This window comes from Pituophis catenifer, unplaced genomic scaffold, assembly GCF_029215685.1.
Source record: "Pituophis catenifer annectens isolate HBS135680 unplaced genomic scaffold, rPitCat1.0.hap2 SCAF_2, whole genome shotgun sequence".
NCBI classification, from domain to species: Eukaryota; Metazoa; Chordata; class Lepidosauria; order Squamata; family Colubridae; genus Pituophis; species Pituophis catenifer.
The window spans coordinates 6,180,356-6,245,381 of NW_027256882.1; the positions used below are offsets into that span (position 1 = coordinate 6,180,356).

General features: G+C 60.3%; 7 protein-coding genes across 15 annotated transcripts; 4 read left to right on the top strand and 3 right to left on the bottom strand.

The window, feature by feature from the left end:
- Positions 1–2,480: 2,480 nt before the first annotated feature.
- Positions 2,481–9,015, bottom strand: RXRB (retinoid X receptor beta). Of its 3 annotated transcripts, none has more exons than XM_070936185.1 (10): positions 8,730–9,015; positions 6,173–6,405; positions 5,932–6,085; positions 5,578–5,757; positions 5,224–5,456; positions 4,924–5,053; positions 4,690–4,822; positions 4,452–4,543; positions 4,246–4,351; positions 2,481–3,978 (listed from the first exon to the last, which is right to left on the bottom strand). In XM_070936185.1, the coding sequence occupies exons 1-10, from the start codon at positions 9,013–9,015 to the stop codon at positions 3,831–3,833; spliced, it is 1,695 nt and encodes a 564-aa protein (XP_070792286.1). In that variant the 3' UTR covers positions 2,481–3,830. The 3 variants fall into 3 exon arrangements, with proteins under 3 accessions (XP_070792286.1, XP_070792288.1, XP_070792287.1); XM_070936187.1 differs by having other exon boundaries at positions 5,290–5,456; positions 8,734–8,881; XM_070936186.1 differs by lacking the exon at positions 8,730–9,015 and adding an exon at positions 8,599–8,659.
- Positions 9,016–9,068: 53 nt separating this feature from the next.
- SLC39A7 (solute carrier family 39 member 7) lies at positions 9,069–12,883 on the top strand. The gene is given in 9 exon segments (XM_070936190.1): positions 9,069–9,217; positions 9,397–9,829; positions 10,105–10,273; positions 10,449–10,535; positions 10,735–10,857; positions 11,306–11,379; positions 11,381–11,417; positions 11,521–11,717; positions 11,887–12,883. Coding segments are annotated over 9 exon segments (1,521 nt in total). The 3' UTR covers positions 12,139–12,883.
- Positions 12,884–13,999: 1,116 nt separating this feature from the next.
- Positions 14,000–17,915, top strand: HSD17B8 (hydroxysteroid 17-beta dehydrogenase 8). 2 transcript variants are annotated; one of them, XM_070936200.1, is made up of 9 exons: positions 14,000–14,053; positions 14,161–14,351; positions 14,436–14,552; positions 15,020–15,115; positions 15,245–15,330; positions 16,069–16,153; positions 16,257–16,299; positions 17,414–17,488; positions 17,559–17,915. In XM_070936200.1, exons 1-9 carry the CDS (start codon positions 14,008–14,010, stop codon positions 17,573–17,575), a joined length of 756 nt encoding a protein of 251 aa, XP_070792301.1. In that variant the 5' UTR covers positions 14,000–14,007; the 3' UTR covers positions 17,576–17,915. The 2 variants fall into 2 exon arrangements, with proteins under 2 accessions (XP_070792301.1, XP_070792302.1); XM_070936201.1 differs by lacking the exon at positions 17,559–17,915 and having other exon boundaries at positions 15,241–15,330; positions 17,414–17,461.
- Positions 17,916–27,831: 9,916 nt separating this feature from the next.
- RING1 (ring finger protein 1) lies at positions 27,832–32,027 on the top strand. Its single transcript, XM_070936194.1, is given in 8 exon segments — positions 27,832–27,931; positions 28,826–28,999; positions 29,356–29,502; positions 29,504–29,517; positions 29,619–29,834; positions 30,585–30,881; positions 31,130–31,298; positions 31,593–32,027. Coding segments are annotated over 7 exon segments (1,023 nt in total). The 5' UTR covers positions 27,832–27,931; positions 28,826–28,921; the 3' UTR covers positions 31,695–32,027.
- A 1,620-nt stretch (positions 32,028–33,647) lies between these two features.
- Positions 33,648–37,233, bottom strand: LOC139311715 (class II histocompatibility antigen, M beta 1 chain). Its single transcript, XM_070936199.1, has 6 exons — positions 37,126–37,233; positions 36,064–36,348; positions 35,360–35,641; positions 34,622–34,738; positions 34,223–34,261; positions 33,648–33,926 (listed from the first exon to the last, which is right to left on the bottom strand). The coding sequence occupies exons 1-6, from the start codon at positions 37,175–37,177 to the stop codon at positions 33,919–33,921; spliced, it is 783 nt and encodes a 260-aa protein (XP_070792300.1). The 5' UTR covers positions 37,178–37,233; the 3' UTR covers positions 33,648–33,918.
- Positions 37,234–39,317: 2,084 nt separating this feature from the next.
- On the bottom strand, positions 39,318–44,284 carry LOC139311718 (class II histocompatibility antigen, M alpha chain). Its single transcript, XM_070936202.1, has 5 exons — positions 44,178–44,284; positions 41,818–42,084; positions 40,847–41,128; positions 40,633–40,761; positions 39,318–40,114 (listed from the first exon to the last, which is right to left on the bottom strand). Exons 1-5 carry the CDS (start codon positions 44,248–44,250, stop codon positions 40,110–40,112), a joined length of 756 nt encoding a protein of 251 aa, XP_070792303.1. The 5' UTR covers positions 44,251–44,284; the 3' UTR covers positions 39,318–40,109.
- Positions 44,285–49,508: 5,224 nt separating this feature from the next.
- BRD2 (bromodomain containing 2) lies at positions 49,509–59,829 on the top strand. Of its 6 annotated transcripts, none has more exons than XM_070936174.1 (12): positions 51,152–51,604; positions 51,927–52,227; positions 53,093–53,230; positions 53,705–53,839; positions 54,024–54,241; positions 54,524–54,898; positions 56,080–56,208; positions 56,306–56,584; positions 56,682–56,884; positions 57,101–57,417; positions 58,691–58,816; positions 58,927–59,829. In XM_070936174.1, the coding sequence occupies exons 3-12, from the start codon at positions 53,179–53,181 to the stop codon at positions 59,055–59,057; spliced, it is 1,965 nt and encodes a 654-aa protein (XP_070792275.1). In that variant the 5' UTR covers positions 51,152–51,604; positions 51,927–52,227; positions 53,093–53,178; the 3' UTR covers positions 59,058–59,829. The 6 variants fall into 6 exon arrangements, with proteins under 6 accessions (XP_070792276.1, XP_070792278.1, XP_070792275.1 ...); XM_070936178.1 differs by having other exon boundaries at positions 51,360–51,604; positions 53,698–53,839; XM_070936173.1 differs by having other exon boundaries at positions 51,500–51,604; positions 53,698–53,839; positions 58,694–58,816.
- The last annotated feature ends 5,197 nt before the right edge of the window (positions 59,830–65,026 follow it).

The window sequence follows — 65,026 nt, forward strand, 5'->3', positions numbered from 1 at the left end:
AGAGATCCTCCCAGGCTCAGTTGGGGAAGGAGCTGAAATCAGAATCAGGCTTCTCACTCCACAATATCGTACAAACATAATATTTGGAAAATTCAGATTTCCCTGCCTCGGGAGGGGGGAAGTCCTGCTTGTGCAGGGGAGGCTACAGGTGTGACACCCTCAACTTTCACAAAAGATGCTAGCAGGTGCTGCGAGGGGGAATCCCAGCTGTGCCCTCCCCTCCCCTCCCCTCCCCAGGGCAGGCAAGGAGGCCACTGGAAGCAGAACAGCCCCACTTCTATTGCAGGCGGAATCCCTGCGTGCACACACACACACACACACACAGAGGATCTGGCGTTTCCTGGCCAGATCCTGACCCAGAAGGAGGAGACGAAGGCTGGCGTCGCACAATGCGGTTCCTTAAAACATGGTTTCCTGCACAAACCATCATTCTCTGGGTCCAGAGAAGTCATTAAGCCATTAAATTGGGCTGAGCCAAACAAACATCTCCCTGGCTCAGTGTGATGTGGGGCCAGGCCGATGTGGAGCCGGTGGGGACGGCAGCCCGTCCCTCCCAACTCTCCCTGCAGAGTAGCATCGGGGCCCCCACCCTCTCGGTCCCCAATTCTCCCTCCAGTTTGCAATGAGGAGCCCCCCCCCTGCTCTTACCCATGCAGATTCCCCACCTGGTAGTGGGGTCTCTGGACCCTTCCAGACTCTTCCAGAAGAGAAGCAACCTCCTGCCCCTCCTCTCTCAGCCGGGGGCAACACCATCTCCTCTGTTGCCATTGAGCTGAGCCAAAGATTTGTGGACTCCAACTCCCAGAATTCCTCAGCCAGCCATGCGGGAATTCTGGGAGTGGAAGTCCACAAGTCCTTAAAGTGGCCGCGTTCAGAGGCTCCTGAGCTGAGCCTCAGAGCAGCCTTTCGCAAGAGGCCTAGGAATTTTCTGAGCTGCTCGTACGCTGGGAGACGTTTGCTGGATTCAGACAAGACTTCTGGGCCCCACAGAATGCAAAGGCAAAGGCAGGTGTTTTGGGGCAGGTGGGGGGGGGCATACTGGCACACAGTACCCACAGAAAGGGTCATGAACTCTTGTTATTTGTAAAAAGTAACCACGGCAGCTACAGGCAGGCAAAGGGAGCCCCAGCTGTGATGCAGCTGCAGAAAAGACCCGTGCGATCCTTCCGATGATATGCATCCATCCGTATCAAGCTTCTTCAGCCATCCACAGCCAACAAGGCGCAGCTCAGGCGGCCCTCCCGTTGCCCACCCACCCCTTCCCAGCCTCGGGCACAGGAGCCTGGGTCTCAATGTGCCCAGAACCAGCCCTGGCAGGTCCCTCTGCGGCTCCCGAGGCGGCCATCCTCACTCACGGAGACCAGGGAAGCCTGTGGGGCGTGAGAAAGGAGCTCCAGGGGTGAGAAAGTCACATGTGTGGATGCAAGACCCAGGCCAGTCCGGAGAAGGGGGAGGGGAGGGGGCGTCCTGAGGGGCTCTGGCGTCTCCGGTGGCCCAGCTGCAGGCAGGGGAGGGAGGGCAGCCCTCGCTCCGGGGACCAGCCTTGGGGTGGGTGGGGTGCTGCGGCCGTCCCACTCCACCCTGCCTAATTGCAGCCTTCTTCCTAGGATCTGGCCGGCCCCTCCCCTCTGGGGCTGCCCTCTGCCCGGACCTGCTGAGGCAGAGGAAGAGCTGCTGGTGTCTTAAGGGGGGAGGGGGGCTTCTTGGCTCAGCAAGTGGGGGACAGCTGGGAGGAGCCCCCCCCAGGAGGGCCTTCTGCCTTTGCCCCTTCTCGGGAGCTGGCCAAGGCACGGTGACCCCCCCCCAATGCCCAGCTCCCCCCTTTCCCCCACCCCGGCGCGCGTGGGGAGCCCTGGGCGGTCCCAAGGCGAGGGGGCAAAGGCCCCCGGGGGAGCCTGACAAGAGCCGGCGCCCTGGGCGGAGGCCGGCAGGACGGCGAGGAATGCGCGGCCGGCTATTCTGGGCTGCGGGTGCGGCGGCTCCGGCCGCAGAACCTCCGCCCGCCCTGCCAGCCACGGAGCGCTCGCGCCCTTTGCACGTGCTCAGGAGACCCGCAGCTCGGTGCGCGTCGGGCGAGAGGAGCCTGCGGGAACCCCCGGGGGAGACGAGCGCAGCCCGGCCGGCAACGGGGGTCAGCCCAGGCCACGGGGCGGGAGCGCAGAGCCCGGGCCGCCTTTTCCAGCCGACGGTATGCGGGGGATTCCCTGAAGGGGGCGGGGGGGCTTCGGGGTCCAGGAGCCCCCCGCCCCACATCCAGCCTGGCGAGGGAATCGCCCCGGAGGCGGCGCAGCGGGGAACCGGCCCTTGCCCAGGTGAGAGGGGGCGGCTTCCCCCCAGCGGCCGAGGGAAGAACTGCAGGGAGCAAAAAAAGGGGAACTTTCCCCGACCCAGGCGACCAATGAGCCGGTCTTTTGGGGAGGGGGAGGAGGGGGGGCTGTGGGGGAGGGGCTTTGCACCCAGTGAGAAATCAGACTACTACCTTAAAACCACAATACATGGTTTATTTGCGTGGTACGTAATGCAAACACAACAGCTGTGTTTTATTAACCAGGTTTGAGCAGAAGCCACAGAGAAACCTAACTAGGATTCCAAACAATTGAAACGTAGTCCGTTGCACAGAGGTGGCCGTCCGAGGACCCGGCTTGCAGGCGGCGGGAACGCCGGTCTCCCCTGGGCTGGGGAACCCGTGGCCCACTTCCAACCGCCTGTGGCCGCCGTCCAGGGGATGCTCAGGGAGCCCCCCAAAGTTTCAACATCCGTGCCTCCCCCCCCCTCAAAGGGCGGAGGTCCATCTCTTCCATAATAGCCGGGCAGCCTCTGGCGACATTGCAGTCTGGCACTCTGCACATGCTCAGAAGTTCTGCATTCCTGATTGAGGGTAAGGCGGAGGGGGAGCAAAGAGAGTGCCCCAGGCGCCCAAACAATTAAAATGGGGGAAGGAAGAGAAACAAAGCGGGAGGGGGGGGCCGCAAACGATTTGCCCTTTGGAAAAAGCAGGCTGATTAAACCAACAGGTCCCCCAAAGTGGGTCTTTGGGGGAGGTCACATAAATGGGGGAGGGGGGAAGGAAGCCTGTAGTCGGGGGAGACTGAGGGGAAGACCCCCCCTCTCCACCCCCTCAGGCCTTACAAAGCCAGTGCTCAGAGCGCGAGGGAAGGGCATCAGCCAAGGGAGGGGGTGGGGCAGGGAGGGGCTTCCAATTCGGCCACAGTCAGGGCAGCCCCCGACCCTCTCGGGGGTGAGAGGGGGAGCTCAGCCTCTGGGCACCCCAAGGACGTGGGGCAGTGGGCTTCCCTGTGCCAGGAGGGGGCGAGCAGGCTGTCGGGCATGAGGGCGTGCTCTGTCCCCCCCCCCAGACGATGCCCCTTGCATAGATGAGGGCCGATACAGTCAAAGTGCTAAGCCAGAAGAGGAGGGGGGAGCTCAATGAAGCCCCCCCCAAGAAACGGGAACCACTTCAGAACCGGGACGGGGCTGCCAGAAACCCAGTGCCAAAAAGCCGGCTGGGGGGGGCACTTCCCAAGCTGCAATGGAGGGGGTAGGAGCCCTGGCACATCCCTCCCCCAGCCCAGGGGGCTTCTCACGCAAACCGATTGGGAGGAGCAGCGTTACAGGGAGTCCTTCCCCGGGCGAGGACCCCCCCAGCACTCAGAGGCTGGCTGAGGGGGACCCCGTGATTTATGCAAAGGCGGGGAGGGGGCTAGCCCCCACCCCACTGTGGCTGGGAAGTACAGCCCCCGGCCTCAACACAGAGCACTGTGCGTGGGTGGGTGGGTGAGCTCCCGGCCTTCTTGGCAGCAATCCTCCGGTCCTTGGGGTGGGGGGTGGGGTCAGGACATCTGGTGGGGGGCTTCCAGCATCTCCATGAGGAAAGTGTCGATGGGGGTGTCCCCGATCAGCTTGAAGAAGAAGAGGTGCTCCAGGCACTTCAGCCCAATGGACCGCAGGGCAGGCAGACGCAGCAGCAGCTTGGCAAACCTGGCAGTGGGGGCGGTTGGGGGGGGGAAGGTCAGGCCCTCAGTGGGGAGGAGGGGGCTCTTGTCCCTCCTCAGGAAGGCTTTGGAGGGCCCGGGGGCTGGAGTGCAATAGGAAGCCCCTCCTTCGTTCCCTCCCCCCAAAGAGCGCGCCTAGGCAGGCAGAGATGGGGGTGGGAGGTTCTCCCCTGCCAAGGTCTCTCCCCTCACCCCTCCTTGGGAGGGCCCGGGGGGGGGTCTCCCGCCCAGCTCCCCTCCCCGCCAGCCCTACCTCCCCTGCTGATCCGGGTACTTCTGCTTGCAGTAGGACTCCAGCGAGGCGTAGACTTTCTCGCGCAGCAGCTCCACCTCCCCGGGGTTGGAGAGGCCCTTGGCGTCTGGGAGGGGAGGGAAGAGAGCAAAGATGGGAGGGGGTCACGCCCAGGAGGGGGGAGGCGATTCTCTGGGGGGGGCGGTTGTCGATGAGCAAAGCCCCACCTGGGTTGAAGAGGATGATAGCACGCAGGCAGCCCAGCTCCGTCTTGTCCATCCGCATGTCGCGCATCTTGGACACCAGTTCGGTCAGCACCCTGGGGAGGCAAAAGGGCCACCTTTGGTGGGGGAAGCTCAGCTGGGGGGTGGAGAGCCAAGAGGGTCCCCTTTGCCCTTCTGCAACCGGGGGCTCTGGTCCCAAGGGGCAGCCTACTCCCCCGAGCCCCCTTTGCCCGCCCCGCACCTGTCGAAGATGGCCCCCACGCCGGCACTGTGGGCGCTGTTGCGATGGACGTGCAGCCCGGTGGCCAGCAGAATCCCGTCCTTCACCGAAATGGACCGGTGGGAGAAAGAGGCGATCAGCAGCTCGTTCCAGCCTGCCGGAGGGAGAGAGGACGCCGTGAGACCAGGGGTTTGTGAATGTCCGGGAGACCCTCCCGAATGGGCGAGGGCCAGGCCAGGCCCCAGGCTGACTCACCGGCCCGGAGCAGGATGACCTGGTCGTCCAGGGGCAGCTCCGAGAAGTGGGGGATGCGCTTGGCCCATTCCACCAGGGTGAAGAGCTGCTTGTCCGCAGCCTGGCAGATGTTGGTCACCGGGTCATTGGGCTGCAGGAAAAAAGGAGGGGGGGCAACAGGCAGGTGGAGGGTGGGACAGGGGACTCTTGAGCCAGCACTGGGACCCCCCACGTCAGGGGGAGCCGCTCGCCGACAGCTCCCCCTCCTCCCTCCCTCCCTCCCCCACCCGCCCCCTCCTCCACCCCACCCTGCCCCCTTACCTCGTCTGTTTCGGTGGGGTGGTGGAGGGACCGCTCTGATCCCGCTGCTCCCCTTCCCCAACTCACCGAGCTGCCCCCCGTGCCGGCTCCGTCAACGCCTTGGTCTGACTTCTGCTCCACGGCCAGCTCGGCCTCCAGGATCTTCTCCACCGGCATGTCCTCGTTGGCGCCGGTGCCAGCCAGCTCCCCCTCCCCGTCCTTCTCCTTGCCCCGCTGGCGCTCCTCCTGCACGGCTGCGTCATGAATGCAAAAGGGGTGGTAGGCATTGCTGGGGGGTAGCCCCCTCCCTCCCGGAAGAAAGCAGTGGGAGGGGTGCCACCCCTGGGCCCTCCGCCTGCCGCCCCCTTGCGCTACCTTCGCGCTTCATGCCGGTGGCCAGGCACTTCTGGTAGCGGCAGTACTGGCATCGGTTGCGCTGGCGCTTGTCAACGATGCAGTCCTTGTTGTCGCGACAGGTGTAGGTGAGGTCCTTGCGGATGGTACGCTTGAAGAAGCCCTTGCAGCCCTCGCAGCTGTAGACCCCGTAGTGCTTCCCTGTGGGGCACAGGAGGGCTCACCCCATGCCCGGCATGGCCTCCTCCCTCCCTCCCTCCCTCCCTCCCGCAAAATCCCAGCCCATCCAAAGACCAGCCCCCCCCCCCAAAAAAAGATCCTCCCTCGTTCAGGTACCCTCCTCCGCAAACACGTGGGTGGCTCTGCCCCACCTACCTGAAGACCGGTCCCCACAGATGGCGCAGAGCCGCTTCCCGGGCACCAGGCCGCTGTGGGGGTGCCCTGGCAGGACCCTCATGCCCACCGGAGGCTTCACGTCTTCCGAGCTGCTGACCGAGTGGAGGCCGGACAGGTTGACTGTGGAGTTGATCTGGAAGGGGTGGAGGGGCCTTCAGAGCCGGGGCCCAGGGCCCCTGCCGCCCCATCCGCCCGCCCATCGTCTGCGGTCCCTGCTTACTTGGGGGCTGCTGACGGGCCCGTAGCCGATGGAGGGGGTGGCCGGGAGCCCCGGGGAGCCCATGGAGGAGCTGATGACCGGGAAGGGGGAGCCAAGCCCACCGATGGAGCTGGTCATGGCCGAGCCGATCATGGAGGGGTGCAGAGGGGGGGGAGGCTCAGGCGGCGGGGAGGATCCCAGGCCCCGCAAAGGGGGAGAGCTGCTGAGCGAAGAGCTGTCCGGACTCCTGCAGTCTTCAGAGGGTGGGGAGGAGGAGGAGGAAAAAGAAAGGAGGGGGGACGTTAATATAACAGTTGGAGCACCCACCCACCCCACCCACCCACCCCAGATGTCAGGTTGCAGAGTCTCTCCCTGAAGACTTCCTCCTTAGCCCCCACCCAGACTCCCACAGCTTCCTCCCTCTCCGGATATTTTGCAAGGCGTTCAGCAGTCACATGACCGGCTGGCACCCAGCCACTGCTGCTTCCTGGGACACAGGGAGGAGAAGTGGGGAGGGGTCCTCGGGACTGCCCTTTTTCCTCTCCCCACCCCTTCAGAGCCCGCCTTTCCCTGCACAGGCAGCCTGCCAGCTCCCTCTCAGCCCCATGGGAGGACCTCTTTGGGTCCCCGAGCTGGGCTCCCTCCCTGGGTGGGCCAGGGCTAAGCAAGGAAGGGGCAGCCAGGCAGCATCCCGTTCTGCCCACAGCAACTACCGTCTGCAAGGGGGCTCTGAACCCCAGTGCTGCCCCACTGGCCATGTCCTTGGAGAAGCCAGGCCCAGCCCAGCCCCTCCTGAGGACCCCCCCCCCCCACTCCCTCGGGAGGGCTGGGCTGGTTCTTTCCCCTGGACAGGGAAGGACGGAGGCTCCTCCTGAGACAGGAGCCCCCTTGGGCCTCTCCTGCCCCCCACGTTCAGCCACGCATCCTGGTGGGCACAGGTGGCGAATTCTGCCTCTGGCCAGCTCCCTTCCCAAATCATAAGTCTTAAAAAAAAAAAAAAACCTGTGAGTGAGTGGTGGGGGGTGGCTGAGGGAACCATTTCCTTCCCTTTTTGCCAATGGGGCTTGGATCCTGCATCCTGCAGCTCCGGAAAGATGGGACGAGGCCTGCTGCCCGAAATCCCGGCAAGCGATCGCTGCCAGTCAGAGCGGACAAGAGGGACCGGCCTGGGCAAAGCCAACTCGCCAGGTCCGAACCAGTGGCAGCCCCTCGGAGGAGGAACGGTGGGTCAGGAAAAAGGGGCAGCCGAAACGGTTAGGAGGCCAGAAGGGCTCAGCACCCGAGAAGAAGTCAACGCTGGGAGCTGAGGTGAGGCAGCAAAATAAATGGATTTGAGGGAATTTCTCCCTGACAGAGATCAGCACCGGAGCAAGCTGAGAGCGGCATCCCAGCCTATTTTGTTTTAGGTTTGATGGGAGGGAGGGAGGGAGGGAGGGGACGATGGGGGGCTGAGAGAAAGGAAGGCCACAGAGCTCCAGGGGTGGGGAAGGGGCTGCCCTACTGACAGCAGCCCAGACCACCAGGGCTTCAACGTCTCCCGAGAGTCCCCGTCCTCCGGTTCTCCCAAAGATGCTTCCCCCCCCCCCCGGAAAAAAGCAACCGGAATGTCTTGAGTTTGTTTGTTCCCCCCCCCCCCGAAGACGTTTCGCTCTTCTTGGAAGAAGCTTTTTCCCTTCACTGGAACCAGGGAAGCTTCTTGGATGAGAAGGAAAAGGTTTTCAGAGGAAGGAAAAGGAAACTGGCCAGAAAGTCCAGCTGCCCTTTGGAAAAAAGGGGAATAAAAGGAAAAAAAGCTCTTTTTTCCGGGGGTGAAGCTGGGGGGGGGGTGTCAAACTAAGCCAGTCCTCCCCCAAGGAGGAGAAAGGGGGGGGGCAGAAGGGGCTTCCCTGCTTCACCGCGGCCCCCTCGGATGAAAGGGGCTCAGAGGGACCCCTCCCCTCCCGGGATCAAGGCGGAGGGGGGGGGCCTTCAAGGCCGATCCTGGCAGATGAAGTCAGAGAGCGGCTGCCGAACGAATCAGGAGAGAGAGAGAGGGACCCCTCCCCACAAAAAAAAGATCAAGTCTCCGGCGGGGGGGGAGCCCCCAGGGGCGAAGGGGCGGGGCTCCGTCTAGGCTCCTCCCCTGAAGGACGGGACGGTTCCCCCCTCCCCCACGATCACCCTGGGCGCCCCCCCCGCCCCCTCCCCCTCCCCGAAAGGGGCTCCTGCCCGCGGGAGGAAGCCGAGAGGGAGTCTCGAGAGGCCGCCCCTCCTTCCCCGCGAAGGCCGAGGACGGCGGAAGGGCCGGTCGGGGCCTCCGGGCGTTGGGCTCCCCGTTGGGAAGAGCCTCGATCGGGGCGTCCCGGGACCTTCCGCCGGGCACGCGGAGCCTCCGCCGAGGGCAGAAGGGGATCCTCGGGGCGCCTCCCTCCCCTCCCCTTCCCCTCCCTCCCCCGGGCGGCCCCTACCTGCTCCTCCTCCTCCTCCTCCTCCTCCCCGTCCCGCGTCCCCCATGGCCGCGCTGGGTCCCGCCGGGCGCCCCGGACTCCGCTCCCTCCCGCCGCCCCCGCCCCCGCCGGGCGCCGCCGCCGCCGCTTACCCACCATGCACCGCGCGGCCCTCGGCGCGGCTCTCCGGCCTTGGCCAGACTCCCGGCATGCCCCGCGACCGCCGCCGCCGATTGGCCCCGGCGGGGACTCCCGGCGTGCTCCGCGGCGGGCCTGAGCGGGGCCCCTTTCCTCGCGGGGGCCTCCTCCCTGACCGCGCGGAGGAGGAGAGTTTCCGTGCGCGGACGGCCTTCCGGTGCCGCCAAGAGCGGAGGTGCCGGAACCGGGGAGGCTGAGGAGGAAAACTTTCCCCGCCCGCGTAGTCCGGGCGGCGGCCATCTTTGTTAAGGGCCGGCCTCTCGTTCCTCTACGGAGCGGCCGCGGTCGCCGCCATGATGGTGGCGGGCGGGGCGCCCCGCGGCGCCATGTCGGAAGCGGGCGAGAGAGCGAGAGCGCGTGGATGTTCTCGCGAGGCCTTGGCGCGGTGGGCGGGGCCTGGGTGCCACGTCTGGTCTGAGCCCGGCGCGTCTCTGGAAGCCGGGTGAGCCTGGGGGGGTCCCGCGGGAGCCATAGAGTGCGGGCGCAGAGGGGCCCCCCGGGGGGGGAGCCCGGCCATAGAGTCCGGGCGGAGCGGAGGCGGGGGGGGGGGCTGGGAAGCGGGTGCGACGGGGGCTCCAGGCTAAGGCGCGTCTCCCCCCCCCCCCCGATTTCCCCCGGCAGGGCGATGGCGATGGGCGGCGGAGGGCTCCGGGGGGCGACGGCGGCCCTGGCGGTCTACGCGGCCTTGCTGTGTGCCGCCTCCGGCCAGCACGGGGACGCGCATCACGGCCACTCCCACTCCCACGGAGGACACAGCCACGAGCACATCTGGCACGGCCCCGCCCACGAGGGGCCCCACAAGGACCACGCCCACTCCCACGAGGAGCTCCACGGACACTCCCACGGAGGACGCCACGACCACGGCTGCCACGGCCACAGCCACGAGCACATCTGGCACGGCCCCGGCCCCGGAGACCCCGCCCACGAGGGGCCCCACGGCCACGCCCACTCCCACGAGGACCACGCCCACCAGCCCCCGCACAGCCACGGGGGTCCCAAGCCCTCCGCCCCGCCCAGGAGGGAGAAGCTGGAGCCCTTCCGGCTGTGGAGCTACGTGAGTGGGGCGACACCCCCCCAACCCCCACCCCCCCCCTCTCTCTGTCTCTGCGGTGGGAGGGAAAGCCGGTGTGGGGTGCAGGTGGGATCCCCGCAGGGGCTGAGTCCAGAGGGGCTTCCTCTGGGGTGGGGGGGGGCAACTGCCCTCCAGAGAAGTGGAGGGGGGGGTCTCTCCCAGCATGCATCCTGGAGGGGTTTTTTTCTCCCCCCCCCCTTTGCTTTCTCCGCTGGAGGAGGGGCGGCTGCCCACCCTGCCCTTTCCCTCCCCCGCAGGCCCTCGGGGCGACCCTCCTGATCAGCGCCGCCCCCTACTTCATCCTCTTCCTGATCCCCGTGGAGTCCAACAGCCCCCAGCACCAGGCCCTGCTCAAGCTGCTGCTCAGCTTCGCCTCGGGGGGCCTCCTGGGGGACGCCTTCCTGCACCTCATCCCCCACGCCCTGGGTGAGTCTCCCCCCCACACACACACAGGGCTCCCCCTCGGCCCCACACGGAGGCTGCCGAAGCCAGCAGCAAGGTCCGGGCCCCAGGGGGACGGGACAGGGTCCGTGGGTGTGGGTGGGTGGCCCCCTCTCCCAAGCCGAGAGGCCCCACTCCCGGTGCTTCTCTCCCCCCACAGAGTCCCACGCTCCTCACGGAGAAGGAGGCAGTGGCGGCCACGGCCATTCCCACACCAAGCCTTCCGGCCACGGCCACTCCCACCAAGGTAGGGGGCGATGCAAAGTCCTGGTGGCCGAAGAGGGGAAACTCTGAAGTGGGTGTCTGGACGCCTTGCTCCCCGGTGGCCGAACTGGAGGGCAAACAGAGGAGAAGCTTTTCTTTCCCTCAGCTTTTATGGGGTGGGGGGGAATCCTTAGAAAGAGAGCCCTCCCCCCCCTCAAGAGTTGCCCCTCGCCTCCTTCCAGGCCCCGAGCACCAGCACACAATGGCCGTCGGCCTCTGGGTCCTGAGTGGCCTCGTGGCCTTCTTGGTGGTGGAGAAGTTCGTCCGACACGTCAAAGGGGGACACGGCCACACTCACGCTCACGGTGGGTACGGCTGCCACGGCCGGCTTCTGGGCTGCCCGTGGATGGGGAGGGGGATCCCTCTGGAATCTGTGCCCCATAGCAGCTCCTAAAGGCCTCCGGTGGGGCAGGGGTTAGAATGTGGCATTGCAGGCAGCCTCCGCATTCCCACAGCCAGCAGTTTGATCCTGACTGGCTGAAGGTTGACTCAGCCTTCCGTCCTTCCGAGGTGGGTAAAATGAGGACCCAGATTGTTGGGGGGCAAGAGAGGGCTGTGAAGCGGACTAAGGGCGGTTGCTGTTACAGCTCTGGGTCCATCTGCTGACTCCTCCTCTGGGTGGATGAAACCCTCCGGCCTCTTTCTCCCCCGGGAGATTTGGGGCAGGGAGGCCCAGCGGATGTGGGGACCCATCAGGGCATTTTCGTCCTTAACCACCTCCTGCTTCACACGCTTCCTCCGTCTTTCCTGCAGCTGCCAAGGCCAAGAGCAGCGATGACGAAGGGGAGAAGGAAGAGGTCCGAGGGCCGGCAGGGAAAGCAGCCGCCCCCCCCTGCCAGGAAGGCAGAGGCACCTCCAGAGTCTGGTGAGGGGGGCTCGGGGCATCCGGAGGGGCGGGCGTGCTGGGCTCATCCGGCCAGAGCATCCCGACTGACCTCTTGCTCCCTCTCCTCCCCCCCCTCCTCCAGCCATGCGTGTGGCCGGCTACCTCAACCTGGCTGCTGACTTCGCCCACAACTTCACGGACGGGCTGGCCTTGGGCGCCTCCTTCGTGGCGGGCAGCACCGTGGGCGCCATCACCACCCTCACCGTGCTGCTCCACGAGGTGCCCCATGAAGTGGGCGACTTCGCCATCCTCGTCCAGTCTGGCTGCACGAAGCGGAAGGTGGGTGGGGAGGCTTCCCTCGTGGACCCCGGCCCAAATGTACCTCCTGGGAGGACGGGCGTGTGTGTGTGTGGGGAGGGCTGGGGGGGGCACTACGGGTCCTTAGTTCAAAGTGGGGCACGGGGGGGGTCTCCCTGGTCTCGGCTGACCGGCCTCCTCTCCTGCCCAGGCCATGAAGCTGCAGCTGGTGACGGCCCTGGGGGCGCTGGCGGGCACAGTCTGCTCCCTGCTGGCGGAGGGCGTGGGCGAGGTGGCCACTGCCTGGATCCTGCCCTTCACGGCCGGCGGCTTCATCTACGTGGCCACCGTCTCCGTGATCCCAGAGCTCCTGCAGGAGGCGGGACCGGTCCAGTCCTTGCTGGAGGTGCTGAGCCTGCTGGGCGGCGTAGTCATGATGGTCTTCATCGCCCAATACGAGTAGAGAGGACGAGGCGGAGATTTGGCGTTGGGCAAGGGGGGTCAGCAAGGCCGCTGGAAGGAGCCGCCCCTGCCCGCATGGGTGCCCCCCCGCCCCCCCCCCCCCACGCTGCTCCAGAGGACTCCACGGAAGGCCCGGCTGTTCCTGTCTTCCAGGGCAAGGACAGGAGCAGGAAACGGGTCTGGCCGTCCAGGGGACCAACTTGTCTGTCCCACGGGGCACCCTGGGAACCGGTGCACCTGTACTGTTTGTGTATGTGTGTGTGTGTATGTGTGTGAGTGAGAGAAGGGGGATGACAGCGAGTTGTGCACTTCCTTGCAATTTCTAAACCCCCCCCCCCAAGCTTTCTGCTGGACGGTGCAGACCCAGATCGCATTCCCTGCCCTCTGTCTCTTCCTCCCCACGCCTGGCCTGCTGAGGGAAGAGGGGCAGAGGGGTGGGGGTTGCGGGGGGACAAACAAAAATCATGCTTTTAGAGGAGCCAGTTCAGGTGTTGGTGTGCGAGTGTGAGTGTGAGTGAGAGAAGGTTCCGGTATACATTTCTTTCGTATCTCCTTTTTTATATGATGGGTGGGGTAGAAGCGGGGTGAGTGGTGGGATGGGCGAAGGGCTGCCCCCTGGAAAGCTGCCAAGGGCTCCCGGCCTCTTATCTAAGGAGACGTGGCCGTCCACCCAGCTTCTGTTTCCGGGAGGGAGGAGGAGGAGGAGGAGCCAGGAAAGGGAGGAGGAACTCCTTCAATAAAGACGTCCAGACTCCAGAGGTTCTCCTGTGGTCTTTGTGCTCCGGATGCTGGAAACGCACCCCCCACCCTTGGCTCCAGGTGGGGGTGCTGAGCGCCCTCCCTTCCTGCAGCTTCTCACGTCCCTCCCTCTCCCGCCACACCTGAGCAGGGGGCTGGACTAGAAGACCTCCAAGGTCCCATCCAGCTCCGTTCTGCTCTTTCCACAGGGCTCGATTTGTGCGTTGTGATGTTCCACTAAAGTGCCCCACAAGGGCCCTCGCCCCCTTCTTAACAGATCCGGTTGGGGCCTTGGAAGGAATGATTCCCGGGGTGCCCTGTGGGAAAAGGGATTCCTTCCGCAGTACAGGAAGTCCTCGACTTACAGCAGTGACCGCTTGAACCTGCAACGGCACTGAAAAAGTTTCACACAGGGCATCTTTCGGAAACTTGACACCTGCAATATCCACATGGTCAAAATTCGGACGCTAGGCAAGTGGGCTCGTGTTTATGACGGTTGCAGTCTCCTGGGGTCACGCGGTCCCCCTTTTGCGACCGCCTGACAAGCCAGATTCACTTAACAACCAGGTTGCCAATTTATCAATTGCTGTGATTGGCTTTAACAATTGTGGCAAGGAAGGTCGTAGAACGGGGCCGTTAACAGAAATTTGGGGCTCAAGCGTAAGTCATAAGTCGAGGACTGCCTCTCAACGCCCCCAGACGGGGAGGTGGTCCTGTGCAGCTGCCCCCACCTGTCCCTCCGGGCCCGTCCCCACCACGGAGGCTTTGAGCCCTCCCGGCAGGCCGAGTCAGGAGGGGGCAACTGGGGACCCCCGCAGCCCTTGGGGGCTTTTGCAGTGTTTGTGTAGGGAGGGGGGGCGGATTTATCACTTTGCCACAAGCCCCGCTCTGCGCGTGCGTGAGTCTGCCTGCCCCTGCAGCAGCTGCGCCACTCCCCCTCCCCTCCCTCCCTCCCCCCGCGCGAGAACTTTTGCCCCCAGCGCTTGACCAGGGATTTGCACGCGGGGAGGGGAGGGAGGGAGGGGTGGATCTCGGTGGGAAAAGCTGCCACGATCTGCGCCTGCGCGCTCCCTCGGGAGGACCGAGAGGGCCGCCTAGAGCGCCGCCCTCTTCCGGGAAGGGGCTTCCGGCCATGGCGGCGCACCTGAGGCTCCGCGGGGCGCTGGCGCTGGTCACCGGTGCGGGGGGGGAGGTGGGGGGGGGGCGTGTCGGTTGTGGGGGGGAGGCGGGGCGGGGGTCCCTGGCTGGGCCTGACGGGGTCTCCTCCCTCCCTCCCTCCTCGCAGGGGCCGGCAGCGGCATCGGGCGGGCGGTGAGCCTCCGACTGGCCCGCGAAGGCGCCACGGTGGCGGCGGCGGACGTGGACGAGGCCGGGGCGGCCGAGACGCTGCGGGCGATGCCGCCGGGGGACCACCAGGCCGCGCGGGTGGACGTGGGCTGCGCCGAGAGCGTGGAGGAGCTGCTGAGGGGGCTGCAGGTGGGGGGGGGGAGGGGGAGGGGGCGGGGCCTGAACAAACCCCTCCCCCCAGGGCTCCGCCTCCTCACCTCCCTTTCTGCGCAGGCGCGCTTCTCCCGGCCCCCCACGGTCTGCGTGAACTGCGCGGGGATCACGCGCGACGAGTTCCTGCTGCGGCAGAGCGAGGCCGCCTTCGAGGCCGTCCTGAGGGTCAACCTGAAGGTGCCCCTTCCCCACCCCCACCGATGAAAGGGCTGGGATGTGGGCGGGGGGGGGGAGATCTTTCCTTCCAGACGTCTCATCACCCAGCCAGGGAATGCCATCAGCCCTCGCTGGAGGGGGTGGGTGACATCTGCAGATGATCCTGGATCTGCCCCCTTTGGCAGATGGAGGCTTTTCCTGGACAGTCACTTCGCCTGCAATGATCTAGGATCTCCTGCTTGAGCCAAAGTCCCTTCCGGATTCTATCCTATATTCTATATTCTATATTCTATTCTATATTCTATTCTATTCTATTCTATTCTATTCTATTCTATTCTATTCTATTCTATTCTATTCTATTCTATTCTATCTTCTCTTCTCTTCTTTATTCTATTCCCTATCCCTTCTTTTGCAAAGCCTGCAAGAAAGCTCAGAGGCCACCAAGGACCTCCCTCTCTCTCCCTCCCTCTCTCTCTCCTTCCTCGCAGGGGGCCTTCCTGGTGACGCAGGCCGTGGCGAAGGCGCTGGTGGAGAGCGGGGCCAGCGGGGGCTCCATCGTCCACCTGGGCAGCGTGGTAGGGAAGGTGCGAGGGCCATCGCTCCCTGTGGGGGGGGAGGGGAAGAAGGGCAGGGGGTTGAGAGGCTGGGCCCCCCGGCCCCCTCTTTGCCGTCAGGGCCCCCTCTTCACCACCTCTCTGTCTCGCCCCAGCCAGGTGGGGAATCTGGGCCAGGTGAACTATGCAGCTTCCAAGGCAGGGGTGGAGGCCCTGGCCAAGACGGCGGCCAAGGAGCTGGCCAGGTGAGGTTCCCTCGGGGGGGGGGGCTCCGCAAAAGACCCCCTCCCCCCCCCCTCTCCTGCCTGGCTAGGCTCCCTCCTCTTCCCTCCTCCTCTGCTTTACCTCTGGGGGTGCAGTTTTTAGCCGGAAGCTCCTCCGTCCTTACCGCACGTAGTCCTCAATTTACAACCACAATGGAATCCAAAATTTCTGTTGCTAAGGGAGGAATTTGTTAAGTGAGTCTTGCCCCATGTTACAACCTTTCTTGACACGTTTGTTAAGGGAATTCCTGCAGTTGCTAAATTAGTAACCTGGTTGTTAAGCGAATCCGGCTTCCCCATTGACTTTGCTTGTCAGAAGGCCTCCTGGGGGCATCACGTGACACCCCCGGGACACCGCAGCCGTCATAAATACGAATCAGTTGCCCAGCATCTAAATTTTGATCACATGACCCCAAGGGTCGTAAGTGTGAAAAATGGTCCCGAGTTGCTTTTTTCAGTGCCGTTGTAACTTTGGTCGCTAAATGAACTGTCATAAGTCGAGGACTGCCTGTACTCCATGGGGTCTGCTCTAAGAGGGAGCCATTAGTGGGAGAGGCGAGGACAAAAGCTTCAATTAACGTTACTGCTGTTGTGTGAAGCGGGCGAACGGTGGGGGTCTCCTCTGTGAGAGAGAGAAGTGCCACAGCCGCCCCTCCCCCCCATCCCTTCTCCTCTTCCTCCTCCTCCTCCTCCTCCTCTTCCCCCGTTTCCTTTGCCCAGGTACGGCATCCGCTGCAACACCGTTCTGCCAGGGTTCATCCGCACCCCCATGACGGACAAGGTCCCCACCAAAGTCCTGGATAAGGTCAGCACCTCCTGCAGGACCTCTGTGTGTGTGTGTGTGTGTGTAGAGAGACAAGCTGGGGTCCCAGGGACGTGTGGCCGATTTCCTTCTGTTTCTTCCCCAGTTTGCTGCGATGGTGCCGATGGGACGCCTGGGGGAGCCTGAAGGTGAGGCCTCCATCCAGCTGCTGCATTGGGGGGGGGACCCGGAGGGAAAGGGTGCCTCTGCTCACCCCCAGAGTGCCTCTTGCCTGCCACTCAGGAGAAGCTGCCCCTCCCCGTGTCATCTGGGCCTGTGGAGACATTCGGCAAAGATCCTCTCTGCCTCCCACGCGACCATCCTCCGCCCGTCCCTTGGGGGGGGGGCTCCCAAAAAAAGAGGGCTGGAGTCTGCTGTGGGGCAAGGAAGCGATTGGCCCAGTGGGGAGAAAAGGCGTCCCTGCTGGAGGGGCTGAGCCTGGGCTGCATGAGGAGAGGAATAAAGGCCTTAGCTCCCACCTGGGTCCACACAGGATGCTCAACTCAGAACAGAACAAAATCACAGTTGGAAGGGACCTTGTAGGTCATCTAGTCCAACCCTCTGACCGAGGGCAGTCCGGTCTCTTCCTGAAAGCTTCCAGTGATGAAGCTCCCACAACTTCCGAAGGCAGCTCCTCTTCCATGGGTTGATGGTTCTCCCTGTCAGAAAATCCCTCCTTGTTTCCAGGCTGAATCTCTCCTCGTTCAGTTTCCATCCATCCTTCCTTGTCTGGACCTCAGGGGCTTTGGAAAAAATAGGTTGACCCCCTTCCTCCTCTCTGGGGCAGCCCCTCAAATATTGGGAGATGCTTTCCTGTCCCCCCTGGTCCTTCTCTTCACTAGACCAGCCAGGCCCAGTTCCTGCAGCCGTTCATCGTATGTTTTAGCCTCCAGTCCCCTCATCGTCTTCGTTGCTCTTCTCTGCACTCTTTCTGGAGTCTCAACGTCTTTTTTATAGTCTGGTGACCAAATCTGGGTGCAAGACCCCGATGCCGCTCGCAAGGCGTTGTGAGAGCCAGACCTCGGAAGGCAGAAGCCCCTTTTCCAGAGTTTTCCAGAAGCTTCTTCCTTATAATAAAACTTCAGCTGGGAAAAAGGGCTTTCGGGCTCCTTCCGAGATCTGGCAGCTGGGTTTGGTGGCTAGGAGAGCAGCCTGTTTGCAGGAACCTGCTTGACCCCCCCGGGGCATCTGGAGTGGGCTCTGCTCTTCGCTCTCTTCCGGGGGTCACTCTGATCCCCCCCCCGCTCCTCCTCCTTCCCCCAGATGTGGCCGATGTCTGTGCCTTCCTCGCTTCGGACGAGAGCCGGTATATCACTGGGGCCAGCCTGGAAGTGACAGGTAGGGCTGCCTGGGAGTGGGGTGGACGGGGCTGGTCCAGCATTGATCTGAGCACCTCTTCCTCCTCCAGGGGGCCTCTTCATCTGAGCCTCTGCCGCCCCCTGCTGGGGGAGACCATCAGGCACACACTTCCAGGAAGGATCCTGGGCCTCTTCCAGTAGACGCTGCATCCGTGGACGGACCTGGCGCCTGGCCGATGCCCGTCGCTGCCAGGGGGCCGTAGAGGATGGGCCCTGGACCTGTACGGAACAGAGGGAGCCTCTTCCTGCCCAGGCTCACCCCCCCTCACACACACACACCCCGCCCCAGCAGAGTGCTGCAATTGCTGTTTCAGGCTGGTGGTGGCTAGGAGGAGTTTTATATTCACCTGTGGATTAATCGAGCAATCGGTTGAATTAAAATAAAGGTGCTTTTTCATGCTCAATAAGACTTAGGCTGAAAAAGGGGCCGCGTTTGTGTCGGAGCGAAGGCTTCGGAGAAGAAGCCAGTCCAGGGGGAGCCGGGGAGCCTGCCAGTCACGGAGGAGTTACCCACGGAGGGATTTGCACAGGGGGGAAAGTGCTGGGTGGTAGAAGGGAGCCTGGAACTGGAAGCAGAGCCAGGAAGCAGCTCTTCCCAAGGGGTCTCGGGGGTGGGGGGAGCAGAGCGGGGAAGGCTGACCCAGGTCTAGTGCCAGTGCAAATGCCACCAAAGGCCTTTCCAGCCTCTGGGAGGCTCCTTGCAGGAAGGACCCCCACCTGCAGCCCCCTCTGGGCCCTTGGAATATTGCTCACCATCTCGGCCCTTGATAAACAGCCTGGCTCAAAACCTTGCTGGAGGATGATCAAGACCCTTAAAAAGCCCCCAGCCCCATGGTCATATTTCTAGAATCGGCCAGGGACCCCATAGCTGTCTCTGCTGTTGGAGGGCTGGTATCAATGCCAGGCCTGGCATAGGGAGCAAGAAGGCCCCTCCCTCTAGCAGCTTCCTTGGTCCGGGCTCTGCCCTGCGATTCGGCTTTCCTGGGAGGCTTCTGGGAGACCCCACTGGACCCTGGGGAAAAGGGGGGAGCCTCTCCCGGGGGTCCCCCATGGGATCTACACTGGGAGGATTGGTCCTTCTGGGAGCAGAGCTTGGGCAATTTCTCCCACCCAGCCAGCAGGGGCTTTGCTGCCCCACCTCCTCCCCACTTCGGGCTTGGATGGGGCTTTGCCACAGCTCTGGCCAGCCCATCATCATGTGGGCACCCTTGCCATAGTGGGGGTATGTGCCCCAAACCAGCCAGTGGCTTCCTGGAGACGCTGAGGAGAGGGGCCTCTTGGGGGGCCATGCTGTCCGTGACCTCTGTGGTTCTTTTCCCCCAAAGGCTTGTGGGTCGCGGGGGGGCAGGTGCCAGCTGCAAGTTGGGGGTCAGCGAGCCCCCTCCTCCCAGGGATTACAGAGAGCTGGGCTGGGGATGCAGGCACACTAACCAATGTTTGCTGAAAGGATTACTGGGGTGTGCGTGGAAGGACGGTGTGGGGTAGGGGATTAGCGGGGGGCTCACAGGCCCCTTCAGACCATTTGGGACTCTTCCAAAGATTAAGGGGGGAGCGGCCTCTCTGGTCCCCTCAACAAGGCGCGCCCCCCCCCCCAGCATGACAGATTAAGCAGAAGGCATCGGCCCACGAGGGCCGAGGGGCAGAAATGCTCCCCAGCCTTCATGCAGATTTATTTATTATTTATTAATTCAATTTATACGCCGCCCTTCTCCGGAGACGCAGGGTGGCTTACAATGCATTAAAAAAAGACATTTAAAACATTAAAACCCACTAGATTGACACACCTAGTGGCTGCATTCATAAAATACAGGACCGTAAGCCCCCCCACACACACACACACACAACCTCCGCAGGGAGCAAAGCCGCAACACACAACTTCCCACAATGTGCTGACCCATTTCCACCAGGGCCTTTTGTGAATTGTGCTTAACCTACGTTTAGTGGGGGGGAGGATCTCGGGGTGTGCAAGGTAGCCGTGTCCCTCAGCCCCGCCTGAAGGGGAGAAGGGAGGGGGTCTCTTCCCTGGGAGCACTCAGGCTCTGGCTTGGCCGTGGGGAAGGGTCTTCCAGGGGCTGGAGGACAGCCCTGGACCCCCAGTTGCCCTCAGGCACAGAATGTGCCACAATAATTTCTTCAGCCTCCCGTGGCAATATATCACGGGATGGCTCTCCTGGGAAACGGCTTGATAAACCATCAGGCTGGGCAGTTTGGGGGTGGTAGCGTCCCTGGGGGTCTTTAGTGCCTCTCCCAGCAGCAATTCTGGGGGGGGGGAGTGGAGTGCAGGGAGCTGCTTCCTGGCGAAAGAGGCTGGAGTTTCTGGTCAGGCAAGGTTGGGGGGTCAGGGAGAGCGGCCATTTTTCTCTACCAGGTCAGATCCCAGAGGGGGGACCCGGAGCCTCCTTTCTCCAAATCTGCTGGGGACACCCACCCACCCACCCACCCAGCGCTCCAGGGAGGCCCACAGGATGCCAGGCTGAGCCTGGACCCTCCCCACTTGAGTCAAGCAAAGTTTGCAAGATCTGTTTGCAGAGGGGAGACCCTTAATTCTAACCCCTCCAGGGGCAAAAGGACCCTTTTCCTTGAAATCTTCCCTGTTCGTCCCCTGCCTGGCACTCTCCAGGGGAAGTGGGAAGCAGTCACAGATCGGTGGATAATGGGCATTCTAGTCCAATCCTTTCACAGAGTGAACATGCCCTAACAACGGTTGCCCTGGGAGGGTTTTCGGGGGGCTTCCTAAGTGCTGAGGAAAGCTTCACCGGTTGTACTTCCGTCTGGCACAGAGCTGGAAAAGGTAGAGGAGGCCAGCCTGAAAAGGGGGGTGAGGCTGAGTTGAGAAGAGCCTGTCCTGGTTCTGTCATCCCAGTGGAACTGGAGGTCTGGAGGGGAGGGAAGATCAGTTGGGTCTCCTTGCGTGTTGGGAGCTCCCAAAATTGGGATATGCACACCGCCCCCCCCCCCAGCTCCCCCCCACATACACGCACACACACACACTCAGGAAGGCGGCCTGGCAGCCTTTCTTTCTGGCCGGGATGAATGGAGGGGGCGGGCAGAGCACGGGGGTGAGGAGGTGGGGAAGGCGGGAGGGATTAGCCCGGGGTCTCTATTCTCTGGGCCCCGTTTGAAGCCGCCGGCTCCCCATACCTCCCATTCACGGCCTCGTCACCCGGGGCAACCGAAGGGGGCATAAAAGGGGATGCGAGCGGGAGCTGCTGCGCCTCCCCCCCAAACCCACCGGGGCCCGGGCTGGGTGCTCCCCAACCCCAGGGGGGTCCTCGGGCGCCGGGGCCTTCTTGGCATCCCTTCCCATCTCCAGGGCAACGGGCGACCCCCGTCTCCCTGGGTGGCTCCGGCCCCCCCTCCTCCTGAGCGGGGACGGAAGGCGGCCTCTCCCCTATTCAGCCGCTCGCCTTCCCTCCTCCCCCTCCCCTCCGTCCTATTGTGGGCACAGCTGCCCAGGCCCCCCGAGAAGCAGCCGGGCCGGGGGAGGCGGGGACTTCTCCCCCAAGGCGGGCGGAGAGAAGGGGCAACTTTCCTGACAGCAAGACCCCCAGGAAGCGACGCTGGGGGGAAATTGGGGAGGGGTCCCCCTTTTTTTATCCGCATCCGTGGAGGAGGTGGGGAAGCCCACCCACCCCTCCCATTGGGGACCAGGGGGAATCACTTTCTCCGGCTCCTTCCCAACCTCCCTTCGGCGTCGGGGGGCGAGGGGCGGGACCGAGCTTTATCTGGGGTCGTCCGAGGGATGAACGGTGCCGGCCGGGAACTTGGAGAGAAGCGCCGGGGCGCCCGTGGCGGAAAGCGGGGGGCCCAACTCCGCGGGAGGCGAGAAAGGCTGAGCGGAGGCGCGGGAAGGGCCTGCGGGCGCCCCGGAGTCCCTCGACCTGCGAGGATGGCCTTGGAGCGCCGAGGCCGCCGCGCCCTCCTCGCCTCCTCCCTCCGCCCCGGCACCAGGGCGGCGGCACCTGAGCGAGGCTGCCGGGGGGGCGGAGGCTGAGGGAAGGAGCCCTCGCCGCCCAGGGCCCCGCCGCTGCCTTCGCACCAGCCGCCCGGCAACCAGGTCAGTCAACGCCTCCGCGAGCGGAGCGGGACCGCGGTCCATCCTGCGCCTCCCGCCTTTACGGTCAGTCCCTGGGCTGAAGTCGAGGGGCTTCCCCACCGCCGGCCTTAGTTTGGGGTCCCTTCCTTCATGGGGGTTGCGGGCGGTTTGGGGCCCGTGAAATAGAGATGGCTGCCAAGATCTGGCATTCCGGGATATCCTGCCTTTGAATGTGGAGGCTCTGTAGAGCGGAGGCCGGCCTTTTTGCCCGCTGGCTGCTGGCCCCGCTCCTCCTCCTCTTTTGTGGGAATCCGCTCTCCCGCGTCCTGCTTCCTAGCCTGGGGGACGGACCGTCCCGGCGACCCCCGCTGCGGCCTCGGTCGCCCCTTCCCTGCTCGTCTGGAGCGTCTGGAATGTCCCGCCACTCCTCTGGGGCTGAGCCGCCGCCGAAGCCCCCGCTCTCCCTGCTTCCACCCCGGGGGAGAGCAGGGCTCAGACCGGCCCCTTGAAGCGCCCCCGCCACGGGCTGCGAAGACGTCCTGCCAGAGCTGAGTCTTGGGGGCTCTGGTCTGGGGGCTGCTGGAGGGGGACGGGGGGCAGCCCCGCAGGACAGTCTGGGGGCACAGCTGAGGAAGCGGTTGGGGCTGAAGTCGTGGACACCCATCCCGCGACTGGGGCGTTTTGGAAACGGAGCGCTCCAGCTCTTCCCCCCTTGAGACGGGGAAACCCATTGCGCTTCCAGACCGAGGGGAATGGAGGGGGCATCGAAGCTCTCTGACCCCCACAAGGGTCGCCGCCCCCCAAGAGAGGAGGAAGCCTACATCAGGTACGTTCACGCAGCACGCCTGTCCTTAGCGCTGCCAAGAAGCAGATGGGCTCGGCCAAGGCAGGCTGGGGCGGATGGTGCGCAGAATCCCCCTGCTCTGCTGCTGTCCAAGTTAAGGGAGTAGCTGGGTTGAGGAACGCGTGACCGAGAGAGGGGTGGTGGGGGCTGGTCCCCGTATTATTTGCTTCCCTGGACCAAGCAGGGGCTGGACTAGATGGCCTCAAGGTAGTCTTCCCGTTCTTAGCTACGAGAATACTCTGCCTTGCACTACAGCTCCCGTATGCTAGATGATGGGAACTGTAGTCCAGCCCCAGTGGGATCCCACGCGCAGAGGAGAGGGGCAGCCGAGCCCCCCTTGCCTGTCCCTGACTGCCCCTCCTTGGTTCCCCCAGCCACCCCGTGAGGGAAGTGAGAGTGAGAGGAAACGATCTTGCTAAGCTTCCTTTAAACCTGGTTTAAGCAGACACCGCCGCCTATCTAAAGGCCCCACGGCGGCTGCCTCGGAGCCTGGCCGCTCACTTCTGGCCGTCCGGGCTCGCTCTTGTTCCAGACTTTCTTAGCGCGGAGCTGACCCGGGTTGCGGAAAGGCGCGTCGTCTGAACGCAGCTTCTCCTATCTTGCCGGGTTCTGCCTGCCGCTTTTTGGGTCGGAAGCGCCTTGGTCGCCCGGGGCAGGAGCGGAGCCGGTGGGAAGCCGCCTCTCGCCCGCCTTTCCCGGGACGGAGGATGACGTCACTCGCCCCCCCCCCTCCGCCCGGGTTTCTTTTCAGGTATTGTTCGGCGCGCCTCTGGAGCCCGGGCGGAAAAGCGGCGAGAGAAGCTGCGACGGAGCTCCCGAAGGGCTGCATCCTGCGCCAGGTCCAGTCGCGCTGGCTTTCGCCTGCTGCGTCCCCGGGCGGGCCTGGATTCAGCAGCCCATGTAGGGCCCGGGGGCCCCACCCCTGCACCCCACCCCAAAGGCGGAGGAGGCAGCGAAAGGCAGCCGCTCCCAGCCCCCTCGCAGTGCCCCATTGGCCATTCGCCCCAGTCCTTTTCCCCAAGGCTCCTTCTGCCCCCTTAACCCGGCAGGGCCTCGGGGCTCCCAGGTGCCAGGGCTGAGGGATGCCAGCCTGGGAGGGAGGGAGGGAGGGAGGGGAGGGGGTCACGGGGCTCTCTGGGAAGCAGGAAAGGGAGCCGCTTTGGCCACCCAGGCTGCCCTTTTGGGTGGTGAGTTTTCCTCCTGGCAGCCAGCAGAGCCGCCCTCCCCAGGATGGTCTGCCCAGCTGCTGCCCTGCCCTTTGGCATCCCACGGAGCTCTGAGAGCCAGGATGCCCCCCTCTGAGGAGGACCGAGGCCATCCAGAAAAGGCACCCAGGGCACAGGCGACCCTGCAGGAGGGGTCAAAAGAGGAGGGTCAGTTGAGCGGTCCTTGTTTCAGGGATAACACATCAGCCACACAGGGAGGTTGGCAAGAAAATCAGAATGTGGGGACACTTAGAACCCTCATTCGTCCTTGGTTTGAAGGGAGAGAGAGAGAGAGAGAGAGAGAAGCCAGAATTTATGTGATTTTTTCCCCCTGCTAACATTATTATCCTGAAGTCTGCACTCTGTACGTGTCGGAGGCGAGAGCCCAGGCCTCCCGTTTGCAGCTTCTCTTTTCTTTCGGGGTCACGGCGACAACATGAAAGGAAAAAAGCCGGAGGAGGGAAGAGGAATGGAAGCTGTGGGACAGCAGCTATTCTCAGTGGGGTTAGGGGCTGCTCCTTCCGCATAGGTGTCCCAGCAGTCCTCGTCCCCCAGGCAGGTGGGGGGAGGCTGAAGGCAGCTTGTGTGAGAGAGGGGGGAAGAGGGAGAGGGAGGGAGTGAAAGAAAGAGAAAGAAAGAAAGAAAGAAAAAGAAAGAGAGAGAGAGAGAGAGAAAGAAAAAGAATGAAAGAAAGAAAGAAAGAAAGAAGAAAGAAAGAAAGAAAGAAAGAAAGAAAGAAAGAAAGAAGAAAGGAAAGAAAGAAAGAAAGAAAGAAAGAAAGAAAGAAAGAAAGAAAGAAAGAAAGAAAGAAAGAAAGTGATTTTAATTGACTCTGGAAACTTCCTTCCAAAGTTGTCCTCTTTTTCCAAAAGGGTGGTGGGTTTTGGCCCTGGGCACAAGAGGAAGGGGGGTTAGGGGCCCAAGGTAAGAGAACCTGCCTCTCTGCTTCACATGCTTTGAAAAATAACACACACGACACGCATCCAACACAACACATTTAATCTGTTGCTTACTTAGCTTACTTTCTGGTCTGGGAAAATGTCCGAAACTGGAGACACCTTTCGGGTACATCCCAAAAAAGTGGCAAAGCTTCACTCATCGCAGCTTCACCCACAACTACCTTCAGAAACGCTCTTGAGGGAGACCCAGACCCACTGGGAGACAAGAGAAGGGCTCCCCCTGTTCTCCAAAGCCCCTGAAGGCAGGAGAAGAAGCAACGGATGGAACCAAGCAGCCAAGGAGAGAAGCAATTTGGGATTAAGGAGAAATTTCCTGACAGTGAGGACAATCAACCAGTGGAACTCCTTGCCTCCAGAAGCTGTCGGTGCTCCATCACTGGAGGTTTTCAAGAAGAGACTGGACAGCCATTTGTCCTAGAGTGGCATAGGGGTTCCTGCCTGAGCAGGGGGTTGGACTAGATGACCTCCAAGGTCCCTTCCAACACTGTTATTCTATCTGTTCCGTCTCTGGAAAGACTCACACATACAGAATGAGGAAAACCTGGCAGGGGCAAGAACGGAAGAGGGCCTGCCTTGGGAGGGGCAGCTGGCTGGGACACCACGCTGTTCCCCTCCCGGGGGTGTTCGGGGCCAGCCGGGGCCCAGAGCTCTGCTGACTCCGATGGCCGCCTCTCGGTTCTCCCTCCCCCCAACCTGGAGCCCCGGCTTGTGATTGTCCAAACGCAATTCTTGTCTCTCCACCGAGAGTTGAGTCTGGACATCAAGAGCCGGGGTTGGTGGTCAGCGGCCCAAGAGGCCCCCAGGGGCCCAGCCCTCCAGCTCTCCGAAGGATTTGCGGCACAGGATTCAACGGATATTTATTTCTTGGCTGGGTGGGGGAGGCTACGGGTCTAGTTTTGGAAAGGAAGAAGTAAAGAAATTGCCCGAAATACCCTCAGTGCTGGGTCCGAGAGGGCGCAAGCAGCTCTTCTTCTGTGACCCGCCAGCTTCTGCCCCACACAGCACCCCCGAGACCAACTCAAAAGCCATCTTGGCTGCAACCCCCAAGCGCTTCCCCTCCCGCTTTGGCCCCCACCCTCCCTCCAAGGAAAAGGGGCTCCCGTCAGATCCACCCTGTGGCTGCGCTGCCTTTTTGTTAAGAGTTGCCCCCATGGGGGGCCCGTATGAATGGGGAACGGCAGCCCCATAAGTTTCCAGGCACCAGAACAGCGTCTAATGCCAGATCCCGTTTCCATCATGGCAAAGTGGGGCAGTCCCACTTGGAAGGTGTGGCCCAGAGCGATGCAAAGCCTCTGGCTGTTCCCTGATGTCTCACCTTCCGTGGAATGCTGGAAACTGACCTCTGGACAGCCTGAGCAAGGAAATGGAGCCACTGCAGGATGGAGCCCTTCCCCCACATTCCACTTCTCCAATCTGGTGTCCCCCTCCTTCGCAAGCAGGGAAAGGGGCAGGGGGAGGCTTCTCCCTCTCCAGATCTCTCTTGGCCTCACCTTCCGGGTGTGTAAAATGGGCTGAAGCCCCACTTCTCTTCCTAAATGATTTAATTCTTTTTAATTATCTTAACTTTTGTATTTGTATGTTTTTTAATTCTGGCTGTTCACCGCCCTGAGTCCCCTCTGGGAGAAGGGCGGTATACAAATTAAATTAATAATAATAATAATAATAATAATAATAATAATAATAATAATAATAATAATAAATGGTGGGGATGCCCTTTGCATCCCAGCCCTCAAAAAGTCTCCCCACCCCCACTTTCCCATGTAAAAAAAGGGGGGGGCTTCCCATCTCTTTGGGTTGGAGGGGGGGACAACAGAGAGCAGTCCCCATCCCTGAGCCTCATTCAGCCTGCCCCCCTCTCCTGCCCCCCACCTCAGGCCCCTTTCTTGTGCCAGAGTGGGCGGGCTCCGCCTGGGTGGTCCAGGCCCTTTCAGGATCCTGCCAGCCTCTCGCTCCGTCCAGGCCCACCAGCCGGCCCTTCCCAGCAGCCAGGCCTCTCTCCGGCTGACCCTCCGCAGAGGAGAACAAAACCCGTAGCCCCCCCCCCAAGGCTTTGGGCCCAACTGGTCTCTTTGCTATTCCCCCATTCACTATGGGGGTGAAGCTGGCCTTTACTTTCTCCGAGGGTCCATCTTTCCAGGGCCCTCCCTCATCTCCCCTCAAAGCCTGGAAGGGAACCCCCCTCTTGGGAGGGAGGTGGGCATTTCTGCAGGCCCAGGCCAGTCCCCCCCTCACCCTCCTCCACTCAGAAGCCAGAGCCAGCTTTAGCTCTGGGCTCAATCCCCCGTGCCCCCGCTCGGTTCCTTGGAAAATGGGGAGCTGGAGGAAGGCCCCCCCCTTTGCCCCATCAGGGGCCCCACCCCAGCCTCAAAGGGAGTTGCTGGCCAGCTTGGTTGCAGCCCCCAGAGGGCACTAACTGGCAGAGGAGCCCATCCACTCCTTTGGGAGAGAGGGAGAGGGCCTCCCCAGGGGCAATTGGGGAGGGGGGTCGCTCTTCCACCCAAGAAACAGTCAGGCAGGGGCCAGAGACGGTTTCCGGTGCTACCCAAAGGAAGCCAAGTCCCCATGGACCACCCGCCGGGCCCTGGATCGGCCGTGCTTGGCAGGAGCCCCGAAGAACCTCGCCCTTGATGCATCTGGGGCACAGCCTGGGATCGCCTGGTGGTCCCCCATCCCGGGTCCTGCTCTGAGTTCAAAATCAGCCAGGCGCTCTTGTGTTTTCCTCTACTCAGATTAAATTGTTGGAAGAAAAACCCCCATTTTTTTCCTTCTTTGGGGCAAACATATCAGGTTTATTTAAAAACGGGGCAATAAAGTCAGGGCAGCCACCGGCCCAGCCCACCGCAAGCCTGAGACTCCCCCCCCCCTTTTTTTTCTTTGGGGAGAGGCTCCCGATTCCCCGGAGGGAAAGCCCACCCCCTCAAAACGAGTGGGGAGAAGGCGTCCCTTAACCCAAACTTCCAGGGGGGGCGGAACCGATCTGGCTTCCCGAGGAGCCCCCAGCCCCCCCCCACGCCCTCCTCCGTCCATCCTCGGTGCGGGAGACCCCGAAGGGCAGGAGCCGCCTGCCTCCCACCCGGGACAGCCACTCCGCGCCCCCCGCCCCCTGGGGGGGAGGGAGGGAGGGAGGGGGCTCTGCTGCACCTGCGGGTCGGGCGCGGGGGGGGGGCTGCCCGCGGAGCAGCTGTCCGGGGGGGGCGGGGCGACTTTGGTGGGGGAACACCCCTCTCGTGACGTCACGGGGCGGGGAGGGGAAGTGACGCTCTCGGAGGTTCCCACCCTCGCCCGCCTCCCCGGCAGGGAAAGACGGAGCGGGAGGCGGAGGACGGAAGAGCGGGGAAAAGGCTCCGGTGCCCCCCCCCCGCCCGCCGCGGGACCGAAGGTGGGGGGGCGCGGCGGGGGGGGGGCTGCAGTGGGGGGGGGAGGGGCGCCTGCCTTTCCCCAGAAGGGAGCCGGGCCCTTTTGTTGCCGCTCGGGCGCAGCGGCGGGGACGGCGAGCATGTGCAGAGGGCGCCGGCTCAAGAGCTGAGCTGCGGGCGAGGCGCCTCCTGAGCGCGTGCAGAGGGCGGAGGGAGGCTGGCCGGGGCTGCAGGGGAGGGGGCGGGGGCGGGGGGGGAGACAAGGGGTCCTCTGGGCGTGCACAGAGCGCCGCCCGGCCTTTCCCAGCCAGGGGCTGCGGCTCCTTCATTGGGCAAAAGGGGGGAGGCGCCCCGGCCCGAAGGAAGGAAACCGGACTTGGGGGGAACTGGAAGCCCATCGGAGAGAAAAATGTGGGGAGGGGGCGACCCTCTCATGGCGGCCCCCCCCCCAAAAAAAAGATTTGGCCTTTCCTAGACTCGGTTTTGCGGCCGCGGAGCCTTCGGGCTTTCCAAGGGGGCGCGGTGGGGCCCCTGCTCCGCTCGCTCGGCTCTGGGGGTGGGTGGGGCGGGGGTCGCACTGGCTGCTTTCCCGGTTCCCCCGGGCCCCTCCGCCGGCCGTGGCAGATGGGGCCGCAGCCTCTCGGCCGCCCCTGGGGTTCCAAAGCCCGAGGACGGGACCCATCCTCCCTGGCCACGGGGCTGGGGCTGACGGGTGAGGGCATCTGGCCTTAGCAGCAGAGAATCCGGCAGGGCTGCCCCCCCCCAGCTTAAGCCCTGCACCAGCCACTGTCCGGGCTGGACTAGATGACCTCCAAGGTCCCTTCCAGGCCCTGCGTTCTGGGATTTGGGGGGGGCTCCTTGGGGCCGTTGCTTGGCAGCCGAGCTACTTGGAGGCTTTTCTCTAAATCCGTTTGCAGGGTTATTCTCGGAGGCCGCACACACCTGCACCCAGGTGCTTCCCTCTCTGCTCAGCCCCCACCCCCACCCCGTCCCTCCTGACCCCCAGCGCTGCCATGGCCGCCCCAGCCAACGCCCAGACCACCAGCAAGACCTGGGAGCTCAGCCTGTATGAACTGCACCGCACCCCCCAGGTGAGGGGCTGTGGGTGGAGGGAGGGGGGGGCAAGTGGCCCAGGGTTGGCAGGGAGGGTTCAAGGCTCCTTCCTTTCACCAAGGCCCCAAAGAGCAGGAGTATCGAACTCAAGGCCCATGGGCTGGAAACAGCGAAGGACCAGCCCCGCCGTGCCTCTGCCAGCAAAAGGGGGCTCTCAATCTCCGTTTCCGGCTGGGTCGGCCTCCCGAGCTCCGTTTTCCCTGGCAGAGGGTTGCAGGAGGCCGACCCAGCCGAAAACGGAGCTCGCGAGCCGGTTTTCGCTGACAGAGCCCTCAGGCCACCACAGGCGCCCCAACCCTTGCTGAGCCGGCACCCTCCCCGTCTCTCCGTGCAGGAGGCCGTCATGGACGGGACGGAGATCGCGGTGTCTCCCCGCAGCCTCCACAGCGAGCTGATGTGCCCCATCTGCCTGGACATGCTGAAGCACACCATGACCACCAAGGAGTGCCTGCACCGCTTCTGCTCCGACTGCATCGTCACCCGCCCTGCGCAGCGGGTAGGAGGGGGCCGAGGGGCGGGGGGCGCCTCCGAGGGGGTCCGGCGGGGCCACCCCAGCGCCTCCACCACCTCCTCCTCCTCCTCCTGCCCCCCCTGCAGGAACAAGGAGTGCCCCACCTGCCGGAAGAAGCTGGTGTCCAAGCGCTCCCTGCGCCCCGACCCCAACTTCGATGCCCTCATCTCCAAGATCTACCCCAGCCGCGATGAGTACGAAGCCCACCAGGACCGGGTGCTGGCCAAGCTCAACCGGCTGCACAACCAGCAGGCTCTGCGCAGCAGCATGGAGGAAGGGCTCAAGATGCAGGCCATGAACCGGTAGGGGCAGCCGGGCGCCTCCCCTTCCTCTGCCTCTTATGCACTCACCCCAAAAACTCTGGGGAAGCCCCTCCCCATCAGAGGGAAGCAAAGCGGGAGCCCTTGCGGGGGGGGGGCTCAATTCCTCTTGCAATTTTTGCCGCTGTGCCCAGAAATCACTTCTGTCATTGCCACAAATATATATATATATATATTTTTAGGGTGGGGTTGTCACCTGGAATTTAGGATTTGTTTTCTTGAGTGTGAGGGCAAACCCCCAAGAATCTGCAATTGCATTTCCCCTCCAGGTTCCTTTAGGAAGGGGCCCCAGAGGTCCACTAGTCCAACCCCCGCTCAAACCAGAGGCTTCATTCCCTCCCAGTCTTCTTCTGGGGGGATCCAGTGGTGAAATCCTACTGGTTCACACCGGTTCGGGCGAACTGGTAGTGATAAAATCTACCGGTTTGGCGAACCGGTAGTAAAAAAAGTCCCCCCCCCCCATTCTACTTACCTCCAAATGGCTCATTTTTCCACGTGAAGCGTGTGTCTGGCGCACATTGTGCATTCAGCGTGCATCTGACTGCATGTGGGCGCACAGTATGCATCTGGCGTGTACCACGAATGCGTGGGCAGTGAACCAGTAGCGGCCTGCAGAGGATTTCACCCCTGGGGGATCCTTTGGGTGGAACAGGGGGTGAAAGGGGAGACTTGGCGTTCCTCACAGTGCCCACTCCCCCCCCCCTCGCTTTTTTGGCCTTTGTCCTCCGCCAGGGGGCAGCGGGTTCGGAAGCACCCGCAGGAGTCAGACAACACCACCTTCAGTGGGGCGGAGGACAACTGCGACAGCCGGTCCCACCTCAGCAACGCCTCGGCCCCCAGCCAGCCGGAGGCCGGGCCCAGCTGCAAGCGCTCGCGGGCCTCGGACGAGTCGTGTGCCGAGCCCGAGACCTCCCACGAAGGAGGGCGCGGCAGCCCTGAACCCGGGGCCGAGTCCAGCAGCAGCGAGATCGAGCTGGTTTTCCGGCCTCACCCAATCCTGGTGGAGAAGGGGGGCTACTCCCAGACGAGGTGAGGGGACCAGGGGCTCTTCCGTGGGGGCCCATTGCAGCTGTGGGGCAGCCTTCCAAGATGGGGGCAGTTTAAAGGGGTCTGATGGGGGGAAGGTCTTTGGGGAGGTGGGGGTTTCTTCTGGACCTGGCATGTGTTAACCCCACCTGGGGTGCAGCTCCTCTCCACTCTCCCCCACCCCGGCACTGGGGTAGCCCCCTCCCCCATCCTTTCCTCTTACCTTCACTTCTTCTCCCCCGGGCTGGCAGGTACGTCAAGACCACGGCCAATGCCACGGTGGACCACCTGTCCAAATACCTGGCCCTGCGCATCGCCCTGGAGGAGACCCCAGGCCTGGGCCCCGAGCCCCCCGCCCTGGACGATGTCAGCGAGAAGCAGTACACCATCTACATCACCACGGCTGGAGGGGCCTTCACGGTGAGGTGGGGGCCATGGGGCTGGGGTCGGTGGGAAGAGGTATTCAGAAAGTCGGGGTCCCTTTATGAGGGTGGGGGGCTTAAGATTCCCCTCCAGCAAATGCTGCCGGTTGGGTCCGTGTAGCTTGACTCGCTTGCCCAAGTCACCTGTTTCCCCTCATAGTGAGAGGAATTCCTTCTTCCAGGGAAGGTTTCACCCGGAAAGGCTGAGGGTCTGTGAGGGGAGGGTTTGGGCCGAGGGGCAGAAGACCGTCTAACTGACAGCCCCCCCCCCCCGTGTCCTTCCTTGGCTCAGACGCTGAACGGTTCTGCGACTCTGGAGCTGGTGAACGAGAAATACTGGAAGCTGAGCAGACCCCTGGAGCTCTACTACGCCCCCACCAAGGAACAGAAATAACCGAGGGCTGGGGGGGCAACCTGATGGACAGCAACTGGGGGGGGCAGGTGGGGGGGCACCCCTCTTGCCTTCAAGGGGCCTCTTCAAGAAGATGCTTCGCTGGGGGGGGGGATGCTTCACTGGCCCCCCCCCCCAACCTTCCAAGGCCAATGGGGAAGGGCAGAGAGGCCTGTGCTTTTCGGTTCCTCCTCCCAGGGAGGCCTGGGGGGAGGGGTCTCCTGCCCTCCCTGTCCCTCTCCTCCAGTGGGGGGGGAGGAGGAGCGATGGGGGGGGCAAAGATTGTTTCCTGCCTTTTTACAGCTGTTTTTGTGGAACTGACGACAATATTGCTCCTTTGACATCTGTCTTTGGCGTTCCTCTTTTTTTGGGGGGGGGAGAGGGGTGTTCCTGGGGGGACGGCAAAACAGGCCAGGCCCCAGGGGGTCTGAAGGGGGGCCTGGCAGGGTCAGAGGGGGGGGATCCGAGGTTTGGGTTTTGGCACTCGGCCTCCCGTCTTGTCATGGGGTCCACTTAGCATCTTCCCTCCTTATCCTTGGCTGTCCAGCTGTGGATGATGGGAACTGCCCTGCCCTGCAGGTCAGGAGGGAGGTTCCTTTGCCTTAGCCTCTCTCGGCTCCACCGGGGCCCATCATCCTCGGCCCAGAAATACCTGCCCAAGGCTTGGGGGACTCCATGCTTCAGCTCGGGGGGGAGGGGGATTTTGGCAGTGCATCCCCGTTGAATTTAGAGGGAGGGGTCCTGTGAGGGGCCTGGGGTGGCAGCTCAGCCTTCGTGTTTGGGGTGCAAATCCTTGGCTTCCAGGCCCTGCTCAGAGGTCCCCCAAGGAGGAACTGGCAGAAAGTCTCTGGGCCCCACATGTGTCCCTTTGGGGGGAGCCCTCCAGAACTGCCGTGCGCCTCTCGTTGTCATCCCCACAGTCCATGTGATGAAAGAGCAGCCTCGGTCCCTGGATGGGAGACCAACAGGAGATCCAGAGCTATTGGCTGGAGTGAATCTGAGAAGCAGGAATCGGATTTCCCCCCTCGAGGGAAGCTCTGTCCTTGGTATTATCCCTGACCTATGCTGGGGGGGGGGGGTGTTTCAGGTCATCTAGCCCCCCACCTCCACTCTAAAGGCTGCAAAGCTTTTTATTCAGGTTTAACTTTGGATTCCCATTTTAAACCAGGCTCCTCATGTCGTCTTTCTCACTCGGGACCCTGGGGCTCACTTCTCTGGGAAGCAGCCCACTCCCAGCCCGTCTTTTCGGGGGGGGGGGGGAGGGGGGGGTCTTGCAGCTGAGGGAGCACTGAGGCCCTCCCCCTCCTCCCACCCCGGCCTTGCCAAACTCTTCCAGCTTTGAAAAGATTTCATGTGATTAGACCTTAAGAACTGAGCTGCGGAAGGGGGTTTCCTTGCTTCCCTCCCTCTTTTTTTGGGGGGGGGTAATTTCTCACCCTTGAGCGAAGGGGGAGGAGCTGTGCTTCTCGCTTCCTCTTTTTCAGGGCTGATGGGGCAGCTTTTGGTAGGCTGGGGGGGGGGATCCTGCTCGCCTATATACACCCACCCCACACTGGCTCTCCTGCCTGGGGAGCCCACAAGCCTTGGAATGGGGGGCGGAGAAGCGGGCCATGGGGGGGGTTGGCATGGCTGCTCGGCAGAATCAGACACGGGGGGGAGGGGAAGAGGGACCCCCACAGGGGAGGAAAGTTGGAGATGCCTCTGCCCCTCGGGGTCCCTGGGCATCACCAGCCTTGCCAGCTCTGGCTGCCACCGGAGGCCTCGCCCCCCCCTCCCCTGAGAGCGAGCGAGTGAGCAGCGACTGGCACCGCCTTTGCCGCTTCCTGCCCGGAAGTTCAAGGTCCCTTTTGTGAAACAGCAAATCCTCTCCTGGAAATCCCCCCACTTGCACCCGTCTCTCCCCCCTCCCCCAAAGGGTTCCCAACACCATCAGGCAGTGCAACTGGGGGGGTGGAAGCCATGTTTTTATTTCTTGAGCCCCGCCCTGGGGGAGAAGCTGGTGCGCAGGAAGAGCCAGCACCCCGACATCTACAAGTGTGGGGGAGGGGGGTTGCCGGGTGTCCCGGCTCCTCATTCTGGGGCTGCTGCAACCGCACTTGGGTGCACAAAGGCCTCTACGGGGAGGGAGGGGCCTCTTGGAGACCCCCCCAAGATAAAGCTGCCCTTGGAAGGGGGAAGGGAGGGGCTGCTGGGGTGCAGCTGAGCTCGGGGAAGAGGAGTCCAAAAGCTACCGACCTGTGGAGGGGGAAGAGGGGGGGGTAAGAATATGTTCCAGAAAATACAGAAATTGGGGTGGGGGACACCTCCACACACACACCCAAGACCCAACCCCTGGTCCTGTCTTTGGGGTAGGACGGTGGGAGGGGACAGGAAGAGAAACGGAGGGAGGGGTCTTCTGGCATCCCCAGCCCACCCCTCCTGACCGAGCAGCTGCTGGGCCTCTCTGTTGCCTGAGGCTTCCTGGGGCTGCCAAAAGGGAAGGGGGGGGGCTGGGGCCGTGAGTCTGCCCCCCCCACTGCTGCCAGACTCACCTTCACCGGGGTAGTTGTCGCCTTCCAGGAGGGAGTATCCTACAGGGGAGGGGAGGCAATGGGTTGGTCAGGTGTTTGGGGGTCCCAGGTGGGCCCAAGTACTGGGGGCCAGCCCTCCTCCCCCCCCGCCGCTGCTGCTGCACTACATCCACAGGCAGAGACCTTCTCCCGGGTGCCCTCTTTCTGAGCCCCCCCTGCCCTCCATGGCTGAAGCCCCTGCCCTTTGGGTTGGGGGGGCTCAGTTCCCCAGAGAGCCAGGGACCCCCCACCCAAAGACCCCTTTGGAGCATCTGCAGCCCCTCCTCCCTGCCATGAAACAGCCCCTCCCCAGAGGCCTTTCCCCCCCCTCGACCCCCTGCATGTGCTCCCCCTCCCCCTCCGCTCTTGGGGGGGGCTCACCTTGGAGCCTTGACCGCTTCCAGAAGACCAGGCCGGCCACCAGGAACACCGTCCCCACCACCATCACGGCAACCGAGACCCCAATTTTGATCCAGAGCTCCGAGGGGAGGCCTGGGGCTGAGCAGGGAGACAGAAAAGGGGGGGCTGTTAATGTCACCCCCTTAATGGAGAGAGGATTCCCCCTCGGGCTCCTTTGCCCAACACAAGGCTCCCCCCCCCCGAGTGTTTCTGCTGCTGAAGACGCTTCTGGTTCCCTCATTCGAGGGGTTAGGGTCCTCGATTTACGCCAAAGGAAGGGAGACCTCTGCCCTTGAACACCGTTAAGACTTTAAGATGCAAGGACTTCAACTCCCAGAATTCCCCAGCCGCCACACAGACTCAACAACTGAGGGATTCTGGGAATAAGTCCAGGCATCTTAAAACTGACACGGTCCAAGAAAAACCATCAGTCTCCCAGTGGAGGGGAGTCCCACAGGCTGTTCCGATTTCCCCAAGATGGACATTTATGCAGTTTGTAAGTGGGGGGGTTGTAGTTGGGGGGCCTCAATTCTTGGACAGGTCCCTGTACTGCCCGCTCCCTTGTCCAGAGGCTTTCCTGCAAACCCCTGAGAGATGAGAACACTGCACATGCACAGAGGTCCCCTTGAGGCCCAACCCTGCTGCTTCGGGGCAGCTGACAGGAGGAGATACCCCACAAAATGAGTTGTCCCCCTCCCTCCCTCCCTCCCTCCCACTCACCCCATTCTGCGGTGAGGGGCGCATCCAGGCTGGAGTGCTGGACGGAGCAGGTGTAGCTGCCCCCTTTCTGGGGATCGACCGGCAGCGTCAGCCGCGCCTGGTAGCTCCAGTCCCCATTACTGGTGACCCGCGGGGGGTCCAGCCGATCCTTCACGGGCTCCCCGTTCCAAAGCCAGGTGATGTTGACGTCCCCTGGGTAGAAGCCCCACGCCATGCAGGCCAGCATGATGGGATACGGAGTGTTCTGAGGGGCAACCGGGGAAATGAGGACCTTCGGCGCAGCTGAGGAAGGAAGACGGACAGGGAAGGCTGGATTGCGCCCTCCCTCTCTCTCTGCACCCCACTGCCCACCGATCTCCACCCCACCCCCCACCCCTTTGGAAGCGCCTCCCCGAATTAAAATGCTCTGATCTGAAATCAAAGCTTCTGAAGGACACCCGGACTAACTCCTGCTCAACGCCCTGCCTGCTAGGCGGGACCAGACTGTGGCATTCTGCACAGTTGCCCCACTTCCAGTTGGAGGTCAAGCCCCCCCCCCCCGCCCAGCAATTTGGAAGGTTTTTCTAATCAACTCCTCTGCCCCCATCTACGTGGGTCAGATTAGATGACCTCTACGGACCCCTTCCAGCCGTTATTCTAGGAGGAGCCCCCTCCTTTAGTCAGGCGCTCCTCTCGCACCCAGCGCCCGCCCGTCCCCCACTCACTCCGCCTGTCCCCGGTCTGCCACCAGAGCGCCTGGCCCTGCAGCGGGCACCGCTGGGCTGCTTCCTGCGGCACCTCCTGGGAGTTTTTCATGAGCCACTGAGCCACGGGTTCCCCGCTGTAGTTCCAGGGCACGGAGGCGCCCAGGCCGCAGGGCACGAAGGCCTTCTGCTGGAAGTCGAAACAGGTGAAGGGCATCTTGTTGAAGAAAAGGGTCCAACGGGGCTGGAGGAGGCGACCGTCGGCCGAGAGGAAGCAGTCCGTCTCCAGGTGCAGGACGAAGCCACCTGCGGGCGGGGGGGGGAGGAAGCGGGGATCAGGGCGCGGCTGCCAGGAAGCCCCCTGCCCGCCCCCTGCTGTGGCTTTCCAGAGGCAGGGAGTTCCGCGGTCTTGCGGCCTCGCCCGGGAGGGACGCCTCAGCCCAGAGACCCCCGCCCTTCTTCCGGGGAATGTCCAGCCGTCCTGGTCCGGGCCCGCCTCCGGGAGTAGCCCAGCCCTTGCGGCCCCCGCGCCGTGGAGGATGGGAATCGGAGCCCAAGACGTCCGCCCGGAGGGAAGCTGGAAGGCAGAGAGACGCGAACTCCCGCCTCCTCGGCGCTCCGTCTCAGTCCCGGCGGTTAAAAAAGAAAGCGAAACCGGGGCGGAGAGAGGCTCGTCCGAACAACTCGGTGGCCAGGACAAGCGCTCTTTACATGGGCAGGAGACCCCCAAATCCGCACCCCTTGGGCCTCCCGCCTCCCAGGTTGATGGCGCCCCCGCCTCCGCGCGGAGTAACCAGATTCCCCGGGATCCCCCCGTTCTCCCTCGGAACGCCTCCGATGACTGAAATTCACAGATAGACTGCCGCCGGGCATGGAAGTTCTACCTGGCCCCGCGGCGAGCCCACCTGTTGTCCCACCGGGTCTACCCGCAAGCTCGTCGCCCCTTAAGGTGCGGTTGGGCAGCGGGTCCCCTTCGCCAGGGCTCTGGCTGCGGGAAGGACCAGTGGCAAGGCGCCTGGGGGGTCGCGGGGGTCGCGGGGAGGGGCGCAGTCGGGAATGGCTCCCCTCGAGGCGCGGCCTTACCTGCCGGCGGGGCGCTCAGCGCCAGGATCAGCAGCAGCCACGGAGGCGGCATCTCGGCGGGCCGCGGAGGCGGAAGGTCTGGCAGACTCTCGGGAAGGGCTGCCCGGACGAGACCCCGAGCCAGACTGGCGCGCCCTTCTCCGCGCCCGCCCCTCCCCCGGCCAAGCGTCCTACCGACGCGGGCACCCAATGGCGAAGGCGGACGCCGGCGCGTCATCAGTCGCTGGGGAAGCCCAGCCGTCTGAGCGCCGGAGAGGGAAATTGTCCCTTGGCGCTTGAAAGGAGTCCCGAAGAATAACGGAATGACGGGGTTGGAAGGGTCCTTGGAGGTCTTGTAGTCCAACCTCCCCCCTCCCCCTCAACCAGGAAGCCCCGTATGAATCCGGACAAACGGCAGTCCGGTCTCTTCTAAAAACCTCCAACTTCTAAAGGCAAATCCTCCCACTGACTAATTAATTGTTTTCACAGTTAGAAAGTTTCTCCTTCTCTCCTTGATGAGTTTCCTTCCGTTGCTTCTTGTCCTGCCTTCAGGGGCTTTGGAGGGTAGCTTGACTCCCTCTTCTCTGGGGCAGCCCCTGAGATATTGGACGACTGCCACCCTGTCACCCCCGGGCCTTCTTTTCCTTCAACCAGGCGTACCCAGTTCCTGCAACCCTCCTTTGTGCGTTTAAGCCTCCGGCTTCCGCTCCAGCCGCGGGGTGGGGGTGGGCTGGCCTGGCTTGGCCTGAGTCTCCCCGTGAACAAGCATCAAGGCTCCCGGGGTCGTTCCCTTCTCCACTTGGGGTTCTAGGCCTTGTAGTCGCCGGAGGAGCGAGGCGGGGAGCAGCAGTCCCTTTCTCGCTTCCACGGCCCCGAGCGAAAGTAGAGGACGGGGCGGGAGTTGTAGGGAAGGAGAACCGGACAGGAGGGCAGCCGGCCTCGGCCCCGGCAGCTGAGCCTCGCAGCGCCGAGGTCGGCCAGGCGGGGTTTCGGGATCTAGAAGGGTCCCTTCGCGCCCTGAGCCCAGCTCAGCCATAGCTGCCTTCCCAACGCGCCGTGCAACAGGGGGCTTCTAGCCCAACGCTCTGGGCTCCGGCGGTTTGTAAAATGGAAATGGCTCCTCCATTCCGGAGCCTCGCAGCAGTGGGACTCCCTCCAGCCAGAAGCGCTTTTAGGGGCCCGTCTGGCCCTCCCTGTAGGGAGGGGCGCTTTTGCCTGGAGGAAAAGCTTCTGTAAGGCCCGGAGCATCGCTGACACCCGAGACCAAGCGAAGCCGTCCACGCCTCGGTGGGTTCAATCTCATCCAAAGGGGGGTGGGGGGGGCGTGATTACAGGCCAGCGCGAGGACGCCGCCTTCCCTCCAGTCTGAGGCTCGGGAAGGGTTTGGCCCAGGAGAACCACCCGATCCGAAGTCCTAAAAGGCCTCTCTCCCTCTCCCACCCGCCTCTGGCTGAGGCCTTCCTCTTTTTGAAACCCACAGCCTCCCCCTCCCCCCAATCCCGGCCTGTGGGCCCTCCCCCTCCCCCTCCCGAAGTTTCACTGCCTTTTTCCAGTCTCAGAAGGGCTGCTGCCCATCTCCCCTCAGTGGGAGGGGAACTGGGGAACACCGAGGACCACCGACTCCATGGTGCTGTTTCTCCTTCTCCTTCTCCTTCTCCTTCTCCTCCTCCTCCTCCTCCTCCTTCTCCTGCCATATCCATCATTGGACGTTGCCGATCATGTTGGCGATCCTATTTTTATCAACAGCTGCACGAAAAAGGGCTGCTGAGTTTTGTCCAAATCACTCCCTCAGATTTTGAAGCCATGATCATCTTCTTCTTCTGCCTGGACCTCCTTTGCCTTCCATCTTTCCTTGGAGGATTAAGTGAAGGATGCCATATTTTTCCGGGTGTCACATCACATGTCCAAAATACTCTTAACATTTGCTTTTTAATGGTTTTGATGATGTGCCAGGTGGCTTATCACCTTGTTTCTGATTTTGTCAACCCAACTTATAGGTAGCAGCTGCCTGTACATCCACAAACTAGAAATCTCTTCAAACTAGCAGATTTAATCACTGTTGTTTTAACTACTAATCCCCCCCCCACAGCATCCAAGGGTTGGGTCTCCCACCCCAAGCACGATGGGGCAGGGGGTTCCTCCTTTGGCCACCTCAGAAGCCCCAGCCAATGAATCCAGACACGGGTTGTGCATGCGATTTAAAACTTTTAATAATTGAATAAAGCTTCAAAAATCTCTCTCTGTATTTAAGCCATTTTACAGTGTTTGTAGCCTAGTAATTTTCTCTCAGCTTCCTCCTTCGACTGTGTTACCATAATATGCAGATTTATGTTTTACACAAGAATTTCTATTCTGGCCATTCTTGGCCAGGAAGATTTCTCCCCTTCCCCCATCCACCCGCCCGCCCACGGTTTCACTTCTTCATGGCAGCCCTGGGAGGATGGAGGCAGGGAGGGCAATTCCAAGGCACCTTGACTTCCATGGGATTTCCTCCCAATAGAAGCAGGAGGGGATTGGGACCAATTTCTGCCCCCCCCCAGCACACCTGGACCCATTTCAGTTCCTCCAGCTTTGATCAGGGGTTTTTTTGCTACAAGCCAACAAAAACGCCTCTTCTGGTTTGCAATGTTCTGGGGGGGAGGGAGGGGAACCAATTTAACACAAGAGGGGGGGCAGCTCCCACCCTGGTAACAATGAGGCTCAAAGGCAGGGAAGGGGGGCAGTGTAGTGGCAGAAATGGGGTTCAATCTGCAATCTGCTTCCATCCATTGGGGTGACCCAGGTGGGACCCCACTTCCAGCCCCCCTTGCCAGGGAAAGATTGTTCTGCTGCTGGTTGGGATTGAGGGCCAGAGAAGGAAACAGCTCCCCAAAAAATGGCTTTCCCTGCTCAGTTTGGGGAGGGGGGAACTCTGACATCCAGGGGGTCTTCCCAGCGTGGCTTCCGGGTCATGCCGATCCATGGATGGGGGGTGGGAAAGGAGGGTCTTCTTGCTGAGGGCACCTTCAGTCTAAGAACAAGAGAAGAAGGGTGATTTCAATCCTAAAAAGTGGGGTCCTGCCCAGTGGTGAAATCCAATTTTTTTTACTACCGGTTCTGTGGGTGTGGCTTGGTGGGTGTGGCAGGGGAAAGATACTGCAAAATCTCCATTCTCACCCTACTCCAGGGGAAGGATACTACAAAATCCCCATTCCCACCCCACTCTGGGGCCAGCCAGAGGTGGCATTTGCTGGTTCTCCAAACTACTCAAAATTTCCGCTACTGGTTCTCCAGAACCTGTCAGAACCTGCTGGATTTCACCCCTGGTCCTGCCTGCTCTGCCCCCCAACCAGAAGGACCCTGCTTCCCCCCTGCCTTGCCTGGCCTCCTCTCACACACACCCTAAAATCTGTCCTGCAGCTTTGCTCCTCATTTGGAGAAGCTCTGCCAGTGAGCCAAGCTGCAGGTGAAGCAGCAGCGGAGGAGTTCCCGGGGAAGACAGGCCCTTGATTCCCACCCAACATTGCCCTCCCGCCCACTGCCCCCTACCTGAGCTCCGGACCCTGAAGGAGAGGGCCAGCAGGACAATCCCCACGATCGTGAAGACCCCTCCCACCGCCACTGCAAGGCCGCAGAGGACGTTTTCCAGGAGCTTGGAGGCGATGGGGTCTTTGGGGACTACAAGAGAAGCAGGAGGAAGGGGTCAGGTGGGGAGGGGTCTCTCGTGGCAGCCCGGGAGGGGAGGTGGGAGGCTGTGGCTCACCCCAGTAGGCCATGCTGTCGAACTTGCCCCCCAGGCTTTTAACGTTGCAGCTGTAGACGTCCCCCGCCTGGGGCGTCACCTCCAAGTAGGAGAAGATCTGGAAGTCCAGCTCTTGGACAGGGAAGACTGGGGTGGAGGAGACGCCCTGGGTCAGTTGCTGGCCCTGGAAGGCCCAGATGATTCTGGCCACAGGAGGGAAGATGTTTCTTGCCGAGCAGACCAGGACGTTGGGCTGGCCCAGCACCAGGGGCCGGAGGGTGAAGAGTTCCACATGGGGGATTCCTGCAGGAGATGGCCGAGTGAGTTCCCAGGATGGCCTCAGGGTTTCCGGAGGGACGAAAACCAGGCTCAGCACCCAGAAGACCCGGAGAGACCCCAAAGTCCGGAGAGACCCCATCTAGGCTTTAAGAGGCCTTCTGGCACAAGAGAGGGTTGGACTAGAAGACTTCTTAAGGTCCCTTCCAACTCTGTGATTCTATTCACACTTCCTCCCACATGTACCTAGGCCTGAAGGGTGTCCAGCCGTTCCTCTCCCCCAGGTCCCTCCCCACCCAAGGGGGTCAGTGGCTCTTTACCAGGGTGGGGCCCCCTCCGGTCAGTGGACTTCCCTCCCCAGAGAGAGTTGGCTGCCATCCACATTAGGATACTTCCGGCATCTATTTCCTTTTAATGGGCGTAAATTGCACTTTAATTGGCAGGGATGCTGAATGACATCTTGCGGCTGCCCAGTTTACTGTAAAAAGACCTTTGGCGGTGCAAAGTTGCAGAGGAACAAAGTAAATAAAATAAAGGAAGCAGCCATAAATCAGGAGCATCTTAAGACCTACGGACTTCAAGTCCCAGAGTTCCCCAGACAGCACAGCTTGGATACTCCTGCATTCAAGGATGGCAGAGAGTTCATGCGGCTGGCTGGGAGAGGGAGAGCTGGTGAGGGAGCCTCCAATGAAGGGTTTCCGATTATTCCCCCTCACCTCTGGCCTCGGGGAACTGGATAAAAATGGACTGGTTTGAAAACCAGGTGAGGTAAGGCAGCAGATTGTCGCAGACTTTCTTCCGGGCCTCGATCTGCGGTTCGGAGAGCTGCGTCTCCGGCTGGAAGTCGGGCAGGCGGGAGCGCCAGCTGGAGCCCGGGAAGTCGTACCAGAAGAGCAGGTCATCGTCCAGCGTCTGAGCCAGGCCGTAAAGCGGGGAGTCCTTCTGGCAAAAAAACACCTCGGAGGAGAGGTGCGCGGGCTGCTCTGGAGGGGACGAGAGGGAAAAGAGGAGGAGGAGGAGGAGGAGGGGGCGGACGGAGACACACACCCACACGGCAGGCTGGACCCAGCGCCTGGAGCCTCGCGTGGTTGGGAAGCAGCCCCCGTGGCCAGGTCGCGCGAGACCCCACGCGGGGCTCCTTTCGTTCAAAGGGCGGTCAAAGCCCCCCCACCCCCGAACTCCGCCACGCACGGCGCGGATCATAAAGAATGGTCCCTACGCGGCTGCCATCTTGACTTTTCTGACCGCTGCTGTGGTTAAGAGAGCCGTGGCTGCCCGGGATAAGGGCTCAGCAGACGGAACCGCCTGAAGTGCCGGCCGGGAGGACCAGAGCGCCCCCTCTCCCTCCCTCCTCCCTCCCTCCCTCCAAGAAACTCGACTAAAGGGAAGAAAACAGCGGCGGGCGGGGGGAGGGGCGAGATTGACATAATAAAAGTCTAATGTAAAAGGGACTTTTGACGGAACCAGTCCCGTAGAACTTATTTTAAGAGTCCCTTTATCATTGTATATTTCCTTAACAATCGGCCTCGGACTACAGAACCCGCAACCCCCCTTCCTCTGCCCCATGGGATGCCCGGCACTGGGGACGGACAGAGGGACACCATTCCAGGATGTCGGAGCCTTTGGGACTCCTAGAACGGCGCCTTCCTCTGGCAGGTCCCCCCCACCCCCCTCCCCACCCCATGGATCGGGGGCGGTGGCTGCGATTTGGGAAGTTCCAAAGCCCCTGAAATGGGAGGGGGAGGGGGAAAGCCTGTCTGGGACTGTGCAAATAGTCTTAGACCTCCGACCCCAATCATTCTGGCTTTCCTCGACCTTCCTTCACCCCCTTGGTCCTTTCTCAGCTGCTGGGGAGGAGAAGACTTCCTTCTTGGGGGCGCATCGACTGGTTGCGTTCACACAGCATCTCTGAATTAACCCGCATTCTGGCTGTGCCTAAAGCTTTAGCCTGAAACTGCTAAAGGGCCCTTGCTCGCCTTTCGCCCCTCCGCTTCGGTAGGCGCTAAGTCCTTCCTCCCCCGGCGGGGTCCTCGCCACCCCCGGTAGCTTGGGGAGGGGGGGTCGTGCGAAGGCAGCTGAAGCGCCTGCCAGAGGTTGCCTGGGCTCCAACGGAAGAGACATTCTTGCAGCGAGCCTGGCTGAAGGAAGCTTCCTTTTGAGGGGTCCTTGGTGCTCTCTGAGCCTCTCTGGCTGTTTCCTTGCAGGCGTTTCATGACCCAAACTAGATAACACCATCAGTGCTACCCAAGGAGCGATGTTTGTTGCCAGCACTCCTTACTGGCCCTGATGATGTTACCTACTGTGGGTGCAAGAAAGCGAGCAGAGAGGCTCAGAGCGCACTAAGGACCCCTCAAATAGAGCCACAAAGATTCCCCTTGATTGAAACTTCCTTTCCTTAAAGCGAAAACGAAACCTGGAGCGAGGGCCCTTCGCCGTTCAGCAGAAGCGCCAACGGGAGGGGGGGGAGCAAACGAGGGGCGGAGGCGTCCTCTGAACTCGGAGACCAGCCGCTTGTCCTGTCCGGTAAGCGGGGTTTTAGCCGCCCCTCCGCCCCCCGAGCTTAAGGAGGGACTGGGAGGAAAAGCAGGAGAGGGAGGGGGCGCAGCGGCTCCCAGCCCCCCCTCCCTGGACAGCTCTCCCGAGGCAAACGTCGAGCGGGGGGGGCTCAGGAGCGCAGGCGAAAGTCCCCCCGGCCGAGGCCGTCCGGGCGCCGCTCGCGGAAGTGAAGGCGAGGCTCCGGGGAGAGCTGGAAGAGCTGCCGGGGTTGGCGGGAATAGCTCCGCACGAAGGGAGAACGGGGTGCCCAGCCGCCGTCCCGGCTGCTCCCCCCTTCTGCCCAACAGGCCGTTCGCACAACCAGCAAAGCGTGACCGGGCGGGGTCCCGCTGGTCGGTGGCGGGGAGCTTTTTGCCTGCTGAACGAACGCGGCTTCTTTCGTCACGTGACGGGCCAAGGGAGGAAGCCAGGAAACGGCCCCATTCGGGTCAAGCGCACGTGTGGACGCGGGGGGATAGCGGGGCTCCTGCTGTGGCAGACGCTGGTCGGCAGCCCCCCCTCCCCCACCCCGCGTCTTTACCTCCAGCGGTGGCCATGGCCGCCCAGATCAAAGCCAAGGCCGGCAGCGCCCACCGGCGGAGTGCGGGACCCATCTCCTTCCCTGTCCGCTCGCCCAGCGTCCTTCTGGGGCCCGGGGAGAAGCCCGACGCTCCGCGCCCACCGGAGCCGCCTCTGGGGCCGGGCGGCCAACCCGCTTCCTTTGCGCGCCCTCGTCACCTGTTGCCAAGGGGAAGCCCTCGAGTTTCGGCTCCCAAGTGGAGATAGTACAGCTGGGCGAGCGGGCGCCGCTTTTGACTGAGAGGCCAACTGGGTGGGTATTGGGTGGAAGGTACGGGAGCGAGCGTGGCTTGGCCCAGTCTGGGAGGGAGGTCCCGGGAGAGAAAGGGGGCAAAAGGGCTGCTACCAGAGCTGGCCAGCCGTTTGTACCGGCCCTCAGCTGCCCCTCAGCCTGCCAGGGACGGCCGCCTGACCTGCAGCCCAAAGGCAGCAAAGACCTTAGGCAGCAGGGAGGCCACAAACCAGCCTTGTAAATATCCACCGGTACAAATCTGAACCTGGATAGGAATTAACGGGGAGGGGGGCTTTAGGAATAATTTTATGGTTGGGGGTCACCACAACATGAGGAACTGTATTAAAGGGTCGCGGCATTAGGAAGGTTGAGACCCACTGCCCTAGGGCCGCCTGTGGGTCGCTCTCTGCCAGGGGAACGATCAGAGAAGGGAGAGGCCCCCTTGCAGAGGAGAAGCCCAGGGACAAAGAACACAGGAGCCTCTTCACCCTCTCCCCAGCACAGATAGACTCCTCCTGAGCATGGAGGCTGCGTGGTGAATTTGCCTCTGGATTTTCGCATTTCACCAAAGGCAGGAAGGGGGAGCCGAGGGGGAACCGGGCCCCTTTTTGGGGGAGAGCTTTCATTGCTTGCTGCCTCTTTGCAGGAATAGGTGAGAGAGAGAACAGTGCTGGCTATGGGGCTGGGCCTGAACTTCCTGGTCTGTGTGGATGTTCCTTCTTCGCTGTGGGTCCATGCGTGTGCAAAAGCAGCAATCAGCCATAAAGAGGATGAGGCTGGGGAGGGGGGAGAGGGAGCCCACCTCTTGTTCCTGAGTAGCCCCCAACCTCTCCTGGGATGAGGCAGGGGCCCTTGTTCCAGGACCCAGAATGGGCCCCCTGCATACAGGGGAGGAGGGCAGCTTCCCTCCGGAGCCAAGGTTGGCTAGGAAAACACCCCCGGAACCTGGAGGGGAAGGACAGGGATGGGGGGGGGGCTGCAGGCTGAGCTGGGCCTAGGTTTCCCAAGGGGCCTCCCTTTAGCACGGGGGCGTCCTCTCCCAACTCCCGAAGGGGGGTGACTTAAGCAAGAGCCTCTGCCATGGTCTGGGGGGGGGATCCCACAGCAGGAGGAGAAGGGGATGCCCCATTGGTGGAATTTCTTCAGAATTCTTTAGAAAACTCCAAATGGTTCCCTCCAGGGACTCCAAAAGAGGTTTTCGGCCAGCATCCCCATCGCCCTCCAAGGGCAGCTAAGCCAAAGCAGGACCCAGGGAATTATAAGTGCTTCTCTGAGTGGGGGTGCCTTTCCTGCCGCCTTGAAAGAGGCGGTGGTGAGGCCCCTCCTCAAGAAGCCCACCCTGGACCCGGCTGAATTAGCCAACTACCGTCCGGTCTCCAACCTTCGTTTTGTGGTGAAGGTTGTTGAGAGCGTGGTGGCACGACAGCTTCCCCGACACCTGGATGAAGCTATCTGGACCCGTGCCAGTCGGGCTTCAGGCAGGGACACAGCACTGAAACTGCATTGGTCACGTTGGTGGATGATCTCTGGAGGGCTCGGGACAGGGGTTACTCCTCTGTCCTAGTTCTATTAGATCTCTCAGCGGCTTTTATTTATTTATTTATTTATTTATTTATTGCGATTTATATGCCGCCTTTCTCCCTAGGGACTCAAGGCGGCTTACAAAATGACAACTTCAATACAAATCACAATACAATACCAAATTAAAATCAGTAACCCAATTAAAAACGATTTAAAATTATACCAGTGTACCCCCAAACGGATCAGTTTAATTGGCGGAAGAGCCACGTCTTCCGCTCGCGACGGAAGGAAAGAAGGTCGAGGGCTGTCCTGAGCTCAGTGGGCAATCCATTCCAGAGGGTCGGGGCTCCCACAGAGAACGCCCTCCCCCTGGGGGTCGTCAGCCGACATTGTTTGGCCGACGGCACCCTGAGGAGGCCGACTCTGTGAGAGCGCACAGGACGATGGGAGAACGGCTGGAGATGGTCCTGCAAGTACCCCGGGCCTAAGCCATGAAGGGCTTTATAGGTGAGCACCAGCACCTTGAAACGTATCCGGAGTGCCACCGGTAGCCAGTGCAGCTCACGCAGGAGAGGTGTTACACGGGAGTATCTAGACGCCCCCGTAACTACCCGCGCGGCTGCATTTTGGACTAGCTGAAGCCTCCGGACACATCCCAAGGGCAGCCCCATGTAGAGGGTGTTACAGTAGTCCAACCTAGAGGTAACAAGGGCGTGAGTGACCGTGGCGAGGGCATCCCGGTCTAGGAACGGGCGCAACTGGCGCACAAGACGGACCTGTGCGAAGGCCCCCCTGGTTACGGCCGTCAGATGGTCATCTAAAGACAGCCGAGAATCCAGGAGGACACCCAAGTTGCGGACCCTGTCGGAGGGAGCAAGGATTTCACCTCCGATCATTAAGGATGGAAACTCCAGATCCCGGGATGCCGGCATCCACAGCCACTCAGTCTTGGAAGGGTTGAGTCTAAGCCTGTTCCTCCCCATCCAAACCCGCACCGCTTCCAGGCAGTGGGACATCACGGAAAGGGCATCCCTAGGGTGGTCAGGGGTGGAGATGTAAAGCTGGGTATCATCAGCATATTGATGATACCTCACCCCAAAACCACGGATGATCTCACCCAGCGGTTTCATATAGATATTAAAGAGCAGAGGGGAGAGAACCGATCCCTGAGGCACCCCACAAGTGAGAGGCCTCTGGGAGGATCCCTGACCCCCCGCCCAAACAGACTGCAGACGGCCTGAGAGATAGGAGGAGAACCACTGTAAAACAGTGCCTCCTAACCCTATCCCCCTGAGCCGCTGCAGCAGGATACCATGGTCGATGGTATCGAATGCCGCTGAGAGGTCAAGAAGGACCAGGATGGAGGAGCAACCACCATCCCTGGCCCGCCAGAGATCATTTACTAGGGCGACCAATGCCGTTTCTGTGCTGTGGCCACGCCTGAAACCAGATTGGTAAGGATCCAGGTAGTCAGTTTCCTCCAGGAATTGAGGGAATTGCTGTGCCACCACGGACTCAACAACCATCGACCATGGTATCATGCTGCAGCGGTTGGAAGAGTTAGGAATAGGGGGCACCGTTCTGCGGTGGTTCTCCTCCTTCCTCTCCGACCGTTCGCAGTTTGTGTTGGCAGGGGGGCAGAGGTCGACCTCGAGGCACCTCGCTGGGGGGGGCCGCAGGGGTCGGTCCTCTCGCCCCTTCAACATTTATGTGAAGCCGCTGGGCGAGATCATCCATGGTTTTGGAGTGAGAGTCCACCAGTACGCTAATGACACTCAGCTGTACATCTCCACCCCAGACCACCCCAACGATGCCCTTGATGTGATGTCTCGCTGCCTGGAGGCCGTGCGGGTCTGGATGGGGAGAAATAGGCTCAGACTCAACCCTTCCAAGACCGAGTGGCTGTGGCTTCCGGCGTCCCAATATAGTCAGCAGGTGCCATCCTTGACTATTGGGGATGAATCATTGGCCCCCACAGAGAGGGCTCGCAATCTGGGTGTCCTCCTGGATGCACGGCTGTCTTTAGAAGAGAACATGACGGCCGTGGCCAGGGGGGCCTTTTATCAGGTTCACCTGATCCGCCAGTTGCAGCCCTTTCTGGACCGGGACGCCTTGCGCACGGTCACTCACACCCTTGTCACCTCCCGCCTGCACTACTGTAATGCTCTCTACATGGGGCTCCCCTTGAAGACCACTCGGAGGCTCCAACTGGTCCAGAATGCGGCCGCTTGGGTAGTTATGGGCGCAACTCGTTGTGCTCACGTGACACCCCTCCTGTGCGAGCTGCACTGGCTCCCAGTGGTCTTCCGGGTGCGATTCAAGGTGTTGGTCACCACCTTTAAAGCGCTCCATGGCATAGGACCCGGGTACCTTCGAGACCGACTTCTGCCACCAGTAGCCTCCCACCGACCAGTCCGCTCCCACAGAGAGGGTCTCCTCAGGGTGCCATCGGCCAAGTTATGTCGGCTGGCGACACCCAGGGGGAGGGCCTTCTCTGTGGGAGCCCCAGCCCTGTGGAATGAACTGCCCCCGGAAATACGCAAGATCACCGACCTCCGGGTGTTCCGCTGCGCACTGAAGACCCTGTTGTTCCGCCAGGCCGGGCTATCAACATAATAATTTTAAATTGGGGTATTTTAAATTTATGGGGTTTTAAATTGAGCCGAATTTATTTAATAATTTTTAATTGATGTTTGTCTTGTGTTTTTAAATAGGCTGTACACCGCCCTGAGTCCTTCGGGAGAAGGGCGGTATAGAAATAAAATTATACTTATACCCAGACAAGGTTTTATTTCCACCAGACCAGCTTCATTCAGGTGCCTTCAAGGACCACCCCCCCTCAACCCCCAAACCCAGCAACCCTTGGCCGTTTATGCCGCACCTTCCATTCTGGGGCTCTGGGGAGAAACGGCAGCGGGGGGGGAGGGAACCCCTAATGGGGGGGGGGCTCTGCTGCGATCGGCTTGGCGGAGGGGATTCTCTCCAAGCGGAGGAGGAGCTTCGGGGCTTGCGGGGACTTCCAGGCGCCCTTGAGCGGCCGAGGCGGCTCTTTCCAGCCTGGGGGCTCGCCTCCATTCCTCCCTCCCCCCACCCCCCACCCCCGCCTTTGGCCCCTGAGGAGGAGCTTCCCTCAATCGGAAAGCTGTAGGGGACACCAGAGGTCATCTGGCCGGACCATGGCAGCCCCGGCCCCCGGGCAGACGCTCTCGGGGACTTTCCTTCCCACCCGCCAGCCACGCGCGGCGCTTCTCCGGAGGGGTGAAGCCGGGACACGGCTCGGCAAAGCGTAAACCTTCTGCGCGTGCGCAGAGGGCTCCGGGTTGCCCCCCCCCCCGGCCCCCTAGTCCCGCCCGCCGTTGCGGGACCAGAAAGGAAACCTCCGCACCCATCAGCCGCCACGGGACTCGGAGCCCGGCGGCGGGCTGCAACAAACCGCGACTGCGCACGCGTCCCACCGCTCCCGCACCGCGCCGGTGCGCACGCGCGGTAGTAGATAGAGGGGGGAGTGAGGCGGGGCATGCGCAGTCGGTATCTCCGGGCGTCGCGGGAGCCATGCTGATTTTACGCCCAAAGCGGGACTCGGACGGGGGCGGGGGCCGACGGAAAGGGACCGCATCGGCGGGCCGTTTTTTCGGGACTCGTTTCAGTCGGCGGCAGGCTGCGCGGCGGGGAAGGCGGAACGAACGGTTCTCCGACGGCATCCGGGCTTTTCGGAACGACGGCCGCGAGGTCACGTGACGGCGGGGTCCAATCGGAGCGCGGTGACGTGAAGTTTACCCGCCCGCCCATGGCGGCCGCGGCAGCGCTCGGTAGGATTTTCACTTCACTAACTACATAGAGGACCAGTTTTTTTCCCCGCTCTCGCTCTTTCCCGGTCCGGCGGCGCCGTCCGGCGAGCGGGGAAGGCGAATTCGGGGCCTTTCGCTTCGCGGCCCTCCCGCTGGTGTCGGCCAATGGGAACGGCGCTCGGCGGTCACGTGACGGCCCGGCTCCCGCCTCCGCCTCGAAGGCGCTGAGGGGGTCGGGGGGGGGGGACTCAGGCGGCGCCTCAATACGCAGCGGCCAACCTGAGGGACCGGGGGGGGGAGGTGTTTGATGGAATCTACGGAGGGGTGTGTGATAGAATCAGCGGGCATCCCCCCTCCCTCCGCGCGAGATGGAAGCGCCCGTGGAATCGCTGAGTCATGGCGTCCTGGCGAAGAGGGGGGGGAGCTCGCTCCCGCGCGCCCTTCAGACCCGGGGACCCTCCCCGACCGGAAATGACTCAGCCGCGACATTCGGCTCCCGTGCTCCGCAGAGCGCGCCGGCCTGCGTTGGAAGGCCTGGGGGGGGGCCCGTGGGCGTTCTAGGTGAGGGATTTCGTCGAGGCGCCTCGCCCGAGCCCCCTGCGGCTCAGCATCTTTTGTGCGGCGGCTGAGGGGAGACACGGATTTTGGCAGGAAGCGCCGGCTGAGGTGGCCAATGCCCGCTTTCCCGCCTGACGCTTCATTTCCCGGGGTAGGGACTCTTTCGAAGGGAGGAAGGGGACGGGGCCGCCGTTCCCCTTCCGCCACCCTGATTCTCCGCTGTCCAAAATGGCGCCTCTCCCGTCTCCCCTCCCTTCCCCCCGCGGTGAGCAGAGGACGACAACAGCCAACGGGCGCGCTCCTATTGCCGCCCCGCCCCCGCTCGGCGCGCGGGCCAATCGGGAGGGAACGAATGGCAGCGAGGCCCAATGCGTGAACCGGCCGCCAGAGTTGGGGGCACTGGAGGGGGCGGAAAGAGGAAGAGTGATTGACCCGAGTGTCGCCCAATCGTGGGTCGCCGCCGTCCGGCGTCCCGCCCCATGCGATCTGTCGAGGCTCCGAACGGGCGTGGCTGGGCGGGATGGTGATGTCAGCCCCTCTCTCGGCCAATCGGGGCGCGGCGAGCGTCTATATAAGGGCGGTCGGGGGCAGGCCGATAGGCGCCATTTCGTTGTAGCGAAGGAAGGATCCTGCTCTGCGCGCGAGGGAGCCAGCGCGAGTGCGGCGAAGAGGGGGCGGACTCTATCCAGAGACATCGTCGCCGGCGGGCCCCAATCGCCAGCCGTCGCTGTAGCCACCACTCGGATCCTCCTCCCGGCTTCCGTAGCGGTGGCCGCCCCCGCCCGTCCCACCCTTCAGGGAGAGCCCGCCGGCCGAGGCGGAGCGCGGCTACCGTAGTCCCCCTACAATCCACTGCCATCCGCGGCGCCGCCCGCGACGACCGGCCCGGCTCCCGGCGCTTCCGGACGCGGCGGCTCCCGGGACTTGGCGGCGCCCCGTATTTCGTGCCCCGCGGCAGGCGGCGTCCCCCGAGGCCTCGCGGGCGGGAACTCTCCTGCAGCGCCGCGCAGCTGCGGAGGCCGCCATTTTCTGAGCTTTTGCGCCGCTCGGCCGACCGAGGAGCGGGAGGAGGAGGCAGAAGTCCCGCGCGCCCCGCCATGCAGCGGCCCCTCCCCGCGATGCGCCTGTGAGCCGCGCGCCCAGCAAGGTGGGGGGCTCCCCCGAGGCCACGGAGGCGCCGTCGGCGGCTGCTGCTGCTGCAGCGAAACCCTCCCGGGAGACAGGAGGAGGCGGCGGCGGCTGCGGGGCATCGGCGGCGGGCATGCTGCAGAACGTGAACCCCAACGGCAAGTAGGTACCGGCGGCCAGGGAGGGAGGGAGGAGCGGCGGTGACGGACGTCTCCCTGCCGGCGCGGCTGGGCTGGGCCCGGCGGCCGGATTGCCTAGCAACCGGGCGCCCTCCTGCAAGCCTGTGGCGATCGGGAGGCTCCCGCTTCGGTCGGAGCAGGGAGGGAAGGAGAGCGCGACCCGCGACTGGGCTCCCCGGCTTGATTGACCTGCCTCGCTCGCTCGCTCTGTGTCGCGCTTCGCTGCGGTGCCGGGCGGCGTTCTTCGCGCTCCTGCCCGGCTCCGCCTCGCCCGCTGAGCGGCCGTTGTCCCCGTCTTCTTGCAGGCTGCTGGGCGAGGGCAATGCCGGCCTGGTGGGCCTGGCGGTGGAGTCGACGCCGGGGAAGCGGATCCGCAAGCCGTCGCTGCTCTACGAGGGCTTCGAGAGCCCCACCATGGCCTCCGCCCCAGCCCTCCAGCTGGCCCAGGCCAACCCGGCCCCTCCCGAGGTCTCCAACCCCAAGAAGCCTGGCCGGGTTACCAACCAGCTCCAGTACCTGCACAAAGTGGTGATGAAAGCGCTCTGGAAGCACCAGTTCGCCTGGCCCTTCCGCCAGCCGGTGGACGCGGTCAAGCTGGGGCTCCCGGTAACCAGCCTTCCTTCCTTCCCTGGTGGGGGGGCCTGGTCGTGCACATCCCGCTTGCGTGGTTTCTGGCTTTTCCCAGGACTCCCTCCCTCCCTCCCTCTGGCTGACGGCTGGGGCAGAGCTTGGGGTGGTCAGGAGTGGCGCTGGTGTCGGGTCCATCATCTCTGTCTTTTCTGGCTGCTGCCGTGTTGGCTTTTTGATCTCGGGCTCCGTCTCCCCGACAAGATGCCATTTCCCTTAGCGGAGTGACAGTCAGTCAGGGTCCTTGCGAGTCGTTAGGGTGTCTCCCACCGAAAGGCTCTGGGGGGCCATGTGGAGGTTGCAGCCGGTCCTCCTCCCTCATGTCCCTACAAAGGCATGGATGAGAGGATGCAGCTGCTTCTGCGCCATTCCCCGTCTAATCTCTTCTGACCTGAATGCGTTTTGCAGATTCCCATCCATGACTTTGTAGAAGACATCAAGCGGCCCCCCAAAATTAACGATCGGCACCTAAGGAGTTAAAGCCCAGAGGTAAAATCTGTCTAGGTTTATGCTTGTCAGCTTGTTTGGTTACACGGGAGCGCAGTCCTTTCAATTAGGGTGGTCCGGGGGAGGGGGGAGGTAGTAGCTTTTTCAGAAATAGGCCGTAGATGTGTCCCTAAGGCCAGAATTGGGGGGGGGGGCTTCCTTGTGTTTTTGACGCATTCTTATAAACTTTGAATGAGCCAGGCAGGGTATCGGTCGTCCTCGCGTGTGTTGCACCAGGGCTGCTTAGTTGCAAAGTTGCCTAGGCAGTGAGGGGGACCCCGGGTGTCTGTCTGCCTGCGTGAGGAGCGGCTGCAGTGTCGCTGATGGCCGGGCCCTGCGTGCCCCCCTCTGTCTGCAGGACTACCACAAAATCATCAAGCAGCCGATGGACATGGGCACCATCAAGCGACGCTTGGAGAACAGCTACTACTGGAGTTCGGCCGAATGCATGCAGGACTTCAACACCATGTTCACCAACTGCTACATCTACAACAAGGTGAGCCTGGAGATGGAGGCGCCTGTACCCGCGTCTCTGGGTGCTCCTGGTCCTTCAAGGGATGAAGCAGTGGACTTGGTTGGACTGGTTTGCTTTAAATCCTGCGTGCCAGGCACCTAAACGGCTACCCTGCATACAGTGAATTTGTCCAGCTGGTCAGATCTGCAGGAAGTTGCTTTCTTCTAGTGCAGGTCGGCTATGGGAGGCTGTTTTCCTATTGTAGGAAGGTCTGGCTCAAACTTAATTTGAGAATCCATTGAGATTAAGAACAGTAACCTCATCAGCTGTTTCTGGAAAACCTCTGTTTCTGGAGACTTTCTTCAGTTTCGGTGGTTTTAGTGCTAACCTTTTTTTAGTTCTGTCTGAAGATTTTGGTAGGAAAGTGGTACTGAAGTGGTCACAGCATCAATCTGCGAAGCTTCACGCAATCTGCCCTTTGCCTTTTTGCTGATTGTTGCTCGTTGCAGCCCACAGACGATATTGTGCTGATGGCCCAGACGCTGGAGAAGATCTTTCTGCAGAAAGTGGCCCAGATGCCACAGGAGGAGCAGGAGATTGTCATCACCGTGGCCAAGAACAGCCACAAGAAGGGAGCATCTCGGGCAGCAGGTAACAGAGGCACAGAGATCCAGGCACTAGTCATGGAGTTGGCAGGGAGAAAGGCCCAGGAGAGGTTTTAAACCCTGCGTGCCTTACAAGAGGGGTGGGGAGGGGGAGATGCTCCTGGTTTGGGAATGGGACAGTGGGGATGAACTTGTTGCTTCTGCTAATCTGTGGTGATTTTGTTCCCCAGCCCTCCTGGCAGCAGCCAATGCCGCTGCCCAACAAGTTCCGGCCATCTCTTCGGTGTCCCACACCGGGTTGTTCTCCAGCAGCACAGACATCCCCACCACGATCATCAGCATCCCCCATCCCTCCGTCATCTCCACCCCTCTCCTCAAGCCGCTGCACTCCACCGCTGCCTCCCAGCCGCTGCTGGCCGTCCCTGCGCCCACGCACCCGGTGACCAAGGTGAGCTCGGAGCACGATGACAGGCACCGGGGTCGGCTAGGTAGGAGGCTGCTGTTCAGGCCAGGGGCTTTGGCTGCTGTCCTCAGGTCCCATCAGCATCCCCCAGTTACAGCACTGTAACCAGGGGATGCTGTCCTCAGGTCCCATCAGCATCCCCTGGTCACTGGGAACTCAATGCTGTCCACTGTAGCACGGGCCAGGGGCTTTGGCTGCTGTCCTCAGGTCCCATCAGCATCCCCCAGTCACTGGGAACTCAACTAAGCTGTTCGTTGCCATCCACAGAAAAAAGGCGTCAAGCGGAAAGCAGATACCACGACTCCCACGCCCACGGCCATCATTGCCACCAGCGGAGGAGAGTCTTCTCCCTCCGCTGCCATCTTGGAGACCAAGGCGGCCAAGATTCCCGCCCGGAGGGAGAGCGGGCGCCCCATCAAGCCTCCCCGGAAAGACCTGCCAGATTCACAGCAGCACCAGACGTCCAAGAGAGGCAAGCTCTCTGAACAGCTCAAGTACTGTAATGGCATCCTCAAGGAGCTCGTCTCCAAGAAGCACGCGGCCTATGCTTGGCCCTTCTACAAGCCTGTCGACGCCTCCGCGCTGGGTCTCCACGATTACCACGAGATCATCAAGCACCCAATGGACCTCAGTAGCATTAAGGTGAGCTGGAGGGCAGGGCAGCGCCTCGGATCTCTCTGGTGGTTCTCTTGAACTTGCTTTGACAGGGCTCCCGGGCAGGCGGGTGGGCCGGCCATGGATGGCAGCAGTGAAATCTCCTTGGGGTAGAGTGCAGGGATAGAGCCAGGCATTCACCGGCTCTCCTGATGGCTTCCTTTTCCTTGCTTTTGCTTTGCTTCTCCGGGTGAGATGGAAATGAAAAAAACATTGATTGCACCTTCTCCTATCTGGTTATTTATTTTCTTCCTAGCCCACCTTCATTATTTTTATAAATTATCAAGGTAGGGAACCCACAATGGGACACAATTCTCTCATTTTCCCCATAACAACGTTGTGAGGTGGGTTGGGAGAGAGGGATTTGAACTTGCAAGTCTCCTACTTTCTAGCCTGGTGTCTTGGCCGGTAGACCAAACCGGCTTTCTACGTGGAACGATAGCGTTAAAAGGTGGTGGGAATTGCGCTTCCCTGCCCCCAAAGTGGGCCACCTTTTTTCCTCCACTCTGCTCTGCTTCCCTTGCCAATAGGGTGTAAAGCCTGGCCCTGAGAGAGAAGATAGGGCAAACGTGTCAAAACATTTTCCATTGCTTGGCCTACAGCTTATAGTAGAGGAGGCCCCCAAGCATTTTCTCAGCAATAAAAAGGCATTTCCAAAAATGCTGCAATTTTGTTTGGTGGTCTTGCTTTAGGGGTGGGGAAGGTTGACAAATATATGCAGTAGCGCATATATTTGCAGGCCTGAGATGAAGCTGGTTGCTTGGGCTGGTAGCACCTGTGTCAAGTTGTTGTGCACTAATGCACAGAAGTGATGGGTTCTGTAGTTTGTGGGTGATGAATAGTGGGGTGTGGAAAAGGGCTTGGCTCCCCAGGCTCCACGGCATGTGCCCGAGTCACTTTGCGGAAGGTTAGGGGCAACCTTTGTTGTAAGCCACCCAGAGTCCCTTGGGGGTTGGGCGGCATAGAAATGTGATTAAATAAATAAATAAATAAATAAACTTGCAGCACTCTCAGTTGGGACTTAAATGGGTCCTGTGGGATATTTCGTTGCCAGAGATTGTATTACGCCCTCTGCGTGTGTGTTGAATGCTCTGGATTTTGTGGCCTCATTGTGTTCTTCTCTTCCCATCCCCTTGTTTCCTTCCCCTTTTTCCCGTGGGCCCCCCCAGCGCAAGATGGAGAACCGGGAGTACCACGATGCACAGGAGTTTGCTTCTGATGTGCGGCTGATGTTCTCCAATTGCTACAAGTACAATCCTCCTGACCACGATGTGGTGGCCATGGCCCGCAAGCTGCAGGTGAGCCCGGGAATCCGATGATGGGGTGCCTCCTTGCGCTCCTCCCTGTTTTGGTGGCCAGAGCAATAATGGGGGATTTGTCTCCATGGTCCTGCAGGACGTCTTTGAATTCAGCTACGCCAAGATGCCTGATGAACCCCTCAATGTCAGCCCCCCCTCGACATCGCTCCCACAGCCGGGGCTTCTGATGAAGTCCTCCACGGATGACTCCTCGAGCGATGAGGAGGAAGAGGAGGACGATGACAACGAAGAGGGGGACGACGACGACGACGGGGACGAAGATGAGAGCAGCAGTGAGAGCTCCTCGGACTCCGAGGAGGAGAGTTCGGACTCCGAAGAGGAGCGGGCCAATCGGCTGGCTGAGCTGCAGGAACAGGTGAGGGGGACGAGGCAGGGCTGCCATTGGCCTTTGTGGGAGAAGGGGAAGAGAAGGGGGCCCTCTGCAATTTCTCCATCTGCCTTTCCTCCTCCAGCTGCGGGCAGTGCATGAGCAGCTGGCAGCCCTGTCCCAGGGACCGGTTTCCAAGCCCAAGAAGAAGCGCGACAAGAAGGAGAAGAAGAAAAAGAAGAAGTCGGATAAGCGCAAAGCCAAAGCAGGAGACGAGGAACCCCGCGCTCACCCGGCCCAACTGAAGAAGTCGAAGAAGGCCAGCGGTGGTGGGAGCGGCGGGAGCAAGTGAGTAGTGGGGATGGTGTGGGGGGGGGGGGAAGAACACCAGCTGGGTGATGAGACTCTTTCCCCGGCGGATCGACCGTGGCGAGCTCTGTGTATGTAAACAAGCCAAGACAGTCTGACAGCTGTTGCTCCCCCACCCCACCCTTTTGGCGGCCGAGGGCTGGTGGGCTGCCCGTCACCTGAACGCCCCTCTCCCCCCTCTGCCTCCCCTGCCAGGAACGCCAAGAAGTCGGGCTCCAAGGTGGTGGTGGCTCCCCCGGTTCCCGTGCTCTTTGACTCGGAGGAGGAGGAAGAGAGCAAGCCAATGAGCTACGACGAGAAGCGCCAGCTCAGCCTGGACATCAACAAGCTGCCTGGGGAGAAGCTTGGCCGGGTGGTGCACATCATCCAGTCGCGGGAGCCCTCCCTGAGGGACTCCAACCCGGAGGAGATCGAGATCGACTTCGAAACCCTCAAGGCCTCCACGCTGCGGGAGCTGGAGCACTACGTCCTCTCCTGCCTGCGCAAGAAGCCCCGGAAGCCCTACAGTGAGAGTGAGTCGGGGGTGGGGTGGGGAACGTGGCTGGTCTCCCATTTCTGTGGGGAAATCTGTTCTGCCTTTGTCTGCTATGGGGTGGGGTGGGGTGGGGGGGCTGAAGACCCTGGCAGAAGAGGCCCCCTCTGGACTAGGCGGGCGATCTGCTTTGCCCTGTTTTATTTCATGCAGGAAGGGTACGAGGCGGGGGGGGGGGGGAAGGAAAGAGAGCAAGATGTCTGTCTGCATGTCTCATCATGCCCGTTTTTCTCCCGTGTTGCCTTTGGTTTTGAAAAACAGCCTGGATTGGTCCTCCGCTCGGGGGCTCCGGGAGGGTTTCAGTGCTAGATTCAGGCAGCCTCCCCCCCCCCAGTAGAAATGGTGTCTCCCTTCATGGTGCAGGCAGCCCTGATCCCATGGAGGGTTTCATTCTGGCCTTTTTTTACAAACAAACCTAGATAGGAAAATCATGTTGAGGTTTTTTCTGTGCGGGGGAATATATGCTCAGCCTGATACGGCTGTGACCTTCCCCATCTTGTCTACTTGGGGGGAGTTGCAGCCTTTCAGTGATTTCAGTTGCTTTACAACCTTGAATTTTGCTTGGCTCCTGGAAAGCGCTCTTGGCCTCCTCCCTCCTCCTCGTGTGGGTCTGTCCTTGAACTCCCTCCTCTGGCCAGCTGGATTCATGTGGGAGGCCTCCCCACCACTTGAGCCGCCCAGCTGTGCTCTAAGTGGGTCATTTAGGAGGGTGGCCATTGGTGCCGGCCTTGCTGCCCAGGTTTTCATTGAAGCCGCCCAGCTGGGAGGGGGGCACAGAAAACTCCCTAGAAAGACAGAAAGCCTTAATTTAAAAATAAGGACTTGGGGGTCTGAACTTGGATTTCCTCAGAGGGTCCTGTGATAAATGGTGTTTTAGGCAGGGATTAGTTCCAACCCACTTCCTCCACCGCACATCACGTTGCCCAGATGCCCCCGTGGCTCTGGTGTGGAAGGCTTTGTCAGAAGGAGGCGGCTGGGTGGCCTCCGTTTTGCCTGGAGACACTGGTTGCTGGGCTCACATTTTACATTACCGATTTCTTTAACCATGGTTTAATATATAAGCCAGAGTCCGGTGGGTTCATCAACCTGACATAAGGATCACATGGTAGCAATAGGGGTTTCAGGGGCTTAGTCGGGGGCCCAGCTGGATGGCCTCTGTTGCCGGACAGCTTGTCCTTTGGGGAGCTGAAGCATCAGGGTTTGTGCTTATGTGGCAAGCCCTGTGGGAGTCCCTTGACCAGGATTCTCCTCAGCAGCCCTGAAGAAGCCGGTGGGCAAGACGAAGGAAGAGCTGACCCTGGAGAAGAAGCGGGAGCTGGAGAGGCGCTTGCAGGACGTCAGTGGGCAGCTGAACTCGGCCAAGAAGCTGCCCAAGAAAGGTCAGGCAGGCAGTCACAGCAGCAGCTGGCGCCATGGGCCTGGGTGGGTGGGAGGGGGGCTCTCCTGGTCCAGGGCTGACCTTCCTGTCTCTCTCATTCCCCTCCTGCAGCCAATGAGAAGCCAGAGTCTGCCCAGCAGGTGCCCATCTCCCGCCTGAGCGCCAGCAGCTCCAGCTCCGACTCCAGCAGCTCCAGCTCCTCCTCCTCCTCCTCGGACACAAGCGACTCGGACTCCAGCTAGGCAGCCGCGGGGCAAGCGAGGAGAGACGGCCAGGCGAGAGGGAAGCCGGAAGAGGAGGCCGGTTCCGCAGGATCGGAACCCGGAAGAGCGAGACGAGCGAAGGGCTCCCCCTCGGGGTCAGCGCGGGAAGGCTCGGCCGCTGGCTCCCCTCTCCTCCCCACTGGACCGTGGTGGGGCGAGAGCTGGTCCCCCACCCTGTTTGTGCTTCGGTTGGAGGGGGGGTTGCTGGGACTGTGTACAGGTTGCTCTAGAAGGGAGGCTGCCTTGAACTCCAAAGCCTTTGTGTAGTTTTTATCCGGCATTTAGCGAGTTTTGAGTTTGTTGACGCTCCTTCTCCAGAGGGACAGAGACGGCCTGGGGCGGGATGTGCCCCCCCCATGCTCCAGCTTGGAGCCCCCTCCCCTCTCAGGTGGGGGAGGGGAGGAAAGTTGTCTCCTCCTCCTCCTCTCACTTGCTCCCCCCCTCCCCCAGCACTCGAGGTTCTTTATTTATTCCCCCTTCTTCTTCTTCCCCCTCGTTGGCTTCCCTGGGACCCGGAGTGAGTGCAACCGTGTATGTCCTTGGCACAATCGCCACCGCATGTTCTTTGCCCCTCGGGGGCGGCTGCCCTTCGGAAGAGGAGAGGCGGCCCTCTTGAGTTTTTTACGTTGACTGTATATTTTTTCTACTGTTTCTTTTATTCCCACTTGTTCATCTTCTAGGGCTCTGTTTCATCTTACTGTATGTTAAATCTTCTGGTTCTTTAACATGTAAATAAAAAAAAAAAATGGTACAAGCCGGTGTCTGGAGGGCTGAGCGGGGTGCAGAGGTTGAAGGTTGAGCTTTTAGAGCAATTCTGGGAGTTGAAGTCATAAAGGGGACACAGTTCCCCACCTTCGTTCTAGAGAATCTGTAGGGGGTGTCCTCCCCCTCTTGGTCGGCTCTCCCCTCCCCCCCCAGCAATCTATCCTTGAGGGTCCCCAAGATGAACATTCCCTGTTCCAGCAACTGGCCTGATGGGATCGACGGGGGAGATGGGGACAAAATGGCTGCAACGTCCATGTTCTCTTCCAGTCCTCTGATGCTTCCTTCGTGCAGGAGAATGTTTGGGTGCTGCATAGAATGTTAATATAATATATACGTTTTTCATTGCAAAACCTTTGTTTCAGACGGATTCTAAGGTTTTTCCTTGAAAAGATTTTGTTTCTCATCATTCCTCAATTCAACTGAAGAATGAGAAGCGAAACTTCTTCAAGGAAAAACAAAAGTCCAGTTAGTTGCCTTTTGAAAAAAGCACCTTTGGGACAACCACAACCTGGATCATAGACAAAATGTGTCACATAATTTTGATTTTCCAGGTTTTTTTTGGGTGGCAGTCGTTAAGCAAACTCCTTGTTAGCTGATGGGACACCTTTGCCAAAATCTGGAAGTAAACAGTCATGGCCACAGGATTTTAGGAGGAGGTCATTTTGTGAGGATCACTAAATGCCTGGTCATAAGTGAAGGACTATCTGTACAAAAACCTGTATGCCAGCCAGTCCCACATTTTTGTGAGGTGGACAGCCATATATACAGGTAGTCCTCTCTGCTTACAGCCATTTGTTTAGTGACTGTTCAAAATCAGAATGGCACTGAAAAAAAGTCCTCTCCTTCTGATGATTAAAATTTGGGCACTTGGCAACTAAGTGTATTTATTATGATGGGTTGCAGGATCCCAGGGTCATGTGGTCACCATCTTTTGGAGTTAGGACAAGCAAAGTCAGTGGGGGAGGGGACCCAGATTCCCTTAAAGGCATGGCTCACTTAGCTGCAGTGATTCATTTAGCAACTGCGGCAAAAAAAATGGTGATAAAGTTGGGTGTGACTCACTTAACAGCCCCTTTCCTTAAAATCTAATCTTTGCTCCAGGCCTGAGTTTCACACAATGAGAGGTGCGGTCAAGCTTTCAAGTTGGGTTTTTTTGCTTAAGTCTATTTCAGGGGTCTCCAAACTTGGCAATTTTTAAGATTTGTGGGCCAACTCCCAGAATTCCCCAGCCAGCCATGCTGGTCTGTATTTTTAACTTAATTCTGTTTCAGATTTTCTAAACTGCTTTGAGACCCTGGAATAGGTGACTAAGCCAATTTTATGAAATAACTAATAAATGAGAGCCAGTTTGGTGCTTGGGGGCGAAGGCACCAGGCCAGAAACTGGCGTTCCCCGACTGCCTCAGCCATGAAGCCAGCTAGGTGACCTTGTGCCAGTCACTCTGCCTCAGTCCCCCAGAAAGAGGCAATGGCACATTACTTGTGGAAACTAGCAAGAAAGCTGCAGGTGATCCAAAAATTGGACATGAATGAACCACCCAACCATCGGTGGGAAAAAGTGGGCCGGTGTCGTCTGCTGTTTCCGGTCCCCTTGCCAAATTTTGTCTGGGATGCCAAATAAGGCCAGTGGGAGGATCCTTCCGGAAGCTTCATACCCAGGCAGAGAACTGCTGCTCAGGCACATTTTCCTGCCTTTTTGGTAGCTCCCCCTCAGGTTCAACTGGCCTATGTGGTGCAGGGATTTTCCCGCCTTTTAGATTCCCCCCCCCCCCATTCTTAAGAGGCAGCTGGGAGGTTTTCCCGCCTTTTAGGCTCTTCCCCGTAGGCTCAATTGGCCTGTGGTGTGAGGATTTTCTCACCTTTTAGGCTTCTCCCCCCTCAGGCTCACCTGGCCCATGTGGTGCGAGGATTTTTCCTGCCTTTTAGGCTCCTCAGAAGCAGCTGGGAGGTTTTCCCGCCTTTTTTGCTCCAGCTGAAGGAAGAAGAGCTACGGGGGGGACGAGGTGTTGGAGGGCCCCCACCATTTGACTAAAAATCTCCATTTCCGCCATTAAACCCATTCGGTCTTGAGTGTTGGAGGCCCGGTATGGGTGGCTTTGTACTCTCCACACAGCTTGAATTAAAACAATTCCCACCTTCCTGCCTGAGGAAGAGGAGGCAACATTTGAGGGCCCTCGGATGGCTCACCCTGTCAAAGCTGCACTAGACTGGGCTGCCGCTCAATTATATTTTGGCAGACTCTGGATTCTGTAGGAAATCTAAAGTACTAAAAGCCCAATTTTCCCCCCATCTGAGGAAGAGGCTGCTGCAGATTCAGGGAGGTTGGCATGGAAGGAAAGAGACCAGCCCAAAGTCTCATGTAATTTGTAGCAGGACGTCCTCTGGTGGGACCAGGAGGAGCAGAAACACCTGGGTTCAAACGTGGCTTTACTTGGGTAAAAACCCATCATCTTGCCAGTAGAGCTTCACACCCCGATCAGCCTCAACTGTCGATGAGAAGTCGTCTTCCTCCTCAAGGAAAATCAGTTGCCTTTTTGAAAAAGCACTTCTGAGAATGTTTTCAGATTTGTCCTCACCAGCTTTCAAAAAAGTGGTAAGAACATAGAATCCTAGAACTGGAAGGGACCTTGGAGGTCTTCTGGTTCTCCAGACTCTTTTTTGAAAACCTCCAGTGATAAGAGCACCCACGACTCTGGGGAGCAAGCTGTTCCTTTGACTAATCTCTCCCTGCCAGAAAGATAAGATAATACGAAACCAAAACAGACTCTCTCTTCCCCCAAAATATGCCAAACCTTGCTCTAGCTATCAAGGCTTGTCTGTGTGTGTCTCTTTCCAAGCCTCCAGAAAGAATAAATAAATAAACGGAGAGGAATGTGTAGGCCCATCGACCTCCAAACTCATCAGCAACTCTCCCGGCTCTTTGCCAGCTGGGTGACGAGTCTTCTGTTCTTATTTCTGTATCATAAACTACCACTTTCCAAGGATAAGCAGAATATTTCAGGATGTAGAGCAAAAGTCGGCTTCCTTCATTCTCTGGCAATGAAATTAATATTGGGGGGGGGGTTGAAATTGCCTTTCATTAATTTTACTTAATTCAATCCAGCATTTCAATTCAACATAAATGCACAAATCTAAAATACATTATTATATTAGATACAGAAATTGAGCTCCAGTTGGAAAGGATATACCTGGAGAATCTTCATTTAAGGATGGCTCACAGTGCCAATTGGCCTCAGAAAAAGGGATTTGCAATCCACCCCTTGTCCTTAGGACTGTCACACACACAATCCCTTGTGATTGCAATTCGGGTACTTCGCAACTGGCTCACATCTATAAACAGACAATAAGCACTTAGACTTATCTACCGTTTCACGATGCTTTACAGCTGTCTGAGCCAGGGGTCTCCAACCTTGGCAACTTTAAGCCTGGCGGACTTCAACTCCTAGAATTTCCAACCAGTCGGGTGGGGAATTCTGGGAGTTGAAGTCCGCCAGGTTTAAAGTTGCCAAGGTTGGAGACCCCTGCTCTAAGCGGTTTAGAGTCAGCATCCTGACCCCCAATAATCTGTAATATCGGTAATCATTTTACCAACCTCGGAAGGAAAGAGACAACCTTGAGCCTGACAGGATCGCGCCCCAGGCTGTGGGCAGAGTCTACCTGTAGTACTGCACTCTTAAGTACTGCACCACCATGGCACCATCTATGATGGTTGTGACATCGTAGCCACGTGATTGTGGTTTGCTTAACATTCCACCAGATTCCAATGAACAAAGTCAATTGGCAAAGCCGGATTCGCTTAACAACCACGTGGTTAGCTTAATAATGGTAGTGAAATGGTTGTGAAATGGGATCAGGTCATATGATAACTTACCCATCAAACTTTCAGTCCTGGTTCTAATCATAAGTCAAGGACTATCTGTAATCATAATAAATAGCATTTCTCATGTCAGGGAAAGACCTAGCAATGTATTCACACATGCTAAGGCTAAGACAACTTTTGTGACTTCTCTTAATATGAAAACCAAGTTTGTTCAGTATGTTAACAGACGTCAAGAAGGAATTACTGTACTTTTCGGACTATAAAATGCACCAGACTATAAGACACACCTTAATTTTGGGGGAGGAAAACAAGAAAAAAAGAATTCTGCCTCTGCCTACCAGCATCAGACAGACACAGACTTCAGAGGATAATTAGAACTGCAGAAAAAACCACAGCTACCAACCTGCCTTCCATGGAGGACCTGTATACTGCATGAGTCAAAAAGAGGGCTGCGAAAATATTTACAGACCCCTCGCATCCTGGACATAAACTGTTTCAACTCCTACCCTCAAAACGACGCTATAGAGCACTGCACACCAGAACAACTAGACACAAGGACAGTTTTTCCCAAACACCATCACTCTGCTAAACAAATAATTCCCTCAACACTGTCAAACTATTGAATCTTTGTTATTAAATTGGGAGAAGATTAAACAATGTCATTATTTAAAAATTCCAGTCTGGTTATCACTTATTGAAGCAGTCTCACACGCAATAACATTTAGAAAGGAACAAATTGTTAGATATGGTGAATTATTAAATTAAAGGGGTGAACTTAAGTCGAAGCAAGAACTAGAAGAACAAGAGTTTGAAATGGATTGGTTTTCATATATGCAGATACAGTCTAGATATGATGAAGATTCTAAAATGGAGGGTTTTTATAGTAACTTGACAAAGTTAGATAAAATCTTAACAGGCTCTGATGACCATGTAATTAAAAAATTGTAGAGTTATTTATTAGAAGTAAAATTGGCAGAAGAACAAGTTAAAGAAACAATGATTGCATGGGGGAAAAATGTTGGTCATGAGATTGACCTAGAGAAATGGGAAAAACTATGGTTGCAGAATGACAATGACAATGTCATTATAAGGAGAATTTGTATAAGATGTTTTACAGGTGGCATCTACCCCCGGCGAGAATAGCCAGAATGTAGAAGAATAAATCGGAGAAATGTTTATTTTATTTATTTTATTTTATTTTGAATTTGTATACCGCCCTTCTCCCTGAGGACTCAGGGCGGTGAACAGCCAAGTAAAAACATCAAGTACAAATATTAAAATACAGTTAAAATATACATATATAAATTTGGCCCCATTAATTAAAAACAATAAACAAAACACTTAAAAACACTTAAAAAAAAAAT

Coding starts and splice junctions, on each gene's coding strand:
- RXRB (XM_070936185.1), bottom strand. CDS start 9,015: ATGGCCGCCGCCCGGACTACGCGGGCGGGGAAAGTTTTCCTCCTCAGC. Junction 5,054..5,223: donor ACCCCACCGAAACAGACGAG/GTAAGGGGGCAG, acceptor TTTTTCCTGCAG/CCCAATGACCCGGTGACCAA. Junction 4,823..4,923: donor GGTCATCCTGCTCCGGGCCG/GTGAGTCAGCCT, acceptor TCCCTCCGGCAG/GCTGGAACGAGCTGCTGATC.
- LOC139311715 (XM_070936199.1), bottom strand. CDS start 37,177: ATGCCGCCTCCGTGGCTGCTGCTGATCCTGGCGCTGAGCGCCCCGCCG. Junction 36,349..37,125: donor GCTGAGCGCCCCGCCGGCAG/GTAAGGCCGCGC, acceptor CCCCGCCCGCAG/GTGGCTTCGTCCTGCACCTG. Junction 35,642..36,063: donor GCAGACCGGGGACAGGCGGA/GTGAGTGGGGGA, acceptor TTCCTTCCTCAG/CTGCGCCGAAGGTCCTCATT.
- BRD2 (XM_070936178.1), top strand. CDS start 51,576: ATGCTGCAGAACGTGAACCCCAACGGCAA. Junction 53,840..54,023: donor GGGAGCATCTCGGGCAGCAG/GTAACAGAGGCA, acceptor TTTGTTCCCCAG/CCCTCCTGGCAGCAGCCAAT. Junction 54,242..54,523: donor CCACGCACCCGGTGACCAAG/GTGAGCTCGGAG, acceptor TGCCATCCACAG/AAAAAAGGCGTCAAGCGGAA.
- HSD17B8 (XM_070936200.1), top strand. CDS start 14,008: ATGGCGGCGCACCTGAGGCTCCGCGGGGCGCTGGCGCTGGTCACCG. Junction 14,352..14,435: donor AGCTGCTGAGGGGGCTGCAG/GTGGGGGGGGGG, acceptor CTTTCTGCGCAG/GCGCGCTTCTCCCGGCCCCC. Junction 14,553..15,019: donor TCCTGAGGGTCAACCTGAAG/GTGCCCCTTCCC, acceptor CCTTCCTCGCAG/GGGGCCTTCCTGGTGACGCA.
- LOC139311718 (XM_070936202.1), bottom strand. CDS start 44,250: ATGGGTCCCGCACTCCGCCGGTGGGCGCTGCCGGCCTTGGCTTTGATC. Junction 41,129..41,817: donor CCAGTTCCCCGAGGCCAGAG/GTGAGGGGGAAT, acceptor CATCTCCTGCAG/GAATCCCCCATGTGGAACTC. Junction 40,762..40,846: donor CGACAGCATGGCCTACTGGG/GTGAGCCACAGC, acceptor CTTCTCTTGTAG/TCCCCAAAGACCCCATCGCC.